This window comes from Siphateles boraxobius, unplaced genomic scaffold (genome assembly GCF_051911475.1).
Source record: "Siphateles boraxobius isolate OS27281-9 unplaced genomic scaffold, OSU_SipBor_1 31, whole genome shotgun sequence".
NCBI lineage: Eukaryota > Metazoa > Chordata > Actinopteri > Cypriniformes > Leuciscidae > Siphateles > Siphateles boraxobius.
Genome location: NW_027508931.1, coordinates 2,368,105 through 2,438,992, shown reverse-complemented (window position 1 = coordinate 2,438,992; position 70,888 = coordinate 2,368,105). Strand labels below are relative to the sequence as shown.

Here is a 70,888-nt window from a genome sequence, read left to right as displayed (position 1 = left end):
AAAATACACACCCAGATCAGCCTCGGCACATTTGCTTCAATCTTGATTTAAGTAAAGCTGTCCATCTTTGCTTAGTCCTTGCAAGACAGATAAATACATTCAGTCTAAATCTAAACATCCAGCAGAAATAACAAATGAGGGCACTGATCTATGGTGTCCCTCAGTGTGGAGGCTGATCTTTAAAATTCGACTTAAGCGCTATGATTCCTATCCTGGACACATCGTCAATTCTGCAAAACAATCCACTGTGCAAAAATAGCTTGCTACATTGCTTCTACCCTAAACTTTGACTTTGTCAAGGTCAAAGCTGTGATCTAATGGTTTATTAACCGGCACTGTTGCCGCTGCACCATTGACAGGGAAGTAAAAACCTGATTGCGACATAAGTGTTTGAAATACGGCAGTATGATTGGGGTACTTAAAAGACTAAGAATAAGGTTGATGTGCCCCCTGGCTTCAAAGAGCTGACATATTCTCTCCATCTACTGTATCCACACTATTAAATATACATGCTCAATTCATTGCAATGTCCTCCTCAATGTCCTTGAGCAGTGTTGGAGGTTAACATGTCACAAGTGACATACATTTAGTAATCCATGATGGATACCATGGATGTCAATTTACACAAATTCCCATTATTGATCATCCTTTAAAATTAATGATCAAGTGATCGATTAATCGTTAGTTAGCCTTAATACTGCAATATGCGTCACATGACAGGGTCTGCAAATGCTGCTCAAAACGCTGTTCCTCACCAAATGAATGCGAAGGGTTTTTAGTCTAAATAAAAGGCTGGTAAAATTGTAAAATGAGTCAATGTGATTGATCATTTAATTAAATAACTTATTTAATAATCAAGTATAACGTCAAATGCAACTGTTACCAACACTGCCTCATATGCCTGCTAGTCATAATGTGTAACTCCTGTTGTGGATGCGCTCCACGGAAACTAAACTCAATGAATTCAGAACAATTTTTTACAATAGTATTCTCATTATAATGTTATGTAACATGACAGTCCCAATCATGGTTATTATTAGTCATGCATTGCTGTTTGAGCTGCATGAACATGGGTAAACTGAAGCCCTTTGCTAGTGGGTTATTTAACTCAACAAAAACACATCATATATACAAAATGAACATAATATTACAAATAATAGCTGCAAAAAATGATGCGAATGTATAAGTGAACTTGGCTATTAGCCATTAAGTTACGTGCTAGTCAGAATGTGTGACTAATGTTGTGGACATGCTTTTCCTGGACCAACGCGCAGAAACAAGGCAACTAAACTCAAATAATTCACAACGTTTTATTACAATATTGTTCTCTTACTAATGTTATGTAATATGACAGTCTCTATTTTATTAATCGTGCATTACTGTTTGAGCTGCACGGACTGAAGCTGAAGCTAACCACCTATATAGAGTGTTAAATCTTACCAAATGCATCCTATATGAGATCAATCGGATATAGGCCTACACCAAAATAAACACCATATTACAACTTAAATTTGCACCAAACAAAAAGGCTGCAAATGCATGTGCACACTTTTAAAGTAAAATGGTCCCAAAAATAACTCTGGCGAGCTCGCTTCATTTTCCTCGTGTCTGCATTACGTCCATGAGGCTGTATGGTCCCATTTGTCATTTTATGTTTCAGAACTGTGCTCGTGAGTGCCCCCTTTGTGGTCAATATGCCCCATTGATATGCACTTTTTCGAGCCCGTAAGCTCAAAGCTTACATAACGAAAGTGCAGACTCGTAGGTAGGCCATGGGTGTTTAGGGTGCCATTTGGGACAAGGCCTTAAGAAAGCAGCAAAATCCAAAACTTTATCACATGAGCTTGCCTTTCTAGTCTCCCGCATTTGCATGAATTTGTCAATGGAAAGTCAATGGAATGAAAAGTGTAGTGTGAGCACCCCATCTGACAGGAGAGGATGTAGATGGAGGAGAGTGCAGGATACATACACACACACACACACACACACACGCACACACACACACACACACACACACACACACACACACACACACACACACACACACACACACACACACACACACACACACACACACACACACACACACACACACACACACACACACACACACACACACACAAATTCAGTATGCATTAACACGGGCATTTCAGAACTGGGCTGAGAGTGACATGTAAAATGTGAGAATTCATTAGGAACAAATAGAAGAACATCTTAGAAGAATCATCTGAGGAACATTATTACAGTCTTGTGCGAAGTGATGTAGTGCGATTAATCTCGCACTTCTTCCAACGCTGCGGCTTCCTCCACACAGGTCATTACGAGGGGTCCCTCACCACACACAGGCAAACAAATGAGCCATTACCACCATCACTCAGGCTCCAATTAAACAACCCATGCAGCCACTGCTCCTCACAATCACTGCCAATTAAAGCCCAACTGGGTGAATTCCAACATCACTAATTACATGAATGTGATAGAACTTTCTGACATTCTTCTCTAAAATTAATTTCAAATATTGTTCAAAATTAATGATTAAATGTACCCTGCCCAAGGTAAGCCACTCTGAGCTTTATGTGAATTAAATCACATGTTTTTAAAAGGTTTAATGCCAAAACTCACTAAGAATGTTTCAAGGTACAGTGCAATAATTAAATCAAGGTAAATATGTCTAGTCTAGGTATAATTTGTAGTAGAAGCAAAATAGCAGCTACAATAGCAAATGATTAGATCCTACCTTAAATCTGAACACTGGACCCCATAAAGTGGCCCTTAAAAACACAGCTGCTCTCAGTACATTTAAAGCTGAGCCCCAAAAATATTTTTTTAACACAAGTTTCTCATGCACAGTCTCTCTTTCGATATCTTACCGGTAACTGTACCACTCTATCTGTTCTCCTTCGTTAACTCCAAAAAGACAGATGATGGGATGATCCACGGCTACCAGAAGTAGTAGCTCTCATCACCACCTCCATTCTCATAAGCAGGAGTAAAAGTGGCCTGGTCAGAGATCACTGAATTATTCATATGACTGGCAGGTGTTGTTTATAGGGCAGCTCTTCTGCATTTTCAAATCCCAGGTGTGGTTTTAACAGCTCTATGTTCTCGGCCCTGCCTATAGCTACCATTGATTGCAGGCTAAAGACCCTACTGCTGAATAAGCAAAGGAGCTTTACATAGTGGCACATGGTGCATCGCACCAATAACACTACAGATCCATCACAACCCATGACACCCACTGGAGCCGGGTGAGGGAGGGGCATCCAACAGTTCTTCTGGGTTTAGAGTTAAAGACAGAGCAAAGAATAAATGACATTCAAACAGGACTGTTCAGCATGATTGAAGCTAATCTAATATCCCACCGTGCTTCTGATGACCGCTGACTCGGGAGACACGTATTTGAGTACAATACAAAGTGCAATAAAAAAAGCATCTGGACTATGTGGAGAAATGCATAATAATGTGGCTCTGAACTAAATGTTTCCCAAAAATACAAGGGAATGACATTTCCTTAAAGCTTGCACTTGAACTTGATTCTACTAATGTTTCTGTGGTTCAGCAGATGTTTTCACACAAAAAAATACATTTATTTTATTTTTATTCACTCTCATGTTGTTCCTACCCTGTATAACTGTCTTTCTTCTGTAGAGCACAAAAATAAAGTTTTTTGTCCATAAGACAATGGGGTTTAATATTGTTTTGGTCCCCAATAACTTTCATTTTATTGACAGAAGCAAATTAAATATTCTTGAAAATGTAAGTTATACAGGTTTGGAATGACACCTAGGTAAGTAAATAATGACAGAATTTTCATTTTTGGGTGGACTATCCCTTAAGGTGGTCTTGTATGCCCCTGTCATATCTTGTGGAAATTGGTAGGTGGACTGATATGTCAACAACTCACACACATACATACATACACATATTGCAATTCAGAAAAGAAAAACAAAGCTGTGAAAATGCCCATGGCACTACATACCATTAAAGGTCAGAGTAGGTCACTTCTCAGAATCAACTGCCTCTAGCATATCAAAATATAGAGGCATAAATGTCCCGTGCTTTTTCTTTATTGAGACTTTTTCCATGTGAAAGGAATGAAAAGACATTTCTTGGCTGAGGTTAGATTTTCATTAAAGATGATATAATTGGCCGCACATGCACATTTGTTGTGTATATGGAACTGTGCTCTCATTATAATGTATGTAAAGTATTAAAAGCTAGTACCAGTTCTTTGTAACAAGCTCTTGTTTCATTAAAAGTTCAAAAAAGAGAGTTGCAGCATCAGTTCTGGTGATAATGGAGAACTGTTTTGCTTTTTGCTCAGACCTTTGGATGTCATCAAACACACAGTGCTGTTCTCTGTTACAAGTTCAATTGAGATGTCCCTGAGCACGTTGTCTGGTCTAGGACAGGAGAGAAGGAAACACCAAAAGCAATTTCCACCCAGGTGATCCCGCCCCAGGGCCCCAGCAGGGTTTAGACGAGGAAATTAAACTCAACGCTAGTCTCACTGCTTGAGAACTCCAGTCAAATGAACAGCCAATGTGCAGCATTTTATAACTTCACAGAGAAAATATTAACAGAATAAAGAAAGAGGTTTCCTGCAGGGTGTGGAGTGAAGCAGCTCACGCAGAATGGCTAATGTCCTCTCTCCTGAGTGATAGAGACGTCTGCAGGTTCAACACTAACGACTCCCGGAGCCTGTGCTGAGAATAGTAATTTACCAATCACGCAGTCCATACTTGAGAAGAGAGCATGCTGGGTAAAAAAAAAATGTTTATGATAAGTTCAGACATATTCACAAGGCTTACCCATTAGTGTGGTTCAAGAACGGCTGTACACAAACGTCTCAAAAGTAACTGAGAGCTACCGTCATCAATAGAGGACTAAAAGGGAAACAGCAAACCGACTAGAACGCACAGAACACGAAGTACAGAGAGGAACAGACTTAGCATCACCCTCGGTAAATCCATTAAGATGTCTCGCTATACAAGACGGATCCATGCTACACTGAGCTTGTTTAGGTCTCTCCATTGTGAGTGCTGGGACAGGAATAGCTTGAAGCAAAAAAGCATAAAGTTAATGGGGGACACACTCTCTGGGATTGCAATGGTAAATTATGACTCTCATAATATACAATTCAGGGGCACTCTTGGTTTACAGTAAAGGCTGGATGAAGTCCTTGGGCTATAGTGCTCATAATGGGTGCCGTAACTGAAAGCCTGTAATGTTAATGAATAACCAACTCAATCCAAATCCAAAATGATGCTATAACTCCAAAGATCCAGTGGAGCCAACAAGCAGATGGCCTGGTTTCTGTGAGCTACTCAATTTTGCATTAATGTAACCTTTCAATATAAGGAAAGATTTATAAGCTGCATTAAAAACGAGGACCCTTACCCACTTCAATTACAAAACAGAGCCACTTTAATTTCCATGCTTGCCATGATCCCTCATAAGAAGCGTCCTGGGGTGTGACGATATCTTACGTCTTCCGAGAGCAGGTCAGGGAGGCTGTGCGGCTCTGAGAGCTGGTCTTTATGGTAATACCCCTCTGATTGAGATAAGTGGCAGATGTAAGCAGGACCATCAGCAGTATTTGTAAAAAGTCAGTGGATTCTCGAGGGAGAGCTGCTTGTCATTACAACCAGTGGGAAAAGACCTGATGAGTGCATTATTCAGGACCCGGCAGAACCGCAGCTAAGAGGTGTGGAGTTGGCATCAGAGAGACGAGCTCTATTGAGTCTCACTATAAGCTCACATCAGTGCTTGTTAATTAGCTTTGCTTAAAGATGCTCACAGCCGATCTTTATTTGATTCTATTCTTGTTCCCTCTGAACTCACAATTGTGTGACTTATCATTCATCATCTGTACAGAAAAAAAAGATGAAAGATTGTTGCACTCTGAACAAACTAGCAGTTGAAAACCTTAAACGTTCATTAAATTAAGTATTATCATTTCCTATAATTGGATGGACATGGAAGTACTAGGACCCTTCAGGCTGCTTGTTGAAAACAAATACGTAAACTTTCGTTCAAAGATTTTGGTCGATAATACTTACTCTCTTTTTTTAAGTCTCACCAAGGCTGCAGTTATATGATCAAAAACACATTAAAAAAGTAATATTATGAATTACATTTAAAATGTGATCTACTCCTGTGATGGCAAAGCTGAATTTTCACCATCATTGCTCCAGTCGTCAGTTCGCATGATCCCTCAGAGATTATTCTAATATGCTGATTTGGTTCTTAAGAAACATTTCTTATTGTCTAATCTTTTTCATGTCTTGCCTGGTTACATTTATTTCATAAAGTATTTAATTTAGGAGCTACTTTGCCCTTCTATCCCCCAATTCTATTTAACATATAGTAGTCGCATGGCTGTGGAAGCTTGTTTCTGCCATGGAATGAAACAATTTAAAAGATAATTGCGACTTTTTTCATACAATTGAGGATATAATTTCAGGATATAAACTCGCAATTGCTTGAATAAAAGTCTGAATTCTGATATAAAAAGTTGCAATTATCTTTAATATTGTTACAGTTTATAGTTTATATCTCGCAATTCTGACTTTTTTCTCACAATTGTGAGTTTGTATCTCGCAATTCTGACTTCTTTTCTCAGAATTGTGAGATATATATTCACATTTTGCGAGTTATAAAGTACAATTCTGAGGAAAAAACGAGTTTATATCGTACAATTCTGACTTTATAACTCACAATTGTGTGTTCTCTTTCTGAGAAAAAAGTCAGAATTATTAAGTCAAATTCTGAGGGAAAAAAGACTTGACTTACAATATCTAAAAATAATTTTATACGCAATTGCGACTTTATATCACACAATTCGGACTTTATAACTTGCTATTGTGAGTTTATATCTTGCAATTCTGACTTTAGGCTATAACTTGCAATTTCAAGTTTAGGCCTATATCATGCAATTCTGAGAAAGAAATTCCGAAATGCGAGAAAAAAATCTGAATTGTGAGAAAAAAAGTCGCAATTACCTTTTTTGTTTTTAATTCAGTGGCGGAAACAAGCTTCCATACACGGCTGACGTTAATGGCTTTCTTAACTTGACACTAATGTCTTTGCAAATAAAAAGTGCTCGAACAACTGTCTAAACAATCTTCCTCTTTGATGTGCTCTGTTGGACAAATGCAGCACAAAAGTATTGTTTGATTATTAATGAGTAGACAGTCCAAACACAACAACTATGAGCCGTTTCATTTCCTAGAGACATATTCACCATGTTTCATGCAAGCCCTTAAATTATGACAAGGTAAAATTAAAGCACCATTTTAAAAAAAATCAGTTCCAGTCACTCATAAAGTAGCTTCGTTGGTCTTATTATGCACACTTGACCTGTGGAGTGTGTGGACTCTTTTTGTTCATTCAGATGGCATTTTATAAAAGCCAACCAAGCACTGTATTCCTTTACTCTTCTGTTATTAAAGACATGTTTGGCTTGCCTCTTTCAAATTTTCCTCCCAGCAGAAAAGTAAACACTAACCTCTGGGTTAACGTACAGAAAAACATCTGTGAGGCTGAGAACAAGTACCAACACAAAGATCTTAATGAAAGAACATGATTTCCCATACTGAGAGAGGCGATGACATGCAACATTGAAGTCCACAGTGAAAATACAGATTGAGTACAGACAGGAGACAAGGACATGGAAAGGAGAGGGACGATACATACTGTCAAGAAAACCATGGCTGTCCTTGATCTGAAAATCTCTTTATACACGATCAGAGGAAACGAGAAACATACATCAAGGTTTTCAATTACAGAGCAGAAGTTGACCCAAGAAGGTTCAGCTAATGGATTTATATTTTTCATTAACATTTCTTAATGCTCCCACTCTGACCTCAGGGTATTTGTTCAAAGTATAATGTTCAATATGTTTTGGCTAAAATAACATCTATCAGGCAGATCATTAAGAAATCAGCTTGATTTGCAGAATAAAGGTCAGGCCTTACTATGCTATTGAAGGTTTCCTCTACTAAGCACTGTCTTCAGTGTCATTGCACTGTCACAGTTGTGTTCCGTTTAAGCCTGGTTCACACGGCAGGATAATTAGGCCGATTTTAGCCCCGATTTACCCCTTCTGACAATCTTAAGGATGCTCCGATTATCGTAAAATTATCTGATCAGATATTCCTGCCATGTGTGGTGTAGGGGTGCGCCGATCCGATACTCAGCCCCGATACTAGCAATATTTGCCGGATCGGGTATCGCCAGACGACACCATCCAAATCCGATCCGATATTGTATAGCCTACGTATGTTATTGTTATACAACACAAAAGGCACAAAAACATTATAACGCACTATAATGTTTTCGTGTACTGTATTCCAAGATTTCTGAAGCCATTACATATAGTTTAATGTGAGGTACAGATTTAAATCGTTAAATTAATCTTCACATAAGTGCTTCCCTCCGCTGCGGCTGTCAGTCATTCTCAGCACTCAAACAGCGCGTCGCGCTCGGGTAAAACAGTCAACACGATGAAACTCTCTCCAAGATGAGTCAATGTTCCTATTATTATACTGTAGATATGTAGATAAAGGTCTATGGTTTGCATAAAAGGACTTTAACGTGCTGTTTCACATGTTACTTTCACAACACAACTCCTCAGTGATCACAACACTGGAGTAGAGGGCGATATAATTGCTCTTCACACGCACATTAACTGAAATTTAAAACTGTTAAAAGGCTCAAACTAATAAATAAATAAAGAAATATATGTATATCTTACTTTTGTGCTTTGAACTTTTCAATGCGACGCGCTGCGCTCCGTGACTCCATGTTGCTTCGAGTGCATCATTCTGCGCACGGGAAGCGCATAAGGTTTCGTGCCGCTCTGAATTGGAGCCTTTCATATTACAATACTTTTGCGCAATGGCAGTTTATTGATAGCCTTAGTTGTTCTGTCCAATCTATGTATCATATGTTGCTGCTTCATTAAAAAGTTGCGCTTAAAATTTTAAAATAAATGTATTTTAATTATATAGTATATATTTTGTCTGTATTGTTTTACAAAGTAATGAAAATAATGTTTAAGTCAAGCTTTGATGCCTTTAACAAAAGAATAATCCCAGTCTCTTCCCCACAGTGAGGCATACAGATACAGTTTATTAGGTAATTTGGCACTGTTTTTTTAACTATTATTTTAGTATTGGATCGGATCGGTATCGGCCAATACTGAGTCCCAGGTATCGGAATCGGTATCGGAGGCAAAAAAAGCGGATCGTGCCACCCCTAGTGTGGTGTGTTAAGAGTGCTCTCGTCTGCTTGGAAGGACGTCGGGACCGCTCCGATCTCAAATCGGGGATATCCAAAATGTTGGATTTTTTTGGCCCAATTTCCGTGTGTGGTGCCCCCGGGGACAAAAGAGCATGCAGCCCGTGGACTGTGGCGTGTAGCCAAACAGAAAGCGAGGTGACGAGGCGCAGAGGAAGCACCGGGAAACAAAATCAAAACAGCTGTCCATGCTCGCGTTGTCTCCACTTCTTTGACGATCGCCTTTTCTTTTGATAAAGTTTTTTTTTCGGTTAAAAACAAACTACAAATTAACGCCACTGCATCCTCTTCGCCCGCCATGATTGTTTACTCTGAAGTCACGTTTGATCTCGATGGATTTTGCGAGATTTTTCGTCTGACCTGGGAATGCTCAGGAGTCAAATCGGTTTGTGTGTGATGTGTTGATTTTGCCGTGTGGCTGCGCACCACACACTGTACGACCAAAACTGTTAGACCCGTGATTTTTTTATCGACGTGTGTGAGGTCTCTCAGGTTTGGAAAATCGGCCGACAATTTTAAAATCGTCCCATGGGAACCAGGCTTCAGTTTGTTTTCATTGGACTTGTCTGCCTGTCATCACGTCAGGTGTCGTCTTCTCTGTCATTATCAGTTCATCTGTATCACCTGTTTTTAGTTAATCATCTGTTCTGTTAAAGGGTAGCTAAACCCTAAAACAACTTTTTTTTGTTATTGATCTGTAAGACTGGGGCTTTATTAATGCTGTTCATTGATTCGAGTAAATTATTTGACATTTGGGTATAAAGTAGGGATGGCGAAAACTAAAAATTTTCTTGACCGACCACCGAGCCTCATTAGCCGGTTGAAACCGGTTAACCGATTAGTTTAAAATATGCCACGCTATTTGAAATAACAGCCATTTCGAGCCGAGCCTGCAATTTGAGATGGTGCTCGATGCAGAGCCAAATGGGAGGAGCTAGAGCTCTAGCACACCCTCGCTGGATCTAGTCCAAGTCCTTTTACTCGGCCGCCATCTAACAGCAGTAAAATATGATACAAATCGCTGAAAAGGTTTGATTTCTTTGCCCCAAAATAAGGTTTAAAACGCGTTTCCCCCCACAGGTTATACTTTAGTACGCATGCGCAAGGGTTCTCTCCCTCTCTGCCGTGCACGCGCTAAACGGTTTGAAGCACACAGTATGTGCGAGCTCTTGCTCGCTCGGTCTAGATTCTGGGAGATTTGAACTAATTTGCGGGCATCAGGGAGCCGCTATCAATATGCGGGAGACTTGGGATATCTGATTTTTACCCAACGCACACATACAGTGCATAATCAAATATGCCGCTTTTTCAAACAGTAACGTATTTCCGCTGTTCCAAACCTCAACTGTGCGCATGCGTCAGTGGAACCAGACGATAGGCTTAAATGTTTCCTGGCTTACTGCGCCTGCGCGGCCCCGCCCACTAAATCCAGTGAGGTGAAGCTGGAGCTCCAGCGAGGGGAAGAGCTGGAGCTCCAGCTCCTCCCATTTGGCTCTGCATCGAGTACCACTTGTGCAATTTCGCAACTCTGTCGCATCTCTCTCTGCCTCCCGCTCACACACACACACACACACTTCCCCGGCGCCGCGCTTCCCCTCACGTCACTTTATTAAAATCCCCTACAGCGCGAAACATGAGTCCCGCAAAAGCGGGGCCTAGGAGCTTGTATGTAATCGGAGGACAAATGGCTCCTTAGTTTCGAAATGGTTTGGGTACAAGGTGATCGCGTTGAAAATAAAGGCGTTGGTCTAGCGTTAGAAGCTCATTTGAAACATTGCAGCGTCTCATTTAAGAAAATGACAGCTCCGAAGAGACTCCGCTTAGTTTGAGGTAACGTTCGTGCTAACAATAATAAAGAAAGATGATGATCAACATCACCTTATCTGTTACCACTGAAATGTAGATGTAATGTATTTCTACAGTATTACTACTGTATTTAAGCACTGTATCACACAAGTTGCAACTTACTGTGTCATTCTTTTTGGTGAAATGGTCCCACACACTAACGTTACGTTTCTTTGCACGCTTCATCCTGTCGTCTGCACTGGCTCTAACCTCCAGTGTTTTAGCCTGTAGCCTTTAACGTTACTTTTCGCAAACCTTGTGAGCGCGCGAACCCAAACGCTGTGACCTCGCGCCAAATGTTTTTATTGGTTTATTAAGTACAAACAGGCGAGTTATGAAAAATTGAGTGTGAGGGATTTGTTCACTTCACACAAAAATATCTTTGATTAAGATGGCTAACTGTAGTAGCGTTTAGTCCACTGTCTATAATAGCGTAATTTAGAGATCACTTTATTTTTAACCGACTACCGACAACTTTGATCGGTTAACGTTGAGAAGGGTCAACCATCGGTCAAACGGTCATCGGTTAGCATCCCTAGTATAAAGTGTTTTAATTCAACAATATATGGTGTAAAAACCTGCTGCCCTCTTCAGGTTGAACGGTGGCTACTGCAGTTGAATTTTCCGAAGTTGTGGTACTGCCTGACGTAAGCATGCACCAGCTCACCATGCCCTTGCCTACAGAGAGACGCGTGTCTCAGGTGCACGCCCCTGCTTACACCATATATGCAGGGGCGTAGCCATCATTTCAAAAGTGAGGGGGACAGAATGTCAAGTGTAATACCAGTTTTATTTTTCTTCAGACTTTTGGTGACAGATTTTTGATTAATTGGCTTAATATGCTATTTATTTTAAAGCAATAAAGCAGAAAAAAAGAAAGAAAGTTGTCCAGTACTTTATATTGCAAATGCAGGGTTTTTCCTGGCTTAAAACTAGGCGAAGGTGGAAAAATCCTGATCATGTATTTTAATAAGATAATAAAATGTGTATTTTTCATAGACCATCATATAGTCTACTGTTTTACCACTAGTGGTCGACCGATATGGGTTTTTTGATGGCCGATGCCGATGCCGATATCTTAGAGAGCAGGGTGGCCGATGGCCGATACAAAGCCGATATTTATATATATATATATATATATATATATATATATATATATATATACACACACACATATACATATTAAATATATATATATATATATATACACACATACACACACACACTTTATATTTATATAAATCAATATTTAATAAATTTGATAAATTTAATACATATTTAAAAATCTTTAAAATAAACATGCTTAGGCCCTATACTTTAGATGGCAACTTCTTGAATCTGCAATCCTATTACAGAATTTTTCACAAATAAAGCAATTGTTTAAAAATATATGAATATGTGAATAAAAAGGAAGTAAACTCAGTAATTTGGTAATTAATCAGTAATCAATGATAATCATATTTTTTCAAATAAACACTTTTTTACTTTGACTTTTGACAAGGTAACGCTAATTTTACATACAGCACACAGTGAAAACAACATGAATATGACACAGTGGGCAACTGGATATAGCACAGCATATTTTAAAATGAAGGATTTAAAGTGTTTCCATATAGTCTCCTGTGAAGCTGATCTTCTGTTCGCATTCACTCACTTCGCACGGACCGACCGTCACTCGCAGGAACACGTTTATGCAGGCTACAAATGCACACTTCACAAGATATCACAGCTGAATTCGATTAAATCTGCAAGGTTTGTGAAATTAAATGTTTATTAGATATTCAGAGATTTGTTTAAATTATATAGATGCGCATTTGCTGAATGTTGACGGTAAATGAGAAAGTATTTTAGGCTGATTGTTTGCCTTTTCGGTTACAAATAATATAAAAGCAAATGTATTACTTTTTCGCATACCATTTACTTTCTTTGACCAGTTCTGTAGCCACCGGTTCTGTCTAACAAAGTATTAGATCTGACTGACAGAGATCGTAAACTAATGAAGACGGAGAATGTGAGTGAGCGCTGTGTGATCAGGTGCTGCCGTTCTCTTCTGGTGCTGGTGTTCTCAGCGCCGCCCGTCAAAATAAAAGTCCCACTTCCAACACATCGGCCAATCAGAAGAACTTATCGGCCGATGCCGATATTTAAAAAAAGCCAAATATCGGCCGATATATCGGCCATGGCGATATATCGGTCGACCACTATTTACCACAGTATTTTCGTAGGTGGATCTCTGTACCTCTAGGGGGGTCCGGGGGCATGCCCCCCTGAAAGAAGATTTTGTACATTTTAAAGATAAATTCACTAATCTGGTGCACTTTGAGAGCCCCGAATCCGCTGTTAAAAATAAATAATCCAACTGCCCAAACATATGATATTCTCTGATTTAGATATCTGATCATCGCATTACAATTATTCAAATTATCAGTGTTAAGCATGATAATATGGTTAAATATCACACTGAAGCTGATTTAAAAATAACATTTACTTAAAATAAAAATTCTTCTTTTGGCAAAATTACATTTTCTTACTAGCCTAAACAAAGTCTGTCTTACTAAACTAAAACTTTCCAATTGAAAACCTTCAAACTTCAAGCTTTTAAAACTACTACAAACTTTCTAGTTAGGCTTTTTCAAGAGAACTTAAAGTTTGTCTACAAACTTTTTTTTAATCTAATTGTAAAGTGTTACCAAATTATGATAAACTTCATGTACAAATGTTACAACGCTGCCTGATTCAAGCAGATCGTAGCTGTTAATGCATGGAAATACAAGCTCAGCATTTACATTCACCATGTTTATTCTAAATTGAAGGGCTTTGATAACATATCTGTGAAAATAAAATGCATTACGAGTAAAAAAAGATTGAAAATATGGCATGTTTGTTCGGGTAGTGAATTTACAACAAACCTGTTAATTATTCAACAAGAGAAATAGGCGGAGTTATTCATCATTGTGCAACACAATTCGGATACTACATGACAACTTACTTACAGTGCTTGACTTTTTCGTGAAAAAGGAGTGAAGAGTTTTTTGCCATTTTGAACTCTATGAAACTGATGGATTCGACGTGGATGCGGGCGTGTCGTAAGCTAATGCACGAGTGACTGATTACCATGGAAACGTGAAGTCACGTATAGACTATCCTTGACTCTTTTGATTTTAAATATCGATGTATACACACCCGTGAAAACCTCAGCTTGTCGTTGAAACACTTGCCCTATGAAAAAGTGCGGGGGACGAATTTACATTGTATAAAAAGTGGGGGGGACACGTCCCCCCAGTCCCCCGCGTAATCTACGCCCATGCATATAGGTGTTACTATACTATATATATGCACTATAAAACACATTATAGTGTTAATGTGTACAGTATGGTCTAAGGTTTGACCTATAAATTGTTGTTTACATCAATTCACAATTTGAATATGAAATATAGAATACCTTGTTATGGTAAAATAAAACAGACAATTGATTTCCTCCAAAAATTTTAAAAGAACCCCCCAACAAATTAAATGTTTAAAATATTACCAGACATGCATAATTAGGCAAACTCCAGTGAAGTAACGATGGGTCAAATTTTATATGCCCGAAAATCATTTAGAAAATGATCCATTCTCATTCTAATTGACTGCTGCTTCATCCATCATTTTATGGTTTATAAAGATTTATGGTTTACATGTTCTTACATTTTCATTTATTTTTAATGGTTGTGCACTGTACACACATGGTGCTTCAAGATCTTCATTTCATGGTAAAATTTGGATTTTTTCTTCGAAAATCACACTAAGCAATATCCCACTGTCTATTAAATGTTGGTATATCGTGCAGCCCTGCAATGATTTTGAATAAATGCAATATTTGATATGTGATATGATGGTGCTTAAAGTGTGTAAAATAAACTTAAATTATATTTAAATATATCTAAAATTATAACTACATACATGTTTCCCATTCTTTTTGTCAAAAGAAAGCATTCCTACAACTTCTGAAAGTGAACAGCAGTGTTTTACTGTAGCATAACAAGTAGATGTAATTTTGACGTCAGTGAAAACCGGGGGTTTATGGTTTCAGGTATGTGTACATTAGGTTTATTTAACAACAGAATCTGAATAATCAAATGTAAAAAAAAGTAAAACACTGCTTAGTCTTCACTGTATTAATTAAATATATAGGCTACTGATTCTTATTAAAGCTACACAATTTATTCAGTCAAGAGAAGTCTTCTGTTTATGACCCCAGTTATTGCAAGCCGTTGTGATATGCATATAACGATATGTACATTTGCGATATTTCGTTAATTTCAATATATTGCGCAGCCCTAGTGCAGCCTCGACTAAACTGTCTGTGTGTGCGTGTAGTTCACTTAAACGTAAATTTAGCTTCAGCAAAGTGACCCAACTTTTTCTACTCTGCGACCGACAGTTTGAAAACCCTGCCTATGGCATATATAGAGTTTGTTACTTCAGTGGTTCATGCTGTTTCAGCAAAGGTAAAACATTTTCTTGGGGGAAAGTCCTTTGTAGCTAGGTCAATCGTTCTTGTAAAGGGAGCCCATGGCAACGATAGGGCAGAAAGGGATAAATCTGAAGAGGAGCAAAACATTAAAAACTAGGCCTATTTTATATATTATATGAAGTCATGTACAATAAAATACAGGGCATTTAACAATCAATCTGAACTTTTCCACAATCTATAGCATTCTACTTCATACGCACTATACACCTATAATCCAACAGCTCTCATCATCTCTTCCATTCTCTATATCCCTCTTTGTCAATCATAAAGATTAAGATACAAAAATGACATGAAAATGAGCAATAAAACAAACATGAGGGTCACAATAAAACAAGGCCATTTCATCCAGTTTCCATAGCAATTTGCTAAACACTAAAGATTACCTTCACACACACACACACACACACACACACACACACATATATAATTTTGGTAAAACATCTCTCATCACTCGAAATGGCTTTGCCATGAATTTCCTAACTTATATTAACATCTAAATCCTATAACAAGATCCATGCAAAGGCCGAAACTGACATAAAATACAAAATATGCCAACAGTTTGTGATACTAATGTTAAATTTATGTTGTTGCAATCACATTTAACCTGGCTACAAATAAATAAATAATCTTTTTAAATCTAAATACTAAAACAAAAGGATGCAGCTCATTTTCTGCATTGATCCGAGTCCGTGCACAGCCACAGAATACTAATGAAATCTTAATTTGAAAACTACTCCTCTGCCTCAATTCACCATCTCCAACGTCCAACGTCTAACCAATTAAAACGAATCTCATCGGTTATTTGAAAATCTTCAGGCCTAAATCTTTCAGAAATGTAAAAAAAGAATGCCATAAAATTAAATTTGATACAAAACTTAAAATGCCAGGCAAAGCAGAAAGTTGAAGTGCTTCGTCCTTGGGAATTCAAACAACTATTAGCAATGCACAACCAGAGTCCCTTCATTAATCAGCACTAATTAAGACTATTGATTGAAGAAAACATCAGGATTTCCAGCTGAAAAGGTTTACTAGACTGGAAACTGGAAACTCTACAGGAGATGGCATAACATTGAAAAGAGAAAAAAGATTTCTTTGCCCTTGGCTCAAGCTTCACTTTGCAAAACAACTCAGAAAATTAAACCAAAAATGCCCCTGCTTCCCTGTCATTAAGTGCTGTCAGGACGAATCAGAGCTCACAGGCCAGTGGTGCCACACAAAGCAGCGCTCAGTCTCTCATTGTTGAGCTTCCTTTCTCGCTTACCACATGCATGCTCAGTCACACAGAAGGTTGGGCTTGACAACAACGTCCCAGGACTCAAAACACAACACATCAAGGTCATATTGAACTAGAGATAAGTGGTGCAAGCAGTCAACATCATCAAACATTCTCATTATTTTCATATTTGCACTAAATCACAAATCTCACAAATCGATTGCATCATTTATTTGGATAACGTTGCTGTAATACTGTATTATTAATGATTCTCTGGTCAATTCTTATTCTGTATCTTATTCGGTGAAACAAAATTTGAATCTCTGACAGTTTTGCATCTTTTCTCATTTTAAACATACTTAGCAAACAGTGCAGAAAATAACTTGACTCAAGACTGAGCTGCATTCTAATTTTAGGTGCAAGTTTTTTTTACAATATGCCCAAAATGCGGGGGGGGGGGGGGGGGGGGGGGGGGGGGGGCGGGGGGGACTAAACACAACAATGCCGTTTTTTAGTTTCTCTTGAAGAAATAATTGGCCAGAATAAATAGCAGCCAACTAATGAATATCTTCTCAACAACATTGCTGTTTAATTAGGCTAAAAGCTCAAGACTGAAAACAAAAGCTGCATTACTGTATTGGCAAAGTACATTTATGACTTTTTGACAGCTATGGCTGTAATGCAGTCTAGGCAAGCAGACTAATCAAAATGCAGGCAAATTGAGGGCAAATGCTTGCCAGACTGAGGAACAAATCTTGAAAATCAGAGTCAGACAAATCTATGAAAATATTTACTGTGCATGCAACAAAATCCATGTTTCTCCACATTTTGAGCTTAGTGCAGGTCACGCACACTTTGAACACAAGAGCAAAAATCTAACCTCTGACTTTTGTGTCATTATCGGACGGAATATGCAGTTTATCTTACACCATAAAGGGTATCGGTCAGTCATCTATATGACATTAGTTTGGATTGAGAAAAGTTAATAGTGCTGATGTTACGAGACATTTAGCTTGGTTTTTAACAGCCAGAGAGAAAGCAACTGCCAAACAACCTGAAAAGCTCAGTCAGACATGGAAAATCTTTATGTCCACGCATTTCAAAAATGATACACAGTCAAATCAGATACAAATGATCTGCAAAATAGCACGCAGTGACGTAAACAGTATGACAATGAACACTGAAAAGCCAAACAATTATAGTTTATATAGAGCTGTTCTTGTGTGTATTAAGGAATATTGTTACTGGAAAAAGAATGACTCTACTAGCCTATATCATGTAAACCTGCTATATTTCGATAATTAAAGGACTGCATCAGTTTGGTGATGAACAGGGGATCTAAACATCTCAATAAGGCTGTCAAATTGCTCAACAGAGCCATCTAGTGGCCCAAAAACTTTCCACCAAAAGTAATGAATGGAAAGAAGACGATCCCGACGGCTCGTCGTCTCGTCTCAAATGCCTTGAATGCCTTTGATTGAAAACAACAGTAACTCGCATATATTATAAATGCTTGACGTATTAGCCAATTCAGTCTTCACTAGCATACATACACTCGTTTCATGAATAACCTACCAGTAAGTGTTTTACAATGAAATCGTTATTGCAACCCTTGTAAATTAGCCTGTAAGACTATGGTTTCACAGACATCAAAATATTACGAGTGGTTTGACAGCGTAATATTATATAGCATTGTATTTAGTGCAGTTAGCAAAAGATTCAGTTGACAACACTGTATAAAATATAGATAGATTAAGTCAGCATATTTGATTTTATGGACATATACGACAACGCATTTAGTTTTATTTAGCCTACATTCCCCAGCTAAAATAATTAAACCCAGAAAAGGCTGAATTGAATGAAGACACTGGCTGAGGAACTGTAGCCTATTGTACACGATACGTCAATTTTGGCTATAGGAGAAAATCTATCAAGCTTATAAATAAATATAGACTGCAGTAATGTAAGGTTGAGCAAAACTGACAGCTCACACAATCGATCTCGTAACCCAAAATTAGCTAAAATTATATGTGATAGAGCATACTGATCAATTACAAAATAACTTAATTTGCTGCTATAAAACATTTTTTTAATTTCATTAGCGAGCTTACAGAATAAAAACAAATGTCGTAGGCTACTATAAATAGGGTATTATTAGAGAGTATGAGATCATTAATAAAACCATATGTACTATTACCTTCAATCACCAGTTTAGTCATCTCAAATTATGCTGGTAATGTTCAAAGGATATTTTTATAAACTCGTCTAAAGCTAAAATGTGTAAGACATGCGAGAAACTATTTCAATGGATATTCAGCAATACATTTATAATTCTGAACCGCTTGTATAGGCTATGATGCATCAACAGTGCGCAGGCTATATCAGTATTACGAATATGATTATTTTATTTCAGATTACTATGTAGCCTACGAACAGTTACAGGCTAAAGGGATTTTAAAAGCGAAATAGAAAATATGTAGCCTACCTTCTCCTGGTCCGTTTTACTTTCCCTGATGTGAATTCGCTTCTTGCTGTTCGTCCATATATCTTCGTCTTCGTAATCAAACTCTCCACTTTCTCGTGGGTTGTTTATAGCAGACTTTATGAAGAAGAGTCCTGGGCTGTATTTTATTACATTCGACGTAATGTTCGCGTTATTTGACCAGTGTTGTCAGAGCATTGCGCTGCGGTTCATCCTCTGTAACCGACACTGTTGGCGAATGTTTCTGCCTCTCGCGCGGCCTCATTTTAAACTCACGTGACGTCAGAGATCATGGTGCTGAAACTGCAAGCACTTGTAAACAACACATACACGTTTATTTTGTGAAAAACCGTTCTCGGTGAACTTTTACTGTTACACTAAAAGCAAAACGTATAGTGTCTGATATAGTATGTCTAAGAATAGTACGCCTATTCTATTGCGCTTTTGTGATTCACACTGGGAATCACTTTTTAAACATCCAATCAATTGCATATGCCACATACAGATCCTGCATATCAGATAGACCACATAGATTATTAAATATGGGTTGTAAATTAGTGTTTCATATTGACTTTAAAATGACATTGAACAAACAGCAATGATTTCTTCATATATTCAGGTTGATTATTTGGGACACTTTTACCAAGTCATTTCAATGGCAAATATGAATACACCCTAATATATTGTTTTCATTAGGGATGCAAGATATATCGGCCACCATATTGGTAGGCTATTGGTCCCACATATGATAATTTTAATGAGATAAGAAAATTTGGCCGATAAATTAAAGCAAATAATTAATGGATTATTTCCTTCAGCTGAGACACTTCGGATGTGCACTGTTCTCCATGATGTTTTTGAATGGCTTGAAATATGATTGGATATGAAAAGGAAAATACAGTTCAAGTGCAGCACAAATCTGTTATACAGGCTACATAAAATTATAATGAGAACATTATAATTGTGTGCTGGGGCATGGCTTTTAATGGTGAGACTTTTTTTTTTGTAATCAGGCTCTCAAAAATGATATAAAGTTTGGATTTATATTTGTCAATGTATCGGTTATCGGTTTTCAAATACAAAGAATTATCGGTTATCCGTATGAGCCAAAATCTTGATGTCGGGTCATCCCTCATTTTATCCATTTTACTTGAAAACATGGATTAATCCTTTTACAATAGATTTTATTTACACACAATATCTTCCATTTCAATCTTAAAGTCGGCATAAGCTGCCATAGTATTTTTCTTCCCGTACATCCGAATGAAACGGCTTCTGAAAAAATGTAGGGCAGGACTTGATTTTGTCCATCGGGAATTCATTGGAACGTTGTGGTTTGCTATTGCTGAGATTTCTTGTGAATATAAGTGGTGCTCATTGCAGAGTCAAATGATGTCCATCTCCCCCATCTTTGGATGTAGTGGGTGGATCTTGACCTAGTCCAGCTCCACCTCTGTGGATCAAATGGGTGGAGTTATGTTTAGCGATAGGGTTATGGGGTGTAGTTGGACCGTCTAGCTCCACCCGTGACGTCCAGCTAGAGGCATTGGCTCTGCAACAGTGCCGATCCTGACCTCCCTGGGGCCCTAAGCAAAATTCTGCTAAGGGGCCCTCTACCTGACCCCGTGGGTGAACGTGATTTCACCAAGTACCACATGTTCCTGGATCAACATCTTTGTTGATCCTGGATCAACTTTCCAATCAACCAATCCGATTTGAGGGACAAGTTTACAGTTTATGTCAAGTTTAGGCTTAGAATCAGGGTGAAGTCCTTAAACATCAGTGTTATTCACTGATCATTACCCTCTGATTTTAGGGAAAAGTTATGGGTAGGGTTAGGTTTAAGGGTAGGGATTGGGTAAGGACTACATTTTGGGACAGGAATGTTGATCCAGGATCAACAAAATATGTTGATCCAGGACCATGTCTTACTTGGCAAAAGCTATGTAAACCGATTGCCATTTACACACAGTCACACCTGACACTTCAGTGCTCCCAATACAATCCTCCCTCCTTTAAACAAAACAGTCAAAGAATAAGTACAAAAATATAGAACAGAATGAGGTTCAAACAAACAATATTTATTGAATAGAGTATTTCTATAGAATATTGGCTGATGATCCAGCATCTCCTCTACTGACAAACTTAAGCATAGCACCTGCAAATTATAGATAACTCATTTTATAAGCTGCATCAGACCCATTCAAACTGGCTCCCAATTTCCTTTTATTCATTTTCAAATATAAAATACTATTAATACTATGACTTGGCTCTTGTAATATTTAACTAGTGAACTAGTGATGCAGATATCAATAATCCCTGTGAGTGATGACATCATTGATATAAAAAATTAACTTTTGTACAAGTGAACATGTAATTCCTGATATCAAAAATAGACATTGGTTAATAAAAATGTAACTAAGGGGCCCTATAGTAAAAATAATCAAGAATTCACATTGCAAATAGTAAAAAAAAAATTATTGATATCAAAAATGCATGAACTGTAAATGAATAAAATCGAAATGGCTTGCCATAGCATGTTAAAGGTTTTTTTATTATGCATGTTGAAGCAATTTTTGATTTATGATTAATATTTACTGAGGGATGTCCATCCATATTGACCAGTATGTCCAGCTAGCTATTCAACATTTAAAATTCAATATAGCCAATAAATCAGTAGTCAAATTGTCAATACATTGCTTTCCATCTTGTATAATTAGTGCAGTTGTTTAGAGTTTTTAACTACACATTGACTGAGACTATAATCAGTGTCTTGTTTTAAAAGTATATACTGTATAATGTGTACTTTGATGAGGAGTGCCATCATTCACGCCCATATATTGTACAGTATGTCTGGTCGTGGTCTCCACATATATTTCTGCTTGAAAAATGCGCGTTTCATTTCGTGCGCGCGCATATGAACGCATGATAACACACGCGACGCGGTTATCTTTTCCGAGCTGCAGTAAACAAACACCGTTGCACTTTGTCGTTCATCAAAAACAAACGTAATAAATAATTGTATTTTACTCTCACTTTTGTCAGGCACAAAGTGATGCAAGAGATTCACTGACTGCCTGACCAGCTAGGTTAGCAAGACCGAAAAAACACAGTAGAAATGCACATAAACTTAACTTTGCTGACATCAAACTTGGAGAGGAGAGAACACAAGTTTACCTGATTGTTTTTCCCGCAATTCACTCTCATGTTTTTTCCCCCCTCTTTTCGTGACCAGAAGAATAGTTTCACTTAATTTTGTCATGGATGTTGTAAACATTAATTGACGCGCTATGGCACGAGGGGGAGGCGGGGCCTTGAGTAATTTGCGTGGCCCTACGCAGCTTGCGTAGTGAGCGTATAGGGCGGATCGGCTCTGCTCTGCAATGATTACGAGAACATATGAATTAAAAAATAATAATAATGATCTGCACAGATAAGTCATTTATAGTAAATACTGCAATATTTTCATTTCATGGTGATTTTAATGTCCTATAAAATAAAAAAGAGTCTAACCTGAATCCAGGGCCCATCCTTCAACAGATCCTTCATAACTTCATAATGTGCCATACTGTAGCTCCACAAGAAAAGACAATGCAGACAATAAAATATCTTAGATAATCTCAAGTAAATTCCTTCATAGATTACAGATATACACTGGACATGTACTGAATAAAAATTCTGAAAAAATAAATAAAGGACGAGACCATTTATAACAGTGGATCAATTTCAGCTAATAAATATAATTTTCTGTTTTTGCTTACTCTTTTTCAAAGTATGCATCTTCAATTTGACAACTCTTCAATTTTAATAATATCTGATGTTCCTAAGAGGACATGATTTCTTGCATACCTAAATGCAAATTCAGTAATTATCCAGATCTGCTTTTTATGAAATCACAGGGGGGAGCCCAGAATGCTGACAGAGCAAATCTGCCTGTTGCAGCGAATTGAGTAAATTGCTGATAAATTATGCTTATAGTTAGAAAAGGCTTTAGTTTACTGTTTAGTGTTTACAATGTTGCTGTACAATTGTTAAGAGTCAAGACAGACACACAGCTAAATGCTTATTCAGAAATTATGGTTTAACATTTATTTATCATGCTTAGTAAGCCTGTTAATGCACAAATGACCTTAATTAATTCTCTATTTGACATTTTTCATTAGAATACAGATATAATAATCTATATAGGATATTGTATGCTTAGGAATAATATCAACCACAAAAGCTCTAAAATGTGCGGTAGATGAAAGGACGGTATGAGCAGAGATAAGTAATTAGGCTGAATCTGGACTTGTTCCGGCATGAACATAGATAAATGCTGAGAAAGACACAACTTGGAAGGAGCAAAAGAGATGCATCTGTTTACTAAGCTGCAGACAGATTTAAGGCCTTGAGGAGTGTAGAGAAGATTTGTATACATCTATGTTTAATCTCCAAATGGGACTTGTTGCCCTTCCTGTAAAATGTGATTTGAAAAAATATTTGTCTATTTTGTAATAGATCTTTGATCTTTATTTTCGATAGTATTGTATTGTATATAGGGACATCATTCTGGAATTGTTTTTATTTTCTGGTGGACATGTCCATCTTGCATGATGATATCAGTCGGTTACACACAGTGATACATAATATAGACATGGATCTGACTTTTCTCAACCAATATTATTTGTTTTCTCTGCATAATTTTAAACTGGTTAAACTGTGTTTTCTTAAAGGGTAACTAAACCCCTGGTCAGAGCCTGACTCCTCCCACTGGCAATATTTGAAAACTGCTGGAAAAGTGGGCAGAGCCCAGCGAGGGGGGGGGGGGGGAGCACCTGAGACGCATCTCTATGTAGGCAAGGGCGTGGTTAGCTGGTAACCTCTGACATCAGAGGGTACCACAACTTCCAATTGGAAAATGCAACTACAGTAGCCACCATTCAACCTGAAGAGGGCAGCACTCAGACGTTTTACACCAGTAGAATTAAAACACTTTAAACCCAAATGTCAAAAAATGTACTCGATTCAATGAACAGCATTTATGAAGCTCCATTCTTACAGATCATTAACAAAATCAATCAATAGATATGAATGAAACCAATTCTTAAATGCATTCTTAAATAGGTCCTATAAAGCTACAAAAGGCAACAAATCAACCATTATTTTCAAAGAGTTAAGGATGTAACACCGTCAAACAAAATATAATTGCCTTATGTAATGTATTGGTTATGTGATTATTTTATTATCCAGTCTAGTGTAAATGTGCTTCACCACAGGCACAGGCTTCTGCTTTTCTATTAAAATAACACTTTTATGGAATTTATATGAGCTGTTTGTTTTGCAGGACTTTTCACTTTAAAGTCAATTCAAAATTGTAATAGTCAGTTACTTCCCAATTGCATGAGACCGGAATGGCAATATATTTAATACTTTTCTATAGGCCTGGCTGTATCAGGGTTTTCAACCAGGGAAAGATCTGCAGTGGTTCCACAGAGAAGAGTTATCATAAATTGAATAAACAATAGTCAGATCAGACATGTGATCAAACTTTATAGCTTTTTATATGGGAGGTCAGAAAGTCTGGGTGTGTAAAAGTTGAAAATATGCTATCAATGATTTTGAAGGTCTATATTCTGATACATAAACGCATAAAAAGTCTGGATGCTGACGATAGATTGTTGAAATGTCTTAGTTTTAATTAGCAGGCAGGCCTGTTGAAAACAAATGTGGAGTAATAACGCATTCACACCAGCAGATGGAGTCATTCTCCACACGCGTTCATGCTGTCCGGAAGACAGATGTAAATATTTTCATGACGTAAAGACAAGAGACAATCTCACAGTACCCATCCTCTACTGTCGTACACCTCTAGAAATTCTCCGTTTCTCCGTGAATAATCTATTCTTCGAAACAGCCTTCGTCCTCCTGCCTGTCAGAGGACCATGCGAGGCTGTCGCTGACAGCATTCTGTCTTTATTTATATATATTTAAAAGCAAACCGCGATTGGTAGGGTGTGATAGGCTATTCATAGCGTATGCATCATTGCTCTGTAGGCGAGTTGGTGTAGTCTGCGGATCAGATTGCTCCTGTTTGAATTTTTCTTTTCACTGCCAAGAAGCCAGCTATCAGGATTCATCATGCAAAAGAGGAGGAAGCCAGAGCCGATCCAGCTGAACCCAATTCCAGATGGGAACGCTGTAAACGGAACCGGGGCCACTGAGTGAGTGGGCTTCAGTCTTACGATGTCATTTCACTGCGAATAAGCTAACGAAGACTTCACTTTAAGTTGCTTCATTCATGGATTGTTTGGCTCCTTAAGAATATTGTTTGACTCTTAACAGGATTTCATAGATTTGCCATTGCTTAATCTGATTTATTTGGCATTAAATTGTGGATATTTTTGAGGGTCTTGGTGTTTGTAAGTGTCAACACAATTAAAGCCCACGAATGAATTGTAAGGTGATTATTAGTTGACTTACATAATACCAAATATGGGTCATTTTGCAAAATGGGTGACTTTCTAAATTCAATAAAGTGATTTTAACTGTAAACTTTTAAACATTCAATCAGATAATGTCAAATCAAGTCACCTTGCTTTATACAAGACAGATTGTTTTAAAGCAGCTTCAAAGTAATAAACAGGAAAATGACGGTCATAAACTTAATCAAATTCAAATATGTGACAAATTCTGCTGTAAATCAGCTTTACAGAAAACAACAGTATCATTATTCAGCTTAAGTTTGTTCAGTATTGATTCAGTTCAGTTTAAAAACTGTGTAAAGTTCATCAAGTATAAAATGACTACATAAGACAATAGTATCATTATTCAGCTCAACTCAGTTCAATAAATTCAATAACCGGTATTGCAAAATTCATCAATCAAGAAAGTTGAATCAGCTAAAGCATCTCTGCAAAAACTGGTGGTATCATCAGTAAAGTGTTAGGGCTGTCAAATTGATAATATTACTCAATATCAAATCTTTACTTGTTAATAAATTGCATTGTGCCATCTCAAGCTAACTTAATAGATTGTAATATATGTTGGAATATAGCCTAGCTATGAGACTTGTAACAGGTTTGAGGATACTAGGGTAGACAGTTGTAGTTCACAGTATATCTGTTGTCATTATTTATTAACAAATAAATGCAACCTTGAGCATAAGAGACCTCTTTTGACCCCAGTATATAGTTATTGAATGTTTTTTCTTTAGCTGTGCTTAGAAAAATGTCTATTTACACAGTAAAGGTTGGCCTTAGTTATGTATTGTAAGTCATTTTAATGAGGAACACACTGTTTGAGGAATGACCCATATATTAGTGTTGTTTTGTATCCATCATGTGAACATAAAAGTGCCGCATCTCCTGCCACTAAGATCAATGAGAATACCTTATCACATTTGGACAGAGCAGTCCTCTATAGTACGTTGTTCAGCCATAAATTAGTGAAGAGGCCAAAACTCCAGGCAGTGTTTTGTTGATCCTATGGATTTGTGAATGAATGTCACAGCATTCTCTGAGCCCAAGTATCCACCAGTTTACCTCAGTATGTAATTACGGAGGATTTTTAAACTGACCACCATATAGAGACCATATAGATACAAGTGATGGCGCATTGATTTGTTTGCTTGCTTCACATCCAGACAGACAGATATGGAGACAGTGAGGACCACCTCAGTCAGTGCTATATCTTCGTTTGGCAAACCTGTTATTTTTCTCCTCTTGATGTCGAGCCAATGGCAATCCTCACAGCCTGAGCCAGTGGTGCATGTCATTGCCTCTTGTTTCGTTCGAGCTCATTTGAGGCCTCAGATACTTTTCCCTCTTGTAGTCTCTCCATTTGGCATTAAGAGACTATTAATTATTTAAGGATAAAGTTTCAGTCTGGTATATAGAAAATGGCTATTATTTCTACATAAATAAGAAGTATTACCGGTGCTATAATAGTGCTACAGAAATGATGTTTGTGAGAATGACGGTTAAGTAGAATTACATTCCTTCCTGAAGAGCAGGACAGGCTGTGGCGAGCTCGCTTTGGAATGTGTGTGTGTGTGTGTGTGTGTGTGTGTAGAGTGGTGATTCAATCCTGTTGAAGTCAGTGTTTTAGAGAGAGGCTTAGTGGAATGTTAAATAATGTGACAACACTTTTTTCCTAGAAGTTTCTGCTTTAAATCTGTCATGGCTAGCCTATCCCAAAGAGTGCAGTTATATTATTTTCTAAGTTCTTGCTTATCGCTTGAGAAGAACTTCATATGCATCTGCTCTTTAATGCATTTACTAATTATGTAAATAAGTAGAAAGAATGTAATTGTAACTGCCTCCAATCATGAGTAAATTTATTTACCAGTCATAAATATTATCTTAACAGCAATTACACAAAGTGTTTTAAGTCCGGATATGATTTTCTTCTTCGTCTTTTTTGTTTTGGTGACTTGATGCAACCAATATTCTACATTCAGTATGTGTCACCACATATACATTACCGTTCAAAAGTTTGGGGTCTGTAAGATTTTTTTAATGTTTCGAAAGGAGTCTTTTATCCTCACCTAGGCTGCATTTATTTGATCAAAAATGCAGTATAAACTGTAATATAAACTGTACAATTTAAAAGAACCGTTTTCTATTTTAATATAATTTATTATTCTAATAGGCTGATTTGGTGCTCAGTTCACACCGGACGTGAATAGCGCGCCAGGCGCGAGTGATTTCTATGTTAACGATAGAGATCCACTTTTGCGACACGACTGTAGCGTGGTGTCGCGACGCCTCCCCACATTTGTACTTTGATGAGCGTTCCTCAAGTTTACCGCTATGGTGTGGTTTTGAGCCAGCGGCCAGTCTAGAACAGAGGACCTGCGAGAGACTTCCCCCCGTCTACATATGATCTGCTTCTATTGGATAGTCGCGTCGCGTTCAACGGAATTCATTTGCATAAAGATGGGCATCGGCCAGCTTTTTGACGCGTAACGGTACTGATCCACTTGTCCGTGCGACACTTCAGTCGCGCCGCACTCCGCTTTATTCCTATGGGTGACGTCACGCGACTTTAACGCGCCCGCAAAGCATCCCGGGAAGGCGGCGCTTCATTTGGAAAAATGCTGCGCGTCAAAAAGCTGGCCGATGCCCATCTTTATGCAAATGAATTCCGTTGAACGCGACGCGTCTATCCAATAGAAGTAGTCTCTCGAAGGGCCTTTGTTCTAGACTGGCCGCTGGGTCAAAACCACGCCCATAGCGGTAAACTTGAGGAACGCCCATCAACTTACAAATGTGGAGAGGTGTGCGACACCACGCTTCAGTAGTGTCACACAAGTGGATCAGTACCGAATGCAAAGGCGCGTTACGTGCGTAAAAAATTCCTGCGGCGCGAATGAGGCGTGGAGCGCGGCAGACGCGAATACGCCTCATTAGCGCGTCAAGTTCGCGCGAATGGCGCGAATTGAGCGTCTGGCGCGTTACGCGCGAATGGTGCATTTTTTGCATTCACGCGTTTGACGCGAATTCGCGTCTGCCGCCTGACGGTACTGATCCACTTGTCCGTGCGACACTTCAGTCGCGCCGCACTCCGGTTTATTCCTATGGGTGACGTCACGCGACTTTAACGCGCCCGCAAAGCATCCCGGGAAGGCGGCGCTTCATTTGGAAAAATGCTGCGCGTCAAAAAGCTGGCCGATGCCCATCTTTATGCAAATGAATCCGCCAAACTCGACGCGTCTATCCAATAGAAGTAGTCTCTCGAGAGGCCTTTGTTCTAGACTGGCCGCTGGGTCAAAACCACGCCCATAGCGGTAAACTTGAGGAACGCCCATCAACTTACAAATGTGGAGAGGCGTGCGACACCGCGCTTCAGACGTGTCGCAAAAGTGGATCTCTACCGTGAGTTGAAAAATCTGAACTTTGGCGTCAGTTCGCGCCGCGTTAACCAATCAGGAGCCTAGCTGCCTGCTGTCACTCAGGAGGTAAAGTGACGTAAACTCCCGCTCGGAATCTTTCATTCCAAAATCACTGACAGCTATGGAGGAAAAATTAATTCTTGCTGTAAGCAGTCACCCAGAATTGTACGATTCCACTTCATATTTTTACAGAGACAGGTACAAAAAGGACCTCGCTTGGAAGAGGGTCAGTGAGGAGATTGGGCAACCTGGTAAGTTGTAAATACAAATTAATCTTTAATATTTGTCCACTTCTTTACTATAGAAATGCTACAGTCACTGTAATTTCTTGAACAAGAACATGTGGACATCAAAACATGCAAACTCCAGGCGCAGCTCCTGGAGCAAATGATGAAATTCGCCGAACTGGGAACGCCTCCGGAGGGTCTGGTGGACCCAAGTACGGCGACGACCATAGACTGGCGACGACGACCCATACGCCGCTGTTCTGCTCTCCAGAGGAAATACAGAGCGGTGACATCAGCCATCTTGTAAAAAGATGGCCGTCAACGGGTTTGCCTCTGGAGTTACATGGGATTTCGCCTGCGACGCGCGTAAATTTCACTTCAAACTTTTGTTTTTCACGCGCGTCAATTTCGCTCTTGACGCGCGAATGGATTAAAAGTTGTCTATAACTAGACGCGGTAGCCGCGAATTTGACCCGCTATTCGCGTCCGGTGTGAGCGCAGCATTATAATCAATGTTGAATGTTTTTGTGGAAAATGTAATAGTACACATTTTCATTTTCGCTTGTGTCATTCACATTAGAAAAAACTGCAATATGACTTGCAATATGTTGATGTATTTAAAAGGTTACTGTCCAAATGACCAGTAACCTTGTTTTATTAATTTGCCAAAGCCAGCTTTACTTACATTTGGCACTTGGCAATGCTAATTTTGTTTCATCTCTCTCCATTGGCAGTAGTTCCTCTGCTGCTATTGTTTCCCATGAGCTCTATGCTGCATTGTGTCTTTTCAAGATAATCAGTAGGAAACCACACAATGTTACAGTGTTACACAATCACACCACTCACACACCATGACACCATCTGCTGCTCTCCATTTTACTTAAGAGCACTGCTGGGTGTATTAATGCTCTGTGCATTAAGAAGAGCCTGATTATTCCCATACATTCCCTACCTGTTCCCTAATTCTCTTCTTTTATTGTGCTTATGTCTGAGTTTAAATTGATGACAACACAGATGTATCCACAGGAATGATTTATATATAGTTAAATATTGACCACAGAACATAATCTCAGGTTTTGTGCACCTCCCCAGCGGAAAAATGGTTTGCTTCTGTCTAACCTCAGCTGATCCCGGCACTCCCTAGTGTTTACATTCACATTCCAAAGCACGACATGTGAAGTTGACCACTTATTTCCTGTGTTTGATCATACTGTATGCACACACATCTTTCAAGTACTCTTCTTGGGCCTTCAGAGGCTTTTCTGTGTTTGAATCTCAAACCATAGCCTTCACTCTTAATTTTTATGCAATTTTGTATGTTTTCTCAGAAAGAATCTGCCCTTTTTGTGGTGTATCAAAGGGTAGACTAAATAATTCACTGCATAGTAGGATTGAATTATTTATTACTTTAAAGGGATAGTTGACCCCAAAATTAAAATTCGTTCATTTATCAAGCTCATGTCGTTCCAAAGCCATAAGACTTTTGTTCATTTTCGGAACAAAAATGAAGATATTTTTAATGTAATTAAAAATTATGTAATTAAAAATTTAATGTAATGTAGCGCTTTCTGTCAGCTACTCAACTGACATTTTGACGCTTCAAAAAGTTCATAAAGAGATGAGATAGTAAAAATAATCCATATGAATTGAACGGTTTAGACACGATCACTTTATATGAAGAACAGATTGAATTTAGGCTTTTATCGACATATAAACATTTATCAACTCATCTGCAAGATTTCTGAATGTTTAAAGTGTCAAGTGTCAGTTGCATTGCTGTCTATGGAGAGAAAGAAAGCTCTCAGATTCCATTAAAAAGATCTTTATTTGTGTTCCGAAGATGAATGCAAGTCTTGCGGGTTTGGAACGACATTATGGGTGTAAAGGTTGCGTCCAAAATCGCATACTCTCTTGAGTAGGTACTTATTTTGAATTAGTAATTACTTCACGACCTCTAGTAAAAAGATGTTCTAAACAGTATTAATGTGTGTAATATGAATGTAATGTTGACATACTACATTCGGGATGTTGTGTCATTTTCATGTGGCCTACCAGGGTTACATCACTTTACTGCCATTCATAAATCCTCTCCAGTGGCCTCGTGGGATAGTAAAGTGTCCATCAGATGCACACTTCAGAATCTCGCCGGAAGAAGTAGGTACTTTTTGCCTACTCTTTTATGAGTACCATGAATTCAGATATACTTCTTTTGTCACATACTTTTTTTCGCCTACTATGTAGTAGGGAAAAATGCGATTTCGGATGCAGTTTTCCTACCTATTTGGGAAAAAGGAAGGCAACAGCTCTATTTCTCTGTCATCAGGTAGCACTGATTTCTTTTTTTCCATTGAAGTACCCTTTTATCATTAAAATTTTTGTGATGTATTGAACAATGTTGTCAATTTTGCTGTTATGCATTTTATTAACCAAATTTATAAAATCATAAAAAATGAATTTGTTATGCATTATATATATGTAGTTGTCAGGGTTCTCCAGAAATGATTCATGTTGTTTTTATTATAATATAATATATAATATAATATAATATAATATAATAAAAATAATTGTCCGATATTACTGAAAAATAAAAACCAAGCAAAAAACAAAACATAGCAGATTTTAAACATGAAAATGTTACAAAAAATGAAATGTATTTTCTTCTTTTTTTGTGGTGGGGCCAATAAAAATGTTGGCACGGCATTGGCAAGTAAAAATTTGAACTATTGGTCTGAGTAGGCAAGCAGAAGAAAAAAAAATCTTGCAGTGGAATCACTCTGGATATGCAGTCATTATTCGCCCTCCTACATGAAACACAAGTTTAAAAGTATTTTTCTCCACTCTGGCATCTTGTGCATCCTTCACCATTATCACGTCTCCACCACAGCTCATCCACGCCACCCACTTACACCCACACAGCAGCCTCGTAACCATGGTTATAACTGGCCTTGCTATCAAAAATGAAAACACTTTGCCTCGTTCTGCATATAGATTAGATAAAGACATCCTGGAGTACATGCGCTGCTCTCATCCACCTGAGTCGTGCTGTCTGTCCTGGAGCAAAGCGTGTTGCAATATGTTGCGGAGTGATCAGCACGGTTTGATGTAAATTTATGTGTGAGTGTCAATTATTGTGGCCTGAAACATTGTTCAACAGCAGGACAACATGTTTTCCATCTGAATCGGCTCAATGCTTAAAAGCCCTTGAGGCTCATAGTGTCCGATGGTTCTGAAAACATTCATTTGAAGATACAGCCGCATCACAGATGTTTGCAACGTGTGGCACACAAGCTGCATGAAAGGTTATGTTTAAATAACTCCTAATTGGGATCAACATCTGAATCGTAAGACTTTTAATTGGTTCGTTTGAAAAATCCGCTTGGTAGATGCAGTTAAGCCATGGTGAAGAACAGTGTTGTTGAAGGAGATGCAGAGAGGATGGAGAGCAGAGGGTCATGGAAGTTCACTCTTCCAGCAGAAAGCTAAGGAAATAGATCACCATGACAACAGGGCCAAGGGAAAGGCTCGCATGCTTAGAGGAACTCACTGTTTCCTCGAACAGAACTTTAGGTAGATGGTGTTATAAAGCCTTCCCACCGATTTGTACAATAGCGTGTCTAATATTTTTTTTATAAGTTTTCTGCCTTAAGGGTGGGAATGTGTTTCAGCATGTAAGAATTTGTCTTCTTAGTTATGTTCTTATCTTAAGGGAGAAATCCTTCTTGTAGATTGCTCATTATTAATGTTTAACAAAAAGCAGGAATAAAGTCCCGTTCACATAAAGAATGATAACTATAAAGATAACTAGTAGCATCCACATATCATTCTGTTTATTCTAAGTGCGGGCTTGTCTGCCGCTTTAAATGCTTGAGCTCGTTACAGCAGGATGGATTCTGATTGGCTGTCAATGTTTTTATCGTTCATCAGCTGGATAAAATCATTCTGAAAGTTATTCCATTAAGCCTATATCGTTTTCTCTGTGCCTTTATCGTTATAGCTCAGGTGTGAACTGCTATCCTTTAATATTGTGAACGATTTTATATTCTATTATATAATTTATTCTTAATTTGAAATGTTTTATTTTTATATTGGTTATCATTTTAATTTGTTTTTAGTAATTTTATGTGCTTTTGTCATTTTTTTTTCATATTTAGCTTTAATTTATTTTATATATAATTTTTAGTGTTATAGTGTAAATTTAGTACTTAAACTTCAGCTTTTTTTTCAGTTGGATGCCAAGGCAATATTCATATTTTTCAATTAATTAATTGAATAAAAATGAATATATAATACATTTTTTTTTTATAGTTTTAGTTTAAGTTCACAATAATGAAACTACACTGTAGTTTGAAAAATGGAAAAGGTGTCATGACATAATGCAGTTTTGTACTATTTATGTAATCAAACATATTAAAAATGTAATGCATCTAAAAATGTGATGACTTGAATACACATATCCAGTGACGAGCATTTATTTATATATTGAATTAAAATTAATTTTGAAAGTTTTGAAAAAAAAATATGTCAGGGTGATTCAACTGTCCTAATATAATGAAGAAAATTCATAACATATTTAAAAGTATGAAATTCTTGGGGGTTGGGAAGGTAATCATTTTTTGGCATAATGAAATGAATAGAGAGGACCACTGCAGATTCTTAGGACTGTATTGATTTGTTGATTAAGCCATTTATCTTCAGCATTTTGGAAATTAAATTCAGGTCTGTCTGTGCTTGTGTTAGAACAAATCTGGAAGCTCTGCAAAAGAAGCTAGAGGAACTGGAACTGGATGAGCAGCAGAAGAAACGCCTGGAAGCTTTCCTTACCCAAAAGCAGAAGGTTGGAGAGTTAAAAGATGACGACTTTGAGAAGATTTGTGAGTTGGGTGCAGGCAATGGAGGAGTGGTCTTCAAGGTCTTACACAGACCTTCGGGCTTCATCATGGCCAGGAAGGTAAGTTATGGTGAAGCAAACTTTATATTTCAGTTTCAGCTTCAAGTTTGCAAGAAAGGTCCATTGATTAACTTTTCCAGCCTTGAATCGATCAGAAGCCGTTTTGGAGCTGCTTGCCTCAGAAGGCATCAGCTATTCATGTCATCATGTCTTTTAATAGATTGGAAGAAGTTAAGAGATTGCAGCAAAAAGCCATGACGTTCTGTTCTTAGCATGCTGAATGGATACTATATTCTAATTGCATTTGAGTCAAATAACGCTTTTCCTAAAAAACGTGTTCAAGAAAAGACATCTACTATTAAAGCCAAATTACCAGTAGTCCACTACATACTGTGATGAAACAAATGGTTTTAATATGAGAGCTCCCAGGGAAGAAAACAAGCTGAAGTGCAGTCAGCACATGAACTCCAGACAACTCATTTACAGCATACATGAAACAAAGAACTGACAGTATGCATGCAGGGAAGTTACTCTTCCTTATAATGCAGACACCCTGGAAATTACAGAGAGAAGCTCTGCCTGGTACTGAAAGAAATTAATGAGGCTTCAGAATTATGGGTTGCACTGCACTTATTAAGACAAAATCGCAACATGGTAAACATCAGGATGAATGTTAAACATTAAATAAAGTCAAAATATGTCAATGTTTCTTCAATTTCAGGGGTGGATTGTTATTAACACGAAACCTATTTTTTCACTTTTTGTAGTTGATCCACCTCGAGATCAAGCCAGCGATAAGGAATCAGATCATCAGAGAGTTGCAGGTGCTGCATGAATGTAACTCTCCCTACATAGTGGGCTTCTACGGGGCTTTCTACAGTGATGGAGAGATCAGCATATGTATGGAGAACATGGTACTGTGTCTTCTCTCGGTGTCAAACATAATACAGAGGAAAATTAGAGTTTATCTAAATATATTAAGTTCAGTAGTTTACGGTCAGTAACATTTTAATAATTTTATTTGTCAAGGATCCATCAAATTGATTCAAACTGACAGTAAATATTTCTATTTCAAATCAATGCTGTTTTTTTTTTTTACTTTCTATTCATCAAAGAATCCTGAGAAAGAAAAAAGTATCATGGTTTCATTGATACCAGATATTAAGCAGCAAAACTGTTTTCAACATTGATAATAATAAGAAAAGTTTCTTGAGCACCACATCAGCATATTCAAATTATATTTGAAGGATGTGACGCTGAAGACTGGAGTAATGATGCTAAAAATTAAGCTTTGACATCACAGGAACAAATTACATTTTAAAATATATTAAAATAGAAAACACTTATTTTAAATTGGAATAGTATTTCACAATATTACTGTTTTTGCTGTATTTTTGTATCAAATAATACAGGCTTGATGAGCATAAGAGACATATATAGTTCAATATCCTTTCAGTATCCCTACACTGCCTTTGCTTTTGTAGGTACTATATAAGAGTAACTGCTGAATATATCTGCATCGAATTCTTTTTTTTTAGGATGGCGGCTCCCTGGATCAGTCCCTGAAGAAAGCAGGCAAGATCCCAGAACAAATACTGGGCAAAGTTAGCATTGCGGTCAGTATCTCTGTAATCTATCTCAAAAATATCCTAGATGTCTTGTGGACTGTTTCCGAAAAAATAAGGCTGAAGTACAATGCTTAATGTTTCTGGACCTGTTTTCTTTCCCTACATGCAGGTGATAAAAGGCCTGTCCTACCTACGGGAGAAACACAAGATCATGCACAGAGGTGATTGCTGTCACACCATCTCAAACGGTCAGCTGTTCATTTACTCTTTCTGTTGACACAGTGTTTACTGAAGGGAAGAACTTTGCCTTTTCTTGTAGATGTTAAACCATCCAACATCCTGGTGAACTCGCGTGGTGAGATCAAGCTGTGTGACTTTGGTGTGAGTGGACAACTCATTGACTCCATGGCCAATTCATTTGTGGGCACCAGGTCCTATATGTCTGTAAGTTAACATTCTCAGCAAAAATTAATAAATATATAAATAAATGTATTAGGTTCTAGATCATTTGACATTGTGATTATTTCCTGGATATTAAATTTGGAGTATCTCAAGGCAGCCATCTGTTTGTTCAGGCTCCTGTTTTTCATCATATCTCTTCCTGGATGATAATGTTAATTTCCTCTCTGTATGATCCTCCTCCCTATTTTTCTGTGTCCGTCTGTAGCCTGAACGCCTTCAAGGGACACACTACTCCGTCCAGTCTGACATATGGAGCATGGGTCTCTCTCTGGTGGAGATGGCCATTGGACGCTTCCCTATCCCACCACCTGATGCCAAGGAACTGGAGCAAATCTTTGGTCAGCCCCTTGAGGGTGACCCCTCCGCCAGCGAGGCCTCCCCTAAACCCAGGCCCCCTGGTCGACCCGGCGGGTGTGAGTGTCTGTTTACCATCCTATCTGCAAGAACGTTTAAGGTGTTTCTGACTATAAAACATTTGATTTATTTTTTATCTGTTTGTCCTGTCAGCATACGGTCCAGACAGCAGACCTCCCATGGCTATATTTGAGCTGCTTGACTATATTGTCAATGAGGTAAGTTTAAAGTGGTACTTATAAGACCACTTAACAGCTTTATGGCAGTTAATTAATTAAAGTGAGGATTAATTGGCTGCTTCACTTAGGCTTAATGGAGCATTTTTCCTTTTTCAGCCACCACCTAAGCTACCAAGCATCTTTGGTGCAGAATTTCAAGACTTTGTTAACAAATGGTAAGCAAAAACATAATGTTATTTGGATTTAGTTTTACTCCTGTAGCTCACCTATTAGAGGACGACACAGTGCAGTCGTGCATGTTAAGGTCATGGGTTCGACTTCCAGGAAACTAGGATACTTAAAAAATGCAGTGCACTGAAAGCTGCTTTGGATAAAAGCATCTTCTAATCTAAATGCACAAATGCTTCTTCAGTGGAGCTTGCTGCTCCATCTGGTGGTTGAACTAAAAAACAGTTTGAAATCTGTTGCCATTCTACAGAGCCCCTAAATGGACATGTAAAAAAAAATATGGGAGATTTGCTTACTTGAGAAACTTTGCATCCCATCTCATTTTTTTCTATCACCACTATTTAGACATTTTTCATACTTTATTTCTTGTTTTGCTTAGTTTAATCAAAAATCCAGCAGAGAGAGCAGACCTCAAGCAACTGATGGTAGGAACAATCCTTTTCTCAGTCCTCATATACAGATATTATTTTCTATTGTAATAATGCACCTCATACATCTAACATAATTGTCTTTTTCAGGTCCATGCCTTCATAAAGAACTCTGAGGCAGAGGAGGTTGACTTTGCTGGATGGCTATGCAGCACCATTGGGCTAAACCAGCCAGCAACTCCAACTCACAGTGTGGGAATGTGAGAGCAGCCATCTTTTTCTAAGCCAACCATTTAGTGTTTCTTCACACACATCTCCAGTTCCACCCTGAGGCCAACAGTAAACTGCTTTCTCCTAAATCTACCCAGTCTTTTTTTTTTTTTAAATGTTGTCAAGTATTAACAAGCATACTGCTGTAATTAACTATGCATCAACGCAATGCATAGGGTGCTTGAAATCTGTTGTCAAATACTGGTTGTTAAATGCTTTGATCAATGAGACCGTTTTTAATATTACAAAATCAATGTAACTTTGATTGCAAAAGCCATCAAAAGGCTGATACACTGCGCAGGAACTAAATGCAAAGGATCCCCTCTAAATATAAACTTAACGATATACTTTACATTTTCAGCTATCCCTAAAGTGGTTACAGTGTTATATTTTGTGTTCTGCTTTATTTCAATATGGTGAATGTGCAGTCTTTAACTCAGAGTGGAGAAAAAAAAAAAAAGTATTTTAACTTATACAAACTTGTATACTATAATAAGATTTATTTAACAAATGACAACTATTTGAATGTGGCAGTGCTTAAGTGGTATGCAGTGGATTAAAAAGGACAGATTTATCAATTTTCAACAGTTGTTTTATTTGAAAAGCATTTGTGAACTCCACAGTCTGTTTATGAGCCCTAAGCTTGAGCCGGAGCAGCAGCTGCCGGCTTCTGGGCCTTGGCCTTCTTCACAACCCTCTTCTTCTTGGGTTTCAGCATCTTGGCCTTGATCTGCACAAAGTTTAAAAGTTTAGAAATTGCTCAGCTCGTGATTAGACAAGAGACTTGGTCATGAGGAAACTTACATCAGGGTTGTGTTCAAGGATAGCACGACGACGTGCAGTCTTGGCGTAGGGGTTGAGCTTTAACATCACCCTAAGGTTCTTCAGAGGGTTCTTCTTGAACACTCTGCGATTAATTTTGCGGCTGCAAAAAAAAAAAAAAAAAGGTTAAATCGACTTGTACTGTAAGCCTTTTTGATTCAAAGCAAGATGGCTCAGAACTTCCAATACAATCAGTAGTCAGAAACACGGACCAGAAGTAGGAATCTCATCATTGCAATATGTTGGCAAAATGACAGTCAAAGTAACCAAAACATACTTAGCAGGACGAAGTGCCTTCTGGACTTCCTCACTCTTGATGATTCTGTGCAGATCTGTGGTATTCATTTTGTGCATGGGCAAGCTGGAACATGACAAGGCAGTAAGTCCACAAGCTTGTGTTCAACATCTACAAATTGTATATATGCTGCACATTTGAACAAGTGGGGATTCAGACCACCATATGTTTACTCAGAACTTATAATGTTATCATTGTGTTCATAAACACGGACTAAGTACATGTTCATCACTGTTGTACAAAGCACAACCAGAAAAGGATTAAGACAAAAGGTTAAGGGAACTCACTTGTAGTCCACTTTAAGGGAGGAAGCTTTGCGCCAAGTGCCATACAGGTTATCCAGCTTGCGGAAGGCACCCTCGGTCCAAATGCAAAAGCGACCGATGTGTCCACCTGGAGCAAGCTTTAACAGGTCCAGTCTGCTCACGGACTGCAGTGTGACACCTGAGAAAAGATACCTTGTTGTTACTGATTTTACAACCATCTAAACACACAAAATCCATTGTGTTCAATTAGTCAGAACTTCCACTAAGATCATAGAATTCATAAACACGGACCTAGAAGTGGACCTCATCATGTATTAAGTGTTCCTGTGAAGCAAATGTCAAATACAAGATCACTTTGCGTACCAGGGATGTTTCTGAAAGCTCGTGTCACACCGTTGTCTTCGTTGTAGATGATGCATGGTCCTTTACGCTGGATACGTCTTCGGTTCCTCATCTTACCCTTACCGGCACGCATACGCTGAGAAGCATAAACCTGGAGAACAAAAAAATTAAATATGGTAAACTGCAACATTTTCAGTCAATATCAAGAGTTTGAGAGTACCTCACCTTCTTGATGTCATTCCATGCCTTAAGTTTCTTCAAGAGAAGCACAGCTTCCTTAGTCTTCTTGTATCCTTCAACTTTATCATCAACGACAACTGGGACTTCAGGAATCTCCTCAATGCGGTGACCTGAAACATTTGGCATTCATTACAAGTCAGGGAAACAAAATATTTTAAGTTTAAGCATGGTCATTTTAAAAATATTCTATATTTGTTACTGTTCTCAGCTATCGAAAGGGAAAAACCTAATAGTTTTGATACGGCCATTCTGCAAACTGAGGATTCTATTGCACTGAATTGAGCAGAATGCTCAAGTATTATGAAGCACTTGTTCACTCACCTTTTGCCAAGACCAGGGCAGGCAGAGCAGAAGCAGCCAGGGCAGAGCAGATGGCGTAACGCTTCTGGTTAACATTGATCCTGCGGTGCCAACGTCGCCAGGTCTTTGTGGGGGCAAACATGCGGCCACCACGACACATCTACAGCGGAGTCAAGGGCCAACATTTCACACTTAACACCCGTTCACACCAAACGCATGTTCACACCAGAGCAAAATTGTTAACATCTATCAGACCAAAACAAACATTTGCTTGTCAAAAAAAAAATTTTTTTGGATGATCTTTCATCAAAATGTGCAGAAAACGACCACTTGGTCGAATGCCCAGCTGCTGTAACAATACTACGAAAGTCCTACAGAATACTACAGAAAGTCACAGCACTTGGTGAATGTGCTTTTCTATAAGGCCACTTATTTAAAAGGTGCTCTTAAGCGATGTCGGGTGACGTCACTTGTTGACGTTTAAAGTATTGTCAAACAAAATGGAGGCTAGCTAGACCCTCCCTCCTCCGCACACCAACCCCCACCCCCAAATCCTTCTGGTCAGTTATTGGCTGGAACAGTTTGTTATGCTTCGTGATGCAGGTTAGCCCAGTTTGTTTTTGGAGCCTGGGGTGTCTGCAGAGACCGCGTTTTTTTACAGTGTGTTCAGGGGACAGGCAGCTGACGCATAGTGAGGAGATGTTTGGTGTATGTCACAAAAAATTGTTTGGCCTAAAAAAAACATGTGACATCGCTTAGAGCACCTTTAAGTTCTTTAAGCCCATCTGTCGCTGCTTTGTTGGTGTGAACAGCACTTAATACCTAAATATATATGTGAACTTGCTCAGACTCAAAATATTCGTCAACCTTCCACACCAGCATGAGACAGCAGGCAACTGTCACTGTGCGTAGAGTCGGACGCAAATTACACCATCACAGCAAGGGTTGCTTACAATCAGATTTGACAAGTTCTTCAAGTAAATAGCGAGTTAGTTCAGGATACATTTCCAAAAGCACCCTGTCCGGAGCGGTGGGTACCACCACCGCGCACACGGGGGATACGGGCCACGGCTCTTCCTGTGCCCCAGGATTCGGCGCTAGTCTGATGACCTAAAATGACACATCTCACAGTTATATTCACATCATAGCAGTGAAATATTTCAGACACAGACCAAGTCTCATCAGAACTTCCATCATAATCAGTTGTCAGAAACACGGACCGAAGTGGAATATCATCATTGAAGCAACATTTTAACTCGGGATTTAAAACAACACTCACCGGCCTGTTCGCTTACAGCATAGGGCTGGCGCTTGTTCTTGCGCATATTGGTGTGCACAAAGTTCACAACATCTGGGCGGATGGGAGCCCTGAACACTGCAGGCATAACCACATTTTTGCCGGTTGTCTCCCCTTTCTCGGAGTAGACCGAGACTAACGGTCGGGCGCAAGCCTAAAACAAAAAAGACGTATGAATAACTTCCACATATTTCCAGTTTTATTCAATAGTTAAAGCTTTTAATCTTGCTCAGTCTTTGTTTTCATCAACCTCCTGTGCCAGCATGAGACAGCAGGCTACTGTCACTGATCACAGAGTAGGACGCAAATTACACCATCATAGCAAGAGCATCATTTTTTTTTTGTTGAAAAAAACAAAAGAACAGGAAATACAGTGAGAAATGTTGATTTAAGTAATAGATCAGCCTAAATAAAACATGTGCCATCATTAACTTGCCCTCAGGTTGCTTGTATGACTTTCTTTTAATGTTTATGTTCGTTAGCATGAGGATGAAAAAACGGCAAACTGTCGTTTTAAAGTGAACGATCCCTTTAAATCTCATCCATGCAGCCCAAAATTAAAGCGTCTGCGCTCAAATAAAACTAGGCCACAACACGCAAATTGACGTTTCCAACAATGTTCTTACATGAGTGTTGACAACTTGGCTGTTAAATTCTATTTTGATCACAAACTGTAGTTCTAAAGAGAATAAATATATGTGTTCTTTATAAAGACGTCTGAATATTGGAGTCAACTGCCAAATCATGACTACTACACGTGTATACACGCCGCACTGGATCAAAATGGCAGCCGAGATTCGCTGTAGTGCGAGCATAATAGCTAACGCCGAACATTTCATCAAAAAACAACTCATCATGACCTACATACACGCAAAACAATGAAAATAAGAATCTTTATTGAAAAAAAGCATTCATTGTGCTCACCATTATAGAAAGTTTTCACGGCACGCCAGGAACCACGCTCCTAACTCGATGGCGGCCACGGAAGAAAAGGAGGAATGAAGCACTACACAGGCACTTGCATATCCATCCGACACACGTCACTTCCGGTAGTTTTCATTTGAGCCAATATCTTATTTTATTAACATGATCTAGAGTTAATACAAATATATTATTTAAATAAAATACTTTTGAATCATTTATAATTTATTGACGATGAATTGCAATAAGATAACTGAGATAAAATAGTAATCGTGGCAGTATATATTTTGGCACTATTTAAGTAGTGGAAGCTGGCGGATGGGTCATATAGAACTACTTTCAATAATTATTTAAAACATTTAGACACGTTTGGATTTTTTTTAGTATTTAATATATTGTATTTTAGATGAAAATAATATTGAATTTTATTATTTTTTAAAATCGTTTTGTTGTTGAAGATTCATTTTTAACAACAATAGGCGTGGCAAAAAGACGTCTGCGTGACTGCGTCTTAACCCCTGGTGACGTACATTTGGCGCGCTGTAATCAAATCTTTTTTCATCAAAAGTTTTTCATTCAAACGGGGAGCATTTTTTATCAAATCTTTATATTGCCTTTGTTTTCAAACGAAGGGTATGGGATCCAAAATAGTTTCCGACGCCAACGCTTTTGTTAAATTTCTCATGTGAGTAGTTGTCGTTATATTTTCTACTGCGATTAACTTAAACTTGAATAACTGGCAGGTCTGTCATGTTTTATTACCCACAGTAACGTTAAGTTATATGTTTACGTATTTGATATGCTTAACTCATATTTCTGTCCTTGCCTGTTTTAGGTTATGTCAAGATGAAAGTAAAGACAACAGCACGTATATGGTAAAATGACTGTGGATGCATATGTGTAGAGAAGATGCCCAGTCATGTGTTTTGAAAATAAGTTGTTTGTTTGTTTGTTTCAGGATGATATTTCAGTACTGCTGGTGGAGAAGGAAGAGCTTTTACACAACATAATCAGTGGAAATCAGCCTGTCTTTGTCTGTGAGAAAGCAGTAAGTCAGTTTGTGATTGCCCCCTATATACACACATTATGTGCGATTCCTATTTACAGTAAACATTACATCATTTGTAAACTTATTTTATCAAAAGCAACCAAAATGTGAAGCAGAATCTACTGAAACTTCAGCTGACACCAGTGTTGTTGAAGAGATACTTTATAAAGTGGAACAAGATCTGGGGCCTCAGCCTCTCTCTGTCATGAAAGCAAGGTAAAAGAAGCTTCTTGTTGCAATATTCTGTAGTATAATTAAAACTAGCATTGTGATTATGAACAATCATAACTCCCTTTCTTCAACCAGGCAGCTGGTGTCTTGGTACACTATGGCTCATAACCCCAACATGCCCCAACTGGAGGTCCCAGGCACTTTGCACCCTCTCTGGGTCCGTTGTGACAAGTCTGACCCATGTGCCAGTGCCTGGCTTGGAGTAGAAACTGTCTACAATGGGAACAAAACCAGCGGTGTCAAACTGTATACAGTCTGCTGCAAAGGTAATAGCACTCATTACTCACGTCTTACGTTATGGATCCAATCCAGTAATTTTACCTATAAGATTACTCTTTGTAAAGAGAAACAACCTTCTCTTATTTCCCAATTTCCTGCAGGTCCAACAGGAGATGAAACCTCTTTCATCACATTGGATGAGCTTAAACAAGAGCATCAGAATAGACACCATCCATCTACAGTAAAAAAAAAAAAAAATTCTGTATAACTCCTATAGGTACTTCACTATTCGATATCTATTAAACCTAATTATCTGATTTTTTTCCCAGGTGGCGACCAAAGGCTTTGCACAGTTCAACATGTTTTGCTCCTTGAGAGAAGAAAGCATGATGTTTGAGTCTCAAAGCAGTGTAATAGCGAGTCTGACATGGAATAATGTGGAAAAAGTCTTGGAATGTCCTCCCTTGTCGTCTAAAGCAACTCTGGTTAGCACCTATGCCGCATTCATTTGCCCGTGACACTTTAGTCATTTAGTTTTGTTTATACTGTATATTGGGGATCTTAGTTTTTTTGTTTCGTTTGGTATTACAGAATATCAAAGTCTCAGTTGGAGACATAAGAAGTCCATTGTATCAGACCCAAAGAGAGATGGAGTTCCTTCTGGTAAGGAATTATTTTAATATTATTTATAACTATTATAGGGTTTATTTACATAGCTGGATTGCAGTAGGTTTGTTATAGATGGAAAAAGGTTTTACTCTAATATATAATTACTTACAATATAATAATGATATCATGAAGCAATTTAATGTCATGATTTTTATTTTAAAACCCCTGACTAGGCTCTGGCAGAGGGTTTGAGAACAGGAGAAACTGAATGGTTGGAACCAATGGAGACTCAGTCTGCAGTGGATCTGACCAGATCACTCATAGAGGGTAAATACAGTGAGATTGATCTGTGTGATATTAATACACTGCTGGAGTAAGAAGCAGTAAATAGATATGAATGCTGCTGATTTTCTCTGTGTCAGTCTTGGATTTTAATTATTTTTTTGCTTTATAATGTGTGAAGTTTGAGGGAGATGGATTATTATGTTTCCTTCTTATTTTAGAGCTTGAGAACCTTGCTCATGGAGTACCAGCACACACTGCCAAACTGTCTGAGGTAAATTGATAATATAATAATCAGGGCCGGATTTACCTCATATTGTGACATAGGCAAAATAAATGTTTGGGCCCCCCCTGCATTTTTTAAATAATTAAAACCAGTGTTGTCAAAGTTTATATTGTGGCGTTATATATGATCATATATTGCATGTGTCATTATATTATTAACATTTGACCAAAATCAAGCTCAAATTAAGTTCTGAAGTTTTTGAGCAGTGAATGTCGCATTGTCATTGGAACAATTTTAGAACAAAGTGCATCGCGTTACGTTTTCATCTACTTACAGGTTATGAAGTTAATTGTAGCTGTTGCTGTTTTTTCTGTCATTTGGCCAAAATCTCATGTCATAAAAGATGAAGTGCTTCGCACAGGCTTTTTAAGAGAGTATTGGCTGTGACTCACTCGACATCAAATGCTAGACTAAGACACGCTTCTCCGCTCCTCAAACACATAAAACATTAGCCTTTATATGTATACATATAATGTTTATGGATGAGTGAATACATTGATGTTTTTAACATGACTGTGGTATGAAGCAGGGCGTGATTGCTAATAAGAGACCGATATCAGCGCCACACGCGAGTCCCGCGAATATAAAGGAATAAGGACATTTAATTCTACCGAACTACCCGCTAGTGCTGAATTACTACTCAAACAGGTCAGTTTATTTGACGAATTAAACTTGTAAGGTTAAAGTATTTAAAATTGGAATTTCGCTAAAATTAAAAGTCTTTAGGAACTTTTGGGATATTGTAAGTACACAACTGCAGGAAATATATATCACACTGTGCGTAGTGATTTTTTGGATATTTTATTACAAAAATCTTACATATTGTACCTTTTAAGGAGCAAATGGGTGACCAATTGTAATGATTTATATATATATATATATATATATAAAAAAAGAAATATGGAGATACAAGGTTTCTACCCGACAGTGACTATTTTAATTTGTTAATTTATAAAGTAGTTCTTGTACTGAGGTTTAGCAGTAGAGTGAAGTAATAATTAAATGCAGTATATATATATATATATATATATATATATATATATATATATATATATATATATATATATATATTTCCCTTCATTGTAATCGGGCCCCCCCTGGACATGCAATCTTTAGCACGTGCCTAGAATGACTATGAATAAATCCGACCCTGAATATAATCTAATGTCATTGTGACAGTTCTCAATCATTCACTTTCATCATTGAAGTGTAGCCTGATTATTGTTCAAAAATTCTCCTTTTGTGTTCCACTGAAGAAAGAAAGTCATATGTATCTGAACGACATCAGCGAGAAAATAATGACAGAATTTTTATTAATGGATGAACTATCCCTGTAATGTTTTGTAACAGAAACAGAAAGCTAAGACAGATGCTGCTGCAGTTTTCAGCTCGATGATAATTGAGAGAGGAGACCTGGATTTTACTGAACAACTGTGGGAGAAGATGAGGAGGAGTAAATACAGCATTGCAAAATTTCACAAACACAGCAAAACATTTCAATTTCACTGTAACTAAATGAATTACAATTTTTTTTTTCTCATAGGTGTAACTTCATATCAAGACGTAACAGAATGCCTGAAAATTGTTGTCAAAGCTGTGAAACTTGGTCAAATCAAACCATGGGTGTGTGCAACTGCATTATGCATAAATGCATTAAAGAGATTTTTTGGTTAAACATTGTGAATTTTTTTTTTCCAGCATAAATATTTTAAAATGGTATGTAATGAGTGTATTTTTCCCCCTTAGATCCACAAAGACAGCAATAGCACTCTCAGTAAGTTGATCCTGCAGTCGTACCAGCAGCAGATAGACACCATGCCTCTCACTGGCCTCACACCTGCTAATATGCTGCTGGAGTTGGGCCTGGACAAGATCAGGAAAGACTTCATCAACTACCTTGTTGGTACACTAACTTTCAAATTTTAAATGTAGCTCTTCTTTGGTTTATAGTTCACTTCATCTGCTAATTAGCTACATAAGAAAGTTGTTGATTTTTAGATGCTCAAAAATACTTTGAGAAGCAGACTAAAAGACTTTAATTCTGACTTTATTCTTTTTCAGGAAAGGAACTTACAACTCTCAACTATTTGGTAGGAAACACTTTTGAATTTTTTTAAGCTTTTGGTCGATATTAATATTATGATGCTGGAATGGTCTATGCATTTTATCTCAAATGTTCAGAGTTACTACTTGGACACTGATGTTGACCTGCAGGAGCAGGTGATAAGAGTGAGGAAACTGCACCACCTGCTGGAGATCTTGGGCACCTGCAGTACTTTTCTCAGTCTTCCTCATGACCGCCTTTTCCTTTTCACTCAGTGAGCTTCCTGCCCTTTCCCTGAATTCTATATTAATCAAATGGTGATTCAAAATGTACATAAGTAATATATTATTCCGTTTTTCACAGGAAATTGTGGTTTATGATTTAGGGTGCACTTTTCCAACAGAGAACACTGCATTGCAAGAGATTAAAATAGAGAGAAAAATCTAATTTCAGTAGCTGGGTCTTGATAAATGCATTCTAACCATGATATTTGATGTCAGATCCTGTCTGCAGTACTATAAAACATCCAACTATGACGAGGACCACGTCTTCCAGTTGCAAATTAAGCCTGCCCTCATTAGCTACTTTTATGAAAAGTGAGTTGATGCTGCATTTCTTACGAGCTGTCATATTTTCTCTGTATTACTTTCAGTGTTGGGGAGTAGCTAATTGATTATATGTAATATAGATTATGTAATCAGATTCCAAAAATGAAAAACTCATTCAGAATACAGTTAAATTTTCATTGATTACATGATTACCTAATATTCACAAAATGGCAGTAAATTATTCAGAATTCATTAATTCTTTTTAATCTTTTAAATTTTCCTTTCTCAGAAGTTTTATGAAATTGCACACACAGACTGGCCACAAGTCAGGCGACTATAATTGCATGGAAACACAGTATTAACAAATACAATATTTAATCTTATTGTTATTTAGTGTTTTATTTAGATTTGTTTTTATGTTCAAATTATTTATTAATTATGTTTTAACTTTTTTTTATTTAATTATTAACTTTTTTTATTTAATTATTAACTTTTAATACATTTCTGAACCTCCTTCAGTTCCTTCCCAACCCCTAGTTAGAGAAACCTTTAAGTAATGTTTATTGCACTTCATGTTGTTGACAACAAAAAATGTAATCAATTTTCTTTTTCTTTGATTTGAATAGTATATTAGTATAATATTGTATCATGTTGATAATATATACAATGTTATAAAAACAAGTGAGGTCAAAAGTAATCTAAAAGTAGTCAGATTATATTACATAAAATGTGTAATGAAATAGACTAAATTACTAACTAAATGTTATCATCTAAGTTATATTTGGTAATAGACTACAATTTGTAAGTAATCTACCCAGCATTTATTACTTTGCCACTTTATGTAGGATGTACTGAACAGTGTAATGACATTTATAAGTGAATTAATGTTGGTTTATGTTATTCTCTCAGGGAGCAGCCATTCTCTTGGGGCATGGAGGTGTCCAGTGGACAGGGGTCTAAGGAAGTCAAGACAGCATTGTACCTCAGTGACAAGCCCCTAGTAGACCACATCAGTTTTGACTTAGGTGAAGTCACCGGCAGGAATTTTTTTTTTTTTTTTTTTTTTTTGCCAGTTTCATATCTTTTGTTGAGTTTGTTGAAAACAAAAAGAAATATGACATTTAAACTAATCTTGTCACACACACATACAGATGTGCCCCTGGATGAGTCTGTCAATGGAGAGTGTGAGAAGATGTCTTACTACAGGGCCATGGTGAGCTGTAGCCTCATCAGCTTCACTTAACACCGGTAAGACTCCATTTAATGGAAATGTACTCACAGAAAATGTAGTAGAAGAGAAATAAAGTTTGTATTCATTAGTTTTTTCTTTATTTTTTTATTGCAGTAGTTTTAATTTGTGGCACTTATTGTGTACAATACTGTTCAAAAAGTGTTTTTGAAAGAAGAGTCAAATGATCAGCAAGGCTGCATTTATTTGGAAATACAGTGATAATGTGAAATATTGTTACAATTTAAAAACTTTTTATTGAATATATTTTAAAATGTCACGGAAAAGCTGAATTTTCAGAAGCCATTACTTCAGTCTTCTATCTTCTAATATGATCATTTGGTGCTCAAAAACACATTTCTTGTTATCATCACAGTTGAAAACAGCTGTGCTGGTTAATATTTTTGCGGAAACGTTATACAATTTTTCAGTATTCTTCGATGAATAGAAAGTTAAAAAGAACAGCATTGATTTGAAATAGATATCTTTTGTAACATTATAAATGTATTTCCTGACACTTTTGATTAATGTAGTAATGCATCCTTGCTGAATAAAAATGAAAATTTTATTGAAAATGAAAAAAATCTGATCCCAAATTTTTGAACGGTAGGGTTGAAGGCAACTAGTTTAGTCCACATAGAAATAATATCCAAAACTGAAAGACTATTTGCCTATATCATTTAAAGGTACACTATGTAACTTTTTTTGTTGTTGTTCAAAATTAACTAAATTTAAATAATGATTCAAATCAATCCTTCCTCCAAAACATGTTTTTGTCTCACCCTGATTCACTTTAGTACGCCTATTATAAATGTTTATATTTCTGACCTGTTGGGATGGTTTTTGTGCTAAACTTGCCCGTGCATGTCTTGTTATATCCACAAATACAGAAAAGTTGCTCCGGCTACTAAGACACGTGTGTGGTGTGGAACAAACGGAACAGAACAAACGGGAATTAAAGAGCAAACAGTTTACAATTAGTCCATGTCAATTAACCTTTTATGGGCAGAAGGATAACCATATTCATCCGCATGATCGAAGCACAATCAAAACAATGTTCTTCTGCAAACTGCATGCAGTTTTTTAACTGCTAGAGGGCCAAAAGTTATAGTGTACCTTTAAATTCAGCATAGTATCCTTAACCTCAGCGTCCCTGCCTGCAAAGAGTATTAAATGAGAAACGGGCCGAATTCAGTTATTTTTCCTGATAAAAAAGTGAGCTAGTTGCGTTTGCGCAGCAGGAACATGAGAAAGACAGCGCTGATCAAAATGCAGAGGGTGCACACCGTAGGAACCACAACCTCAGTCACCATCTCCATGTGGCTGGTTAAAGGATCTGAAACATATGCACACAAACATGTTTATCAGCCCAAACATGTTAGCGTAGCCCAGTCTACACATTGCTTTTGCATAACAGAGCACTCAAATGATTAATATAGTTCTCTTCTAGCTGTGGTGTGTTTGTATGCGATGGCTTACCATGAATAAGTCTTAGAATATTGGCAGCTGTATTCCGCTTTTCCTCTAATGAAGAGAGAGAAATAATCTTAGGATGTCATCAGGGCACATTAACCCTTTGAGGGCCGGTGTGTAAGCTCACATTAAAGCAGCACAAATTTTGTCAACTGGGTTATAAGAAAAAGGACGTCATCCACATCAAGCATCCTTGACATTTATTCGTTCATAAACTTGCTGTTTTTTTTTAAGATTATACAGCACATACAGTATGAAGCATTTCAGTTTGAAATATGAATGAGCAAAGTTCAGAATAAATAGATTTAGAAATCTTAATCAGATGATTTTTTTTTTTTGCTGATAATATAAAAACCTCAGCAAAGCAAGCTAAAGCAGCAGTGAGTTCATCAAAATTTATGTTCCATATACTTGTGCAACAGTCAGGTTCCGCAAGTAAAAATCCTATTCATTTTCTCCATATAGAAACTGATTTTTCCGATAACCTTTAAAGACAGACCTATTCTGAGCTACGAGATTATTAATTGATGGTAAATAATGTTATATGTTTTTGTTTGAGTCATCAGCCCGCATTATTTCAACGTGTTTTTTTAACAAATCACTTTTAACAGCAGAATTCATGGTGAAAAAATATATTACCCTGGATTCTGTGGAAAAAAACCTTCACCAATCAGAGAATTGAAACAAAATGATAGACAGTCTCCCTATGCTTTATTAGGGTACACCTTGTTTTACCAGGTTGGACCCCCTTGCCTTCAGAACTGCCTTAATTCTTCATGGCACAGATTCAACAAGGTTCTGGAAACATTCCTCAGAGATTTTGGTCCATATTGACATGAGCGTCACGCAGTTGCTGCAGATTTTTCTGCTCCACAATCATGACATGAATCTCCGGTTCCACCACATCCTAAAGCTGCTCTATTGGATTGAGATCTGGTGACTGTGGAGGCCATTTGAGTATAGTGAACTCATTGCAAAGCTCAAGAAACCAATTTGAGATGATTTGAGCTTTGTGACATGTCACATTATCCAGCTTGAAGTATCAATCAGAAGATGGGTCCACTGTGGTCATAAAGGGATGGACATGGACAGCAACAATATTCAAGTAGACCGTGGCGTTTAAATGATGTTCAGTTAGTACTAAGGGACCCAAAGTGAGTCAAGAAAATACCTCGGTTGTTACGAATGATTATTTGAGTTACTGTTGCTTCTCTATCAGCTCGAACCTGTCTGGCCATTCTCCACGGACCTCTGAATCAACAAGGCATTTTCGCCCACAGAACTGTCGCTCACTGGATATTTTCTCTTTTTCGGCCCATTCTCTGTAAACTCTAAAGATGGTTGTGTGTGAAAATCCCAGTATATCAGCAGTTTCTGAAATACTCAGACCAGCCAGTCTGGCACCAACAACCATCCCACGTTCAAAGTCTTAAATCACTTTTCTTCCCATTTTTGATGCTTGAACTTCAGTTTGAACTTTTGCTGCCATGTGATTGGCTAAATAGATATTTGCGTCAACAAGCAGTTGAACAGGTGTACCTAATAAAGTGTATTAACTACTGCATATTTTGCAATAAACGTGAAATATATGGTTTCTACATACATAATCAACATTTCTTTTTTGTTAATACCTTTTAAGACTTGTGCTTTTGTCTTTTGGTCTTCTCTTTCAAATAGTTTTTTGTTTCTATTCAAAATTGTGATTTACCTCATAGCTGGTTTGTTTGGCTGATGACTTAAAACTGTTTAAGGAAGAGTTAAAAAAAGATTATAAATGAATGGGAAAAATACTTTCGGAACCAAGGCAGTTAAAAAAGTGAGCGAGCACTATTACACTCGACAGTATATAGAGCATTCTAATAAAATAAGGTTTCTCAGTGTACTGCTCCTTTAATGTTCACATGTACTTAAATAGATGATCTGACTTTTTCTTTATGTTGGCATTTAAGATATGGCCTCTGAAGATTTTAGATATTTCAGTTTCTCAATATTAGAGTAGGCCAGAACTGGAGTTGCTTAAGGTTCTTTTTATCCAACTACACCACAAAATCATTTTGAGTTTTTTTTTACGACATTGTAAGAAGTTTGCCAAGCCAAAAAGAAAAGAAAGAAGTTTTTTCTTTACCCTAGTGTCTAAATCATCATGCACTGGCCAAACCTTTGGCATCTCTGCATGATCTTTATTTTCCTTGGATTTTTCATCTAGCTAGAGGGGCAAACAAAGAAAAATCCTGTTAGAGGTTTCAGCTCAGTCTCTGTTTCAGACCTCCCCAAAAGCTTTTGTCGATCCATTCTCATGGTAAGCAAACCGGGTCCCTATGGACACTTGCGGCTAAGTAGAAACCTCGTCAAACCACTAATAAGGTTAGCATAATAAAACAGTGGAGATCCAGATGAAGACAAGGAATGTTCTCATGCACTGTTCAAGGGGAATTTGTACCCATTGAATTTGTTCTTGATTAAAGGCTACACGATTATTCCTTTTAGCCTGTGGTCAACAAATGGAATTTTTCCTTGTTTGCCCTGGTTCGACTAACTTAGAATCAACGATCCACTGACCTGCAGCCAGGAGCTGATTGCTGGTGGAGCAAGTCTCTGTAGCTTTCCTCTTCCAGTTCTCAACCTGCCGATGATGATGATTCAGAGCATATGGTCATTGTCTCATTTAGTCATACTATTCTCTTACAGATGGAGGTTTGCACAGATGGACACTCCTTTCAAGATTCTATTCTGATTCTTCTACTCAAATCTGTCCTTTTATGTGGTATTTAACTTGGCTGTTTAATTCTGTTAATTACACCACCTTTAATACATAGATTATATAAACAATTATATATAAAATGATGTTGTTTTGTATCATCTGAAAATAAACATTTGGAACATGTCCAAGGCAATGAGTTGGAGTTTTGTTCAATAAACAGAAAAATAATTAGGAAAAAAAACCACATTTATTTGGTAATTACATTCTAATCTTGGGGGTTCTCCAACAATGAGGTTGTTGCCTTATTCCTCCTAAACAGCTATTTAATTGTAAAATGTTCTCTGCAAACATTTCATTGACTCTAAATAGCATGTTTCAGTACCAAAACAGATGCTCTAATCCAAATTGTAAGTACAAGATGGCAGTCAAACAATCTGGAGCAGAATCAGTTCATTTAAAGTGTTAATTAGCACTTTCCTTTAAAACAACTTTTATTATTTAACTGTGAGTGTGTGGTATAACTCTTTTTGTGTGTTTATGATTTAACGAGTGTCTTTGTTATGTATAAAACTGACATTTAATGTTAAAAGCCAAAACATAAGAAGAAGAAATTGCAACTTTTATTTGCCATTCTTTTCTTTTTAGTAACACATAATGAACAGATGAACAATATAGATGTTACCTCTCTTTGATTGGGAAATCCATTAGAATTTATAACGCGTTTGTAGAACTGAACAGAGGCCTTGGGGTAGCGAGGTTTATTTTTGTTCTTGAAGTCTACGTAGTACAGGCCGAACCTCTCTGAGTAACCTTCATCCCACTCAAACTTGTCTAGCAGGGACCAGGCGGTGTAGCCCTTCACATTCACTCCATCCCTGATAGCTGCAGGATAACAAGAAATAAGATACAATGATAATTTGTCACAATTCTGTTTACATTTACTCACCATCATGTTGTTGCATACCTGTATGTCTTTCTTCTGTAGAACACCAAAAAAGATATTTAGAAAAATGTGAAAAGTCAGTGGGGTCCAATATTGTTTTGAACCCCATTGACTTTCATTATATGGAGAAAAACAGTTGAAACATTCTTCAAAATATCTTCTTTTGTGTTCATCTAAAAAAAGCAAGCCATACTGGTTTGGAACAACATGAAGACAGTAACTGATGAGGAAGTTTATCCATTCATTGATTTGTTACCTTTGAGCATCTCATTGATGTAATCCTTGTAATACTGAATCCTCCAGTCATCACACATTTCTGTGCACATCATCTTCTCTGAGACCCCATTCTCAGTGATGAAGATCATGGGGTTCCCATATTGAGTCTTAAGTCAAAGAGCATAAGTCAAGAGTTTAAAGACTTGATTATATTTGATCTTATCACACATATACACATTTCCTTTCACATATTCTTGACATGATACTTTCACAAAGACATTAGAAATTATGATTGAAACAAGATTCGTCATGAAACCAATGGCTTTTAAACGACAGTCTTTGTGCACCTTTACAAAGTTGAGGAGACGGCGAAAGCCCCAAGGAACCGAGTAAAGCCACTCTGAACCAGGATCAGGCCAACGTGGGTCGACCAGCTCCGCTATATCCCGATCTGAGAAGTAGGTGGTGCCACGATTGGAAGGGAAGCTCTTTTGGGTGACGTAGCGTGTCGTGAAGTGTCCCACGCCTAGGAAGTCACAGGTGCCTTTGATGTAACTCTTCTCCTGAGAGGAAAAGGAGGGAAGGCGAGACGTTCCCAAGCCCTGCTGTGTGCTTTTCCTCCCTTGGATACAAAATTGGCATTAATATGCTGAATTTTGCCATTCTTGACCTCACATATTCAACCAACATCTACTTTGCAACAGTACCTATGAAATCCTTCATCACTTGAGGATAATCTCCATGGAAGATGGGTGTAGCAAACCAGCCTATGTAAAACTGCACATATCTCTCAGCAGCCTCAATGTCCTTCTGGTTAGTGATGTCCACAGGCTCTCCCCAGTCCCCATACAGTGAAATACCCACCATACCTAGAGAAGAAAGCAGCCAGAGGGTTCAGAGGGTGTCATTTTTGATTAACTAACAGACATTTGTAAGCACATACCTCTTTGTTTGCTTCGCCACTGAGAATCGTAAGTGTGCCAAACCTTAGCATGTGCCTGTTATTAAACCAACACAAACAGTATTGCATATATCTCCATTTTGAAATACTATGGTGCAATATTCTGTCAAGGGAATGATATTACCTTAATGATGTGGTGAGCTGCTCTGTAGGCCCCTGTGCCCCTGAGCTTCAGTCCTGGAGCATGTTCTCCAGTTTCATATCCTTCCACTGCCACTGACTGACACACATTGAGCACATTAATAAGCATATCCTTTACACATTTATTGAATTTGCTGGCATTAAGTAAAGATGTGTAGAGTGAGCATACCCATGGGTTATTAAAAGTTATCCAGTATTTCACACGGTCCCCATATCGTTCAAAGCAAAGGTTGGCAAAATCATTGAAATAATTAATCATGCTGATGTTCTGCCATCCACCATATTTCTCTTGCAAAACCTGTCCAAATGTACAGACATGATGATAAATTATAAAACTTTCCAAAAGGGTTACAGCAAAATCTCTTACATCAGGCAATGCAGTGGATAGGTTACATTTAATTCATTAAATGTGTATATTTTTATTTGCCAAAACTTGACAGATATTGTTGAAAGATATGTCAAAAATTAATCAAATTGACTCCTGATGAACTGACTTTCGGTTATATGCTGATGTATTAACATTTCGCAAATGAAAACATGGATGTTAGGACAAGCGAGAACAGTAAGGTGTGGTCACATAGATTATTGAAATTTCTGTGCATTTCATGGGCAAAAAAGGTCCTATAGACTGAGCATGTAATGATGTCACCGTCTTCTTAAATTCGTGTTTTTGTGTTTATAGTATATAGTATATTTTTCCAAAAACTAGCACTTTGAATGAATCCCATATTAAAAAGTTTGCCTTGTCCCATAAATGAATGGCCAAACGCATAACATTTTTCAGTTTTTAGTTACTTGCTAAAGTCACTTTGTACACCAAGCAGCTTTTTGGGCACTGATTCGCTCACGAAATGTAATCAAGAAATGGTAAATGTGAGCATATCTTAAAAGATACATTTATCTTAACACAACAATAATGTACTAAAAAAGGAAAAGTTTTTCCTTTGTGTTTTTCACCAACAGACGACAACGTTTTCAAAACGATCCCGTTCACACGGATCCGCGAAAACGACTAAAGGCGCTGTATTATTCTGCCAGACCAGTAGTTGGAAATGTCACTCTGTAAAGAAAGTAGATTGAACATGTAATACGCATGAGCCTGACGTCACCGTTTAGTTTTTTTCACATGTAATTTGCTTTCACGTCAAATTTTACATATTTTCTGGGGGTTTTGTAACCAGGGATTATTATTATTAGGCTTAAATATTAATTTTCAATGGCACGTCGGCAGAATATTCAAAAAATTCAAAGTAGCCTAGAGCCCATTGAACAGAAGGTATACTTGCCTCGTTTTTATTCGTAAAAAATTAAATATGCCGTTTAAGATCTATTCATTAAAGAGAGGTTAAAGAAATCATACAATATGATATTAAGCACAATATTAATAATGAATATATGCAGGTACACAAACCTGAGGCAGGTCCCAATGATACAGGGTCACAATGGGAGTGATACTATTTTCAAGCAGCTCATTAATAAGAACATCATAATGCTTCAGTCCTTTCTCATTCACATGGTCAGCTGTAATCACACAAAAGTGGAAGTCAAATTTAATGGAAATGTATTATCAAATGTCCTAACTGGAGCCAGCAGTACAGATACTTACACTTGATACCAGTTGGCATGATCCTGGGCCAGGAGATGGAGAACCGATAATGATTCAGATTCAGCTCTTTCATCAACAAAATGTCATCCTATACAAGAAAATGAAGCAAAATGTTGCATTTCACAGCTGGGACATTTAGTAGTGAATCAGCATGACAAGAACCATGGGCACCTTGATTTTGTAGTATCCATCACACGAAGAGTCTCCAGTATCATTCAAGAATGTCTTTCCCTTCTTATGAGTGAACACATCCCAGATGCTCAGTCCTTTCCCATCTTTGTCCCAGGCTCCTTCTGTCTGATAGGCTGAACCGCCTGCTCCCCACGAAAATCCTGACAAATGAAACAAAACAGCAAGGAACACGTCTTAAACATTCTTGGAGTCTTATTAGTCAGTTTACTTATTTAACTTTTATTATTGACATCCATGCAAATCTGTTGATTTCCCAAGAGCCTGTTGCTGAGGAAAAGAGATCCGTATGGTATTGGTAGGATCATACCATTTGGAAAAGTGCCATAATAGAAGGAGTCGTGGTTGTTCGCTGACCAGTCGAAGTCCTCAGTCGCAGACAGACACAACACCAGCACAAGCACATGACACACTCGTCCAACACGGTGTGACAGCATCATATTCCAGCGCTCAGCAACTCTCTTCAGCACCACACTCTCCTGATCTGAGAGGTAGTTACCCTTTCACAAGACATGATTCAATGAATCATTATGACTGGAAACAATGTCTTTTGTCTAGTAATCAATTATCAATCCTCATACTCTTGATTTAAACATACCTCTCACAGAATCTGCATTGATCCCTGATGGAAATACCTTTAAAATCGATGAGAACTATCCTGGGGTTTGAAAGTTGACGTACAAAGTCTGTTATTATTCAGCCTGGGTGGCAAAGCACTGTGCTGGACTAAAGGTGACTCAATGTAGACCCATAAGCCTTCCTATTGAGGGTCAATGGACTGTGATCACATTCTGCAACAGTGGACAGATCTCTTACAAACGAGGGTTTCACTCTGTAAGCAAAGTTAATGTTAGAGAGGCTGATACTCTTGTGTTTACTATAGCAATGACAGCATATGGTGGGATAAACTGACCCAAAATATTACATGGCAGGTATCTAGGATCTTATTCTTACTCCATTATTATTATTATTATTATTATTATTATATAACCCAAAAGTGAAAACTGTCTCATCATTTACTCAATCTCATGCTGTTCCAAACCAGTAAGACTTTCGTTAATCTTCTGAACACAAATGAAGATCTTTTTTTTTTAGCTTGATGCGCTAGAACAAACCTCTTGCTGAAGCTTAAACGTGCTGCGTCACACACGAGAATGAACCTCATTGGTTCTTGCGGAAGCTCAAACGCACTGCGTAAAACGAGAATAAACTTCATTGGTTCTTGCGGAAGCTCAAACGTGCTGCGTAACACAAGAATGAACCTCATTGGATCTTACAGAAGCTCAAACGTGCCAACTCACACACGAGAATGAACCTCATTGGTCCTTGCGGAAGCTCAAACACACTTCGTAACATGAGAATGAACCTCATTGGTTCTTGCGGAAGCTCAAACATGCTGCCTAACACGAGAACGAACCTCATTGGTTCTTGCCGAAGCTCAAACGTGCTGCGTCACCCACAAGAATGAACCTCATTGGCTCTTGCGGAAGCTCAAACATGCTGCCTAACACGAGAATGAACCTCATTGGTTCTTGCCGAAGCTCAAACGTGCTGGGTCACACACAAGAATTAACCTCATTGGTTCTTGCACGTCAAGCGAACATGCGTAAGCTTCCGTTTACCATAACTGATGTGCGAGTTGATTAATTTTTATATGTGAATAAAAGCTTAAAAGCTTGCTGAAGCTTAAACGTGCTGCGTCACACACGAGAATGAACCTCATTGGTTCTTGCGGAAGCTCAAACGCACTGCGTAAAACGAGAATAAACTTCATTGGTTCTTGCGGAAGCTCAAACGTGCTGCGTAACACAAGAATGAACCTCATTGGATCTTACAGAAGCTCAAACGTGCCAACTCACACACGAGAATGAACCTCATTGGTCCTTGCGGAAGCTCAAACACACTTCGTAACATGAGAATGAACCTCATTGGTTCTTGCGGAAGCTCAAACATGCTGCCTAACACGAGAACGAACCTCATTGGTTCTTGCCGAAGCTCAAACGTGCTGCGTCACCCACAAGAATGAACCTCATTGGCTCTTGCGGAAGCTCAAACATGCTGCCTAACACGAGAATGAACCTCATTGGTTCTTGCCGAAGCTCAAACGTGCTGGGTCACACACAAGAATGAACCTCATTGGTTCTTGCACGTCAAGCGAACATGCGTAAGCTTCCGTTTACCATAACTGATGTGCGAGTTGATTAATTTTTATATGTGAATAAAAGCCTAAATTCGATCTGTTTATCATATAAAGCAATCTAATCTCTACTAAACTGCTCAATTCATATGGGTTACTTTTACATTCTCTTTATGAACTTTTTGAAGCATCAAAGCAGTAGTTGTGTAGCTTTCAATGGAGAGACCGAAAGCTCTTTCATCAAAAAGAATTTCATTTGTGTTCTTAAGATGAATGAAAGCCTTGCGGGTTTGGAACGACATGATTGTGAGTGATTAATGACAGAATTTAAATTTTTGGGCGAACTATCCCTTTAACTTGTATTTTCCATTGAAAAACTGTGCCATCATCTGTGAGAAGCCTATTTATATATTTGTGGCACCATTTTTCTCCAGAGCTGACCTTGCTCTTTTTGTGAAGTGTAGCACATTGTTAACAGGAGTTTAGACAATGCTGAATGCTGGTAGTGTTTTCACTGCATTGCATGTTCATGCCATGTTTTGAAGTCTGTACCTTATTATATTATTGTTACTGGCCAACAGAGGAAATGCGGCTGTCTGAACATCATACTCGCCTTTATTAGCATGTACCAAGGGGTTAATGTAAAAATGTCATTCACACATCATACTTGTACATCAAGGCAACACCAAAACACCAAACCAAACAATCTGCATCACTCCAGGTTGAAGTTGCTGAGCACCTTCAAAATCCGCAGAAAAGAGTTTTTTCTCTAAGAAAACATAGAAACTCTCTGTACATTAACAATGAAGTACAAAAAAGTTATAATACTGGCTCAGCTAGAACAATTGTCATGCCCATGCATACACAACCTATTCCACACACTCAGTCTAAATAGAAAAAATACCTCTGAAAGTTCACAACATGTACATACATAATACTTATCATCAGCTTCATAATCATAATGCATTCAATCCGAAATCAATACAATACAATATTAAATAAAGCCTATACAGTACAGCATCACTTGGTAAACACCATGAAATAGGATTGGTGCAATCTTTAATTTATATGTATTCAGAAATACATAAAGTGCAGGCTTGGCCAACAGCACAGTTATAGTTCTATTTGTGCTACACATACTTCAGGAGGATTTTATAGATGGTGAACCAACAGTTTATCTAACGCAACACCAATCTAAGACAGAGAGAGGCAGTTACAGTCTCTTTCAGCATGCCAAATGTGCAGATTACACACCTAAACACAGGAGTAAATGATAATGCTCTCTTTGCAGGCACAGTCAGTAGTCGTCGTTGTCTTCTTCCTCATCTTCTAGCACCATATCAAGATCATCATCTGCATCATCGTCATCGTCCTCTTCCTCCTCGTCTTCTTCTTCCATGTCATAGTCTGTTTGAGCACCCAATACTAGTTTGGTCTGGTTGATCTCGGTCTCATCATCCAGGTTGACTTCCACCTGTGCATAACAAATATAAATGTAATCAGAAAAAGATCTGAAAGATATAAAGGTCCTCTATAATAAAATAAAATAAGTCTTATGCTCACCCAGCTAGCATTTATTTACAGTAAAAACAGGTATATTGTGAAATATTATTACAATTTTAAATAAATGTTTTCTGTTTTAATATATTTTAAAATGAAATGTATTCCTGTGATGGCAAAGCTGAATTGTCAGCATCATTACTCCAGTCTTCAGTGTCACATGATCCTTCAGAAATCATTATAATATGCTGATTAAAAAACATTTCTTATTTTTATAAATTCACAAGAACATCATTTATTTAGAACAGAAATCTTTGGTAACATTATAGATGTCTGTACCGTCACTTTTGATCAACTTAATGCATTCTATTTGTTTAAAAAAACTGATTGTGTTTGTGTCATGTGATTGATAATGAGGCAGCCAGTTTTAATATACTTGACCACAAATGAGATTTTAAGAGTTGTATGGGTTACTCTTATGATGCTTCCCATATGGAGCTTTGCAGTATAAATCACCATTCATTTTCGTTGTGTAAAAAAAGACCAACTTGGACATTCACAAAAGAAAGAAAAAAAATAATAGCTTACAACAACATTGGGGGAATATTTGATTTACTATTTTTTTTTTTTAAATATTCCTATTTTTGAGAGTACGGCTCTATTTAAATAAATCCTCAGTGTTTAGAATAGTGGAAGAACAATATGTTTTTTAATGTCTGAATATGTGGTGTTTATTTACCTCCGGGACAGGGGCTTCATTTGGACTTTCTTCAGACTGAGCAATGATCATTGACTTCAGGGTCCCCTCCTCAAACTGATGAACATAAACAAAGACGATCAGTTTTATGCTCAAATATCACACTGAAATATTTACATACGTTTGTTCTTGCCTTTAGTCTGTTGAGCTGATCTTGCAGCATGACTTTTATTTTCAGAAGAGTCTCCTCTTCCTTCTTGAGCTCCTGAAGTCGACTCAGCATAGTGGAAGAGTGTTTCTACAGCATTACTGAACACAAAAGCACGAGACAATGTCTCTCTTTGCTTATTACAGAGCATGACCTCAGATTTCAGAAACAAACATGCATTGCTCTATCTATCAACTTCAAATTACAGTTAAACAATGTTGACATTAATTGCACGGCCTGTAAGATCAAATCGTAGATGGAATTGTTGTTTGGTTTGTGAGTACATCATGTTCCTGATCTCCAGTGGTTTACAGGCTGCTGTTGCTTTTCTCTGGGAATTACGCTGTCATTCCATTAGTTATCGAGCAAAATTATTATTCAGACAGTTTAACAGTCGTCTTAATAATGCATCATCTAAACAGTTATTTTATTTACATTCTCTTATGTTAAACAGTATCCTAACCCATCTTAGAATAATGTACCGTGTACAGTCAGCTCATTTAGCAAGAATGCTAGCGGAAATAAATACAGTTACAAGCAATTTATTTATTTAAGCCTTACTCAGTTTTTAGCCTCATAAACAAAACGACGTGACTTACTTTATTGGTTCAACATGCTCTGTGGAACATGCATGATTTCGATTAAACTGTTTATTTATTTTCTTCTCAACTCCACATTTGTAGCAGCATTCTGAAGAACATGTCACGCGCACTTTCAGCACGCATGCGCATAAAGCACGTGAAGACTGAAGAGTGCCGCACGTCTGAACCTTTTTTTTTTACTGTCTATGGTCTTAACTGACCAGAATCCTTTTGTTATAGCTTCTTATTTATGTAATATATATATATATATATACACACACACACGCACGCACGCACACACACAGTATAATACAATAAATAAAAAAATTCATATAATATGGATAAACACATCATAATGTCGGCACATCATTATATTTTAGATTATAATTTAGATAATTCTAGATTTTATTTTTCAATACATTTATTTATTAATTAAATTAATTCAGTTGATTAATTTATTTTAAATTATATTTTAATATTCTTATTTTATGTGTAAATAATTGTTTATATTGTTTAGGCTGTATAAAAACAAAACGGCAAATATACATAAAAATGTCAGTACATTATGTTCTACTGTTCTTCAGTTAAAATATATTTTTCTTCAATTATTATTATTATTATTATAAGCCTGTCTATTAAAACTGTACAACTTTCGGACTAGTCTTTCTCAAGGCTTTATCAAAGTTTGTTTACAAATTTTACTAATCTAGAATAATTATAACCTTTTTATATTTAGTAAGACTTTTATATAGGCCTGTATTTCGTTTTTTATTTATTTAATACTGTTGTAGATATTTTTAAAATAATTTTAATAGGCTGTATTTTAAACTCATATTTTATGTTTACAATGGTTTATAATTATCTTTTTTAAATAGGACTCAGTCACACCTCATCCTTTACTGACAATAAGCAGCATATCACACAGGCTATTATGCATATTATGACACTCTGCACGGAGCGCATTAGTGACGCCATGTGGTCAGTTTGAGGACAGGCATACACCATATAAAAATTGCATTTTTTGAGACACTTCAAAGTCTACGTAATATTAAACAGTAGGCCTTTTCATGCTATTCATATTCATTATTTTTATGTATAGATAGATAACCTGTATCTATATATAGAGATAGCTATAGTAGAAACAGAGAGTATAGCCTACGGTATAAATGTAGCCTACATCTGTCCCGCTGCATTGTGTCCTCCTCACCTGCATATGGAGATGTTTGAACTGGCAGGTGTCAACTTTACAGCACCAGGAAGCCTAATGCATTGCAAATGTAATGCATGTTTCGATGCCAGCGCACAAAACACGCACCCTGCTTTTTAGATGATTTGCATCGCTTTAAACATCTAAGATGATATTATCCGATCATTGTGCAGTTGTCTTTAGAGTCTATGATACCATTAGAGGGCATTGTTCTTTTATTCAACTGCCTGATCTAATAAAAACCTTCAGTGTCAGCTTGAAAGCAATGGATGCTCAGAAGGGCATCCAAGATTATTTCTCGGGAACATTATTTATTAGGACCGTTTTATGTATCACACACAAAACATATTATGTAGTGTCCTTATGCATGTTTTGCATTAGAAGACTGGAATTACTTACAAAACATAAAAGGAAACCTTGTGGGATAAATTCACAAACTCAAAGTCTCCATGCAACCTTTCTGGGAGATTTAAGCTACTCGCAGGCACCACCTCGACACATCAACCTGTTCAGAAGGCGTGCACGAGTTTGCACGTGCCCAAACAATTCCCAAAGAGGGGACATAAAGAAAACGCTCATTTAAAGAAAACTGACATAAATCACAGATGGAACTCATTGATGTGCAGAACATCTAAAAGCTCTCTTAATCAATCTCTCAAAATGTTAGACGAGCCCATTAGGTTCTTTTATAGGATTCCTTGACTAACCCCATCCAGATGTGTACACTACACATCATGTGAGCCCCACTGGACAGTGTAGAACAAGCCGTCTGAAAGATATTCCTGTGTGTTTCATGCATAAATCATGCTAAAATATATTGTGGTTTTTTAAAATTATTTTATCATTTTTTTGTTGTTATTTATTTATATTATTATTATTAGTAGTAGTATTTCATTATTTAAAGCCATCCAGATGTGTACACTGGTATGTGAGCACCACTGGACAGTGTAGAGATGTAACATACAGTATAATCCACCGAAGGCAGGTTGAGATAAGAACTCAAGTGCAGTTTTATTGACTAATGACATCAGACACACCTGAAAGTAATGAACCAATCAAAACATACATGGGCTGTATCCAAAGTCACATACTTCCCTACAGTAGGCGAAAAACAGTAAGAAGTAGCCAATGTCTGAATTCACAGGCAACTCATATAGGCATAAAGTACCTGGATGACCTTTCCAGCGAGATTCTTAAATGTGCCTACGATGGACTCCCATACTATCCATGGGAGAGGATTTGTGAAAGGCGGTGAAGTGACACAACTGACGCTGGTGTCAGATGATTATGACAGCATGGCAAAGTGTCCAGATTACATTCATATGCTGATTTAGTACTCAAGAAACATTTCTTACTATCATTATTAAGAAATGTTGCAAGGCGACAAGAACAACACACCGTAGGCTAGACCGTCCCATTGAACAACACTCAGTCCGACCTTTGGAGTCTTTGAAAGGATGCATCCTCTGAATTGGGACACAGCTAAATTATGTGATAAAGCCATTGAAAGATATTCCTGTGTGTGTTTTATGTATAACACATGTTAAAACAGTCATATTATATTAATTTTTAAAATATTTTTATATGATTATTTTATGATTTAAATGTCATTATTTTTATTCATGTATTTATTTTTTATATTTAAATTATTCAAAATTATTTTTCCAAGTACTGGCATTCTAGCATGATGCACTTTGCAAACTTTTCCGGTTACATCATTGTGAGTATATGATATAATTCAATAAACTGGGCTTGCGTGAAGCTCATTCGTGCAAGACTCTCCTACTGATTCTAATCAGCTCCTCAATCTCCATGTATCTCACGTGAGGATGTGACCAGCAGACATGTTGTGGCAGATGTGGCACGTCCAGATAAGCTCTTTTTTAGGCCAGGTGAAAGCCAAGGCAGCGTTCGTGGCACAGATACCGCCTGGTGCTGCACATCCACAGGTGAGGTCAGTGGGTTTAGTGAGTGCACGGAGCTTGAATGATGGTCACTGGAGACATACAAGTCTCTGATAACACAAACCTGGCCAAGTTCACCCACGTCTAATGTCACGTCTACTCTCTTCCATGGCCAGACATCCAAAGAGGGCTTAGTGATTGTGCGGTGTATGTCAGACTGGTCAGAAGGATGTAACTGGAGCGCTCCGCTCCGTCAGTGCATGGGGAGCCCATAGTGCTGCTGCCTGCTTCTTTTGGGGTCAGAGGGGAAATGGTGCAGGGCTTACACAGCTGCCAGTTCCAAACACAGGCATGGGAGTGACTCACTGAGTGAATGTGCTGGTTGGTGATTCTCACGGAACATGGCAAGAAAAACATTTCACTCTAAAGTCAAAGGAAAGAAATAAGACATTAAAGAAAGCCTATTCTAATCAAATAGAATTGTATTTAAAAATAATTCAATAATTAAAAATAATCATTTTATTATTACAATATAAAATGATAAAAGATAGAATCAAAATATTGTAATAAATAAAATTTAAATAAAACTTTATTTTTTAAAAATATTTTCAGAGCATTAAGCTTTTTAATTATATACAATCAATATAAAATATAAATAAATAATTTGTAATAAATAGTAATTTCAGAGCATTACGAATTTTGAATAATATGAAATTAAAGGAAAGACAATAAAATCACAAAAAATAAATATAATTTATAAAAAGTTTATACAATAAAACGATAAACAATAATATGAAAATATTTTATAGATAAAAAAATGTAAGATTACATTTCAAAGCATTAAGATTTTTTTCATAATATAAAATAATATATTAAATTGTATTACATCACCTAATATATTGAATATTTCCATTGTTTAATTAAAAAATTATATAATAATTTTCAAAAAATATAAACAATTATGTGTTATGGTAATAAGACTAATTGTGGAAAAAAATTGGGATAGTAAAAGTAAAAATAAAAGCACATTGTGCCTGATGAAGACCTGACAGGTTCATTTATTGTTATCTTTTTGTCCTGCACCTGAGCCCAATTTGGATTTTGGATGTACTGCACTCCTTTTTTGCATTTTTGATTCTTAAATACTGAAAGTAAAACATAAACATGCATTATACATGCATTTTATAAAAACAATTATCATTATTAAGGGATAAAATATCAGGGCCGGCCCGAGGCATAAGCGAACTAAGCGGCTGCTTGTACAATCCGACAAAGTCTGTTACAATAATAATAATAAAAAATATTTTGAGGACAGTTACACTGTATTGAGACAGTTGAGAAATAATAACATTTTACAGTTTTCAAAAATAATTGTCATTGTTGAACCCTTGCTCTTATTATGTTTCTGATTGCTCAGTTTTGTCATTATTTTAGCAAATAATTTATTTTATATGTTTTGAGACAGTTTGTTTTAAGAAGTTTCAAAGAGTTAGCAAAAGAGTAAAGTAAAAGTTAAAACTTTTTTATTTAAGTAGGCATCTATTTTTTATTAAGTATTTATTTTTTATTAATACATAACCTCACTGTATTCATTTATAATGTATCATTATTGTGTGACATTTGTGTCAATAATCGTCAAGCTCAGGTGACTCCGCGTAGAGGGAGGGGGCCCCCAAATCAAATTCTGCTTAGGGCCCCCAAAAGGCTCGGACCGGCTCTGCAAAATATAATATATAAACCAGACATTTCATGACAAGCTTCTTGAGATATTCAGGACATCCTCATGGTGGGCTTAACTGTGGCCTCTGGCTCCGGAGACTAATGTGCTGCATATACCAATCTGCGCCCACAGAGCCCCCAGTTGCCTTCTCCCTGTCATCACAGGGGCCGGGTTGCTGCTGGCCTGCATTTTCTCGCAGTGAGACCTTTCCTCGAGCTGGCTGGTTGAGTGCTTCAAGCCCGGTGCTGCTCTGTTTGAGGGTGCTGTGTGACTGAGGAATGCGGAGCTGGGCCTGCTGTTTGAGGGGCCTCACGAAAGGGAAAGGAGGAGGGAGGAGGGGGGGGGGGGGGTCAGATTGAGCCAGCAGGATTGACCTTTGGACAGTTGAGTCAGGAAGTTGTGACTCAATTTCACAAAGCAACAGTGATGGAGGGAAAAGTATACACACTATACAGTGTATATGGCAAGATAGATAGAGAACAATTCATGAAAGAGGACGAATGGTGCATTTTTGACTGTCCCAAGCTCTAGCAGTTTAACATGGGAATAATATTCTTTTCATTGTTCTTTATATTAAATTGGTAACAGTGCCAAAGTATGTGGTCACTCTTGTCAAACAATCCATTCTCATGCTCTCTATCTGCTTTTTCATTCAAAAGATGTTTATTTGTAGGGAAGAACATTGTGCACAATGCCGGCCGTTACACAAAATCAGACCGAACATGCCGTTTACCATTTTTAAAGCTGTACCACTTTCCCCCCCACAAAATCTATTCTATAAATGAAAATGCACCAACAAACAAAACCATAATGTCCAGGATGTTACCCCTTGAGCCTATAATGGTGGAAGGAGCTCTGTGCTCCAAGGAAAAGGAAAAGTGTGTGTGGGGAGACTTCAGACTCTTTGTTTTCAAAGCTCAGTCTCAACCTTCACCTTTCCCATCCGTTCACTCTTCCTTCTACACATATCGACTCACGTGCATCCAGACACGCACGCACACATGACACATCTGAAGTCTCGGCATATACACTTTGGCACGTAGGCCTATACAACTAGTGAACACAATTGTCCTCAAAAGACTTTTGAGGCCGCTATTCAGTACTGGAGAATTAATTCAATATAAACACTGCCGCCGTTAAACCACAAAGTAAGGCGTGATTCCTGTTTTTGGGGGGAAATTCTATTTTTTCCCAATTTTCGGTTTCACTTTCAAGGTGTGGCCTTGCGTTCCCTCTGCGGCGGTGTTCAAACACAGTTTACAGACTCAAGGCTGCAGTTCGTGTCTGCTGTGAAATTGGGCGAGTGCGGATGTGTGAACACACTGAGGTTCTTTATGTGCGCTATGATTTTCGCACCAAATGAATCACCTGCTTTGAGTTCCCGCAGTGGGTTATTATGACATCAAAGACCATGATTAATAAAAGAGTCTCAGAACATCATCAGAACGACCACAGAAATGCGACCTGGTCAACAGAGTGGTCTGTGTCTGTCATCACTTGCTCTCAAAGGGGACGTACGAATCCAGAGTCCTGCCACTGAAAAAAGCAGATAAGACAAGCTTACCTTCTCTGAGTGACAAAGAAGTTTAACTAGGACAGGCCTCTTAAAAAAAAACTCCCTTTTATTTAGGAATTTGTATGGGAATCACAAGGAATCAATTTAGATTCCAGTTCGATCTTTTGTTGATGTTCGTATGCATTCCATCACATGAGCGTCTACACGAAAGCAATTTGTCTTCGACTACCTCTGGAAGTGGTCAAATTGGACAAGCTCAAAACGTTATAGACCCCGTTAACTCCTGTATTTAGAGTCGTCCACTTGTGAACCGATCGACCAAAACCTATCTTAGAGGTGCAGTAAACGATTTCTCATCTTGATAGCTCCGCCCCCAAATAAAAGAACATACTATGCAGCACAGACACCTCCCCCCTCATGAGTGTATAGAGGGTATGCATTGATAAGTCACTTTCCTGCCAGAACACACGTGGCAAAAGAGCCTGCTGTGTGACTGGGTATAGTGTTCCTTTCAACTTACCAAAGATCCAGTGATCCAAGTGCCTGATTTCGACGTCGGGGAAATACATACAGCATTATTTTACCTCTAAATTCAGCATATTGACACAAAAATTATAACTGCAAATTCACCTTTCACTGCCTGGAGTCCTGCATTTATTTCAATTGAATTGCAGCGATCCATTTGTTTCTCTGTTCTGTAGCTTTTGTCAGTCTGTTTTTTCACAGCATTCACGCTGAAAACAAATGCTGCCGCTCAGTCTTTTTGCCACTTAGTGGGCGTGACCGTAGTCACTCCGGCCGATGGTGACGTCACGTGCATACCCTCTATAGGCCCCTTTACTGCTTATTGGCTACAAGTGTGTTTTGGTGCTCAGTCCAATCCACTTTCTAAAGCGTTTCTCAGAAATCGCTTATTTCACCTTTAATACCTGGTGTAAACAGGGCCTTTGTTTCATTAAAAAGAACCGGCTCTTAAGAATATCTCATTTTTGAAAATACACTACACTGGACACCCTGTATGTTTGAGATTCACTAAGATTCACTAGAGCCTTTGCCCTATAGCCCTCTCACTAAGAACCGACTCTGCGCTGTAGAATCATTTGAGGTGTTCCTAAAACCTTGAAATATGGTCAGTTTACAACGGAATGCATGCTGCCATTGTTGAGAGGACAAACGACTGATGTGATTGGATGTTGAAACAAGCTTTTAGTCCTAAAAGCATCAGTCAAATGCAAGTCAATGACAAACTGTCACACTAAACAAACTGAGTGTGGAGGAGAGCACTAATCAAAGCAGCGCAAATGACGCGTGGTCCTATTCTGGCAATAGGTCCATAGGAGCAGCGACCACAGTAAAAAGGCCTGTTGATTTAGGCTGGACTAAATGGAGAGAGCTTCTTTATGTTACAGCCGGGGAACGCCTCAGATCACGCATGTGGTTTGTGTGAGTGTTTGGACTGCTGGTTATCTGATGTGGTTCAAGAGGTAGAGTGTGAGAGAGAGAGAGAGAGAGAGAGAGAGAGAGAGAGAGAGAGAGAGAGACAGAGAGAGAGAGAGAGACTAAACTAGTATCCAAAGTCACAGGAGCACTGCTCTGCCACAGCTGAAACCTTTAAACGAATTGACCACCCGTATGCAGCAATCCTCTTCTAGGAGGCCTGTTTTAGAGAAGCTGAAGTGTAATCCCAAGCCGCTCACAGACTGGCTCTGTAACTTTTGCCCCATGAAGCTCTAGTGTGGTTAACAGACATTCATCCAGGCCCATTTCCCCTTCGTCTGCCTGCTAGTTTACATTTTTCAGACCAGCTCACTAACAGTGGCATTTCGTGTTAAAGTGCTCGGATATTTCAGCACACAAGACATAATTCTTTCTGTTTTCATTTGTCATTGTTTTCTTTTCTTCCTTCTCTCTCACACATCAATAATTCATTACAAGTCCATTTTTTCCTTCCCCTATTCATGTGAAGGCCTTTTAATTCCAGATAGCATTCTGCACGGCTGAGTGGAGCGCTGAAAGATTTTTGGAGGGAAATTTTAACTCTATTTATTCTGTTTCTTCTGAATGCCAAAGGAGAGGAAAGGAGGAATTAGGAAACTATAAAACATAAATCCACCCTGGGAAAGGGTGAGAAAGAGTCTATTCAGCTAAATGTCAAAAAGCAGGCAAAGGTCAGGTGTGTGTCCTTTATAAGTTCTTTAAAATGTATAGTTTAACAAAGACACAGATTTTGAATGCAAAGTTCTAAGAAAAAAGTTCAAACAGAAATTTAAAAAATTGTCAGTATTTATCCACCTTCATGTTCTCAAACATTTATAGGCCACAGGCTACAGACACTTCGTTGGGTTTTGTTGGAGTCTAACGGCGCCGGTCGGAGCTTGTTTTCACTGATTGAACGTGCTGAATTGGAGTCAGAATGTCTGAGAAGTGACGTGC

General features: G+C 37.7%; 6 protein-coding genes and 6 non-coding genes across 14 annotated transcripts in view; 2 read left to right on the top strand and 10 right to left on the bottom strand.

Moving 5' to 3' along the window:
* Positions 1-19,599, bottom strand: part of megf11 (multiple EGF-like-domains 11) — a 130,118-nt gene extending 110,519 nt beyond the window's left edge. For both annotated transcript variants that reach the window (XM_077193319.1, XM_077193320.1), the window contains exon 1: positions 19,363-19,599. The gene's annotated coding sequence lies outside the window, so the exon portion shown is untranslated. The remainder of the gene's footprint in view (positions 1-19,362) is intronic.
* Positions 19,600-25,133: 5,534 nt separating this feature from the next.
* On the top strand, positions 25,134-38,362 carry map2k1 (mitogen-activated protein kinase kinase 1). The gene is made up of 11 exons (XM_077193313.1): positions 25,134-25,562; positions 34,198-34,408; positions 35,116-35,262; positions 35,887-35,964; positions 36,086-36,137; positions 36,236-36,360; positions 36,584-36,791; positions 36,886-36,950; positions 37,068-37,126; positions 37,519-37,564; positions 37,658-38,362. Exons 1-11 carry the CDS (start codon positions 25,480-25,482, stop codon positions 37,769-37,771), a joined length of 1,188 nt encoding a protein of 395 aa, XP_077049428.1. The 5' UTR covers positions 25,134-25,479; the 3' UTR covers positions 37,772-38,362.
* On the bottom strand, positions 38,348-42,374 carry rpl4 (ribosomal protein L4). The gene is made up of 10 exons (XM_077193314.1): positions 42,264-42,374; positions 41,322-41,493; positions 41,046-41,152; positions 40,064-40,202; positions 39,728-39,852; positions 39,524-39,653; positions 39,182-39,338; positions 38,877-38,960; positions 38,582-38,702; positions 38,348-38,507 (listed from the first exon to the last, which is right to left on the bottom strand). Exons 1-10 carry the CDS (start codon positions 42,264-42,266, stop codon positions 38,415-38,417), a joined length of 1,131 nt encoding a protein of 376 aa, XP_077049429.1. The 5' UTR covers positions 42,267-42,374; the 3' UTR covers positions 38,348-38,414.
* LOC143697167 (small nucleolar RNA SNORD18) lies at positions 38,769-38,837 on the bottom strand. Its single transcript, XR_013186207.1, has one exon. It is a non-coding gene; the product is annotated as a small nucleolar RNA SNORD18 (small nucleolar RNA).
* Positions 39,064-39,131, bottom strand: LOC143697171 (small nucleolar RNA SNORD18). Its single transcript, XR_013186209.1, has one exon. It is a non-coding gene; the product is annotated as a small nucleolar RNA SNORD18 (small nucleolar RNA).
* Positions 39,407-39,476, bottom strand: LOC143697166 (small nucleolar RNA SNORD18). Its single transcript, XR_013186206.1, has one exon. It is a non-coding gene; the product is annotated as a small nucleolar RNA SNORD18 (small nucleolar RNA).
* LOC143697173 (small nucleolar RNA SNORD16) lies at positions 40,884-40,983 on the bottom strand. Its single transcript, XR_013186211.1, has one exon. It is a non-coding gene; the product is annotated as a small nucleolar RNA SNORD16 (small nucleolar RNA).
* LOC143697170 (small nucleolar RNA SNORD18) lies at positions 41,220-41,286 on the bottom strand. Its single transcript, XR_013186208.1, has one exon. It is a non-coding gene; the product is annotated as a small nucleolar RNA SNORD18 (small nucleolar RNA).
* On the bottom strand, positions 41,566-41,663 carry LOC143697172 (small nucleolar RNA SNORD16). The gene has a single exon (XR_013186210.1). It is a non-coding gene; the product is annotated as a small nucleolar RNA SNORD16 (small nucleolar RNA).
* A 392-nt stretch (positions 42,375-42,766) lies between the features above and the next one.
* Positions 42,767-53,112, top strand: zwilch (zwilch kinetochore protein). Of its 2 annotated transcripts, XM_077193310.1 has the most exons (19): positions 42,767-42,945; positions 43,096-43,135; positions 43,219-43,308; positions 43,406-43,524; positions 43,615-43,805; positions 43,920-43,999; positions 44,088-44,243; positions 44,350-44,421; positions 44,601-44,694; positions 44,871-44,923; positions 46,286-46,388; positions 46,479-46,558; positions 46,682-46,838; positions 46,997-47,025; positions 47,117-47,253; positions 47,480-47,575; positions 48,437-48,552; positions 48,679-48,775; positions 52,917-53,112. In XM_077193310.1, the coding sequence occupies exons 1-18, from the start codon at positions 42,896-42,898 to the stop codon at positions 48,768-48,770; spliced, it is 1,755 nt and encodes a 584-aa protein (XP_077049425.1). In that variant the 5' UTR covers positions 42,767-42,895; the 3' UTR covers positions 48,771-48,775; positions 52,917-53,112. The 2 variants fall into 2 exon arrangements, with proteins under 2 accessions (XP_077049425.1, XP_077049424.1); XM_077193309.1 differs by having other exon boundaries at positions 42,792-42,945; positions 48,437-48,775.
* On the bottom strand, positions 48,847-57,479 carry lctlb (lactase-like b). The gene is made up of 14 exons (XM_077193311.1): positions 57,296-57,479; positions 56,968-57,128; positions 56,797-56,884; positions 56,602-56,711; positions 55,360-55,488; positions 55,174-55,269; positions 55,032-55,086; positions 54,796-54,957; positions 54,436-54,710; positions 54,129-54,255; positions 53,612-53,811; positions 52,788-52,851; positions 50,235-50,279; positions 48,847-50,091 (listed from the first exon to the last, which is right to left on the bottom strand). The coding sequence occupies exons 1-14, from the start codon at positions 57,423-57,425 to the stop codon at positions 49,976-49,978; spliced, it is 1,758 nt and encodes a 585-aa protein (XP_077049426.1). The 5' UTR covers positions 57,426-57,479; the 3' UTR covers positions 48,847-49,975.
* A 2,240-nt stretch (positions 57,480-59,719) lies between these two features.
* snapc5 (small nuclear RNA activating complex, polypeptide 5) lies at positions 59,720-62,266 on the bottom strand. Its single transcript, XM_077193339.1, has 4 exons — positions 62,127-62,266; positions 61,513-61,628; positions 61,362-61,436; positions 59,720-60,596 (listed from the first exon to the last, which is right to left on the bottom strand). Exons 2-4 carry the CDS (start codon positions 61,600-61,602, stop codon positions 60,420-60,422), a joined length of 342 nt encoding a protein of 113 aa, XP_077049454.1. The 5' UTR covers positions 61,603-61,628; positions 62,127-62,266; the 3' UTR covers positions 59,720-60,419.
* Between the last annotated feature and the right edge of the window lie 8,622 nt (positions 62,267-70,888).

Coding starts and splice junctions, on each gene's coding strand:
- map2k1 (XM_077193313.1), top strand. CDS start 25,480: ATGCAAAAGAGGAGGAAGCCAGAGCCGATCCAGCTGAACCCAATTCCA. Junction 25,563..34,197: donor AACGGAACCGGGGCCACTGA/GTGAGTGGGCTT, acceptor TGCTTGTGTTAG/AACAAATCTGGAAGCTCTGC. Junction 34,409..35,115: donor GCTTCATCATGGCCAGGAAG/GTAAGTTATGGT, acceptor CACTTTTTGTAG/TTGATCCACCTCGAGATCAA.
- rpl4 (XM_077193314.1), bottom strand. Junction 38,961..39,181: donor TCCCTTAAAGTGGACTACAA/GTGAGTTCCCTT, acceptor GTCATGTTCCAG/CTTGCCCATGCACAAAATGA. Junction 38,508..38,581: donor TCCTTGAACACAACCCTGAT/GTAAGTTTCCTC, acceptor AACTTTGTGCAG/ATCAAGGCCAAGATGCTGAA.
- zwilch (XM_077193309.1), top strand. CDS start 42,896: ATGGGATCCAAAATAGTTTCCGACGCCAACGCTTTTGTTAAATTTCTC. Junction 46,839..46,996: donor CTTCATCAACTACCTTGTTG/GTACACTAACTT, acceptor ATTCTTTTTCAG/GAAAGGAACTTACAACTCTC. Junction 47,026..47,116: donor TTACAACTCTCAACTATTTG/GTAGGAAACACT, acceptor TCAAATGTTCAG/AGTTACTACTTGGACACTGA.
- lctlb (XM_077193311.1), bottom strand. CDS start 57,425: ATGATGCTGTCACACCGTGTTGGACGAGTGTGTCATGTGCTTGTGCTG. Junction 55,489..56,601: donor ATCATTGGGACCTGCCTCAG/GTTTGTGTACCT, acceptor ACATTTGGACAG/GTTTTGCAAGAGAAATATGG. Junction 52,852..53,611: donor GATTTCCCAATCAAAGAGAG/GTAACATCTATA, acceptor CATCATCGGCAG/GTTGAGAACTGGAAGAGGAA.
- snapc5 (XM_077193339.1), bottom strand. CDS start 61,602: ATGCTGAGTCGACTTCAGGAGCTCAAGAAGGAAGAGGAGACTCTTCTG. Junction 61,437..61,512: donor ATCAGCTCAACAGACTAAAG/GCAAGAACAAAC, acceptor TATGTTCATCAG/TTTGAGGAGGGGACCCTGAA. Junction 60,597..61,361: donor ATGAAGCCCCTGTCCCGGAG/GTAAATAAACAC, acceptor TGTTATGCACAG/GTGGAAGTCAACCTGGATGA.